General features: G+C 39.2%; 4 protein-coding genes across 4 annotated transcripts; 2 read left to right on the forward strand and 2 right to left on the reverse strand.

Annotated features, from left to right (window-relative positions):
* Positions 1-10,638: 10,638 nt before the first annotated feature.
* On the forward strand, positions 10,639-15,255 carry ky (kyphoscoliosis peptidase). Its single transcript, XM_054614271.1, has 6 exons — positions 10,639-11,214; positions 12,207-12,321; positions 12,941-13,058; positions 13,219-13,410; positions 13,530-13,720; positions 13,928-15,255. The coding sequence occupies exons 1-6, from the start codon at positions 10,639-10,641 to the stop codon at positions 15,253-15,255; spliced, it is 2,520 nt and encodes an 839-aa protein (XP_054470246.1).
* Positions 15,256-17,780: 2,525 nt separating this feature from the next.
* On the reverse strand, positions 17,781-43,576 carry dnaaf9 (dynein axonemal assembly factor 9). The gene is made up of 37 exons (XM_054614272.1): positions 43,521-43,576; positions 39,401-39,480; positions 39,090-39,215; positions 38,877-39,001; positions 38,401-38,497; positions 38,169-38,275; positions 37,978-38,055; positions 37,546-37,647; positions 37,375-37,430; positions 37,128-37,263; positions 36,724-36,805; positions 36,426-36,462; positions 36,239-36,323; positions 36,069-36,145; positions 35,905-35,949; positions 35,672-35,717; positions 35,465-35,576; positions 35,131-35,201; positions 34,856-34,903; positions 34,665-34,755; positions 34,248-34,351; positions 34,009-34,152; positions 33,164-33,249; positions 32,581-32,682; positions 31,782-31,899; positions 31,548-31,636; positions 31,256-31,390; positions 30,818-30,943; positions 27,961-27,998; positions 26,969-27,104; positions 26,581-26,667; positions 25,782-25,888; positions 25,419-25,493; positions 24,418-24,605; positions 24,198-24,263; positions 23,059-23,152; positions 17,781-22,727 (listed from the first exon to the last, which is right to left on the reverse strand). The coding sequence occupies exons 1-37, from the start codon at positions 43,574-43,576 to the stop codon at positions 22,621-22,623; spliced, it is 3,459 nt and encodes a 1,152-aa protein (XP_054470247.1). The 3' UTR covers positions 17,781-22,620.
* A 2,872-nt stretch (positions 43,577-46,448) lies between these two features.
* Positions 46,449-48,687, forward strand: LOC129103690 (GTPase IMAP family member 8-like). Its single transcript, XM_054614274.1, has 2 exons — positions 46,449-47,274; positions 47,975-48,687. The coding sequence occupies exons 1-2, from the start codon at positions 46,449-46,451 to the stop codon at positions 48,685-48,687; spliced, it is 1,539 nt and encodes a 512-aa protein (XP_054470249.1).
* A 1,400-nt stretch (positions 48,688-50,087) lies between these two features.
* Positions 50,088-52,190, reverse strand: cfd (complement factor D (adipsin)). Its single transcript, XM_054613321.1, has 5 exons — positions 52,085-52,190; positions 51,536-51,692; positions 50,994-51,135; positions 50,600-50,890; positions 50,088-50,422 (listed from the first exon to the last, which is right to left on the reverse strand). The coding sequence occupies exons 1-5, from the start codon at positions 52,146-52,148 to the stop codon at positions 50,243-50,245; spliced, it is 834 nt and encodes a 277-aa protein (XP_054469296.1). The 5' UTR covers positions 52,149-52,190; the 3' UTR covers positions 50,088-50,242.
* Positions 52,191-72,089: the final 19,899 nt, after the last annotated feature.

Here is a 72,089-nt window from a genome sequence, read left to right on the forward strand (position 1 = left end):
TTTAGCCAAGCAGGTATGTGCTGCCCACTGGCTGCTAACAGCTAACAGCTAACGCTAACTAGCTCTCCTCCTGCAGATTCCAACACGATTTTCTGTTTCACAATGTAGCATTATCAGGGCAATAAAAAAAATAGGATGAACAAGAGTGTCTAATCACAGGTGTGTAGTACTAGTTTGGACATGTGAAATATCGACCAGGCAGGATGTACGGAACGGGTAGCAAGTGACGTGTTGTTGTTGTTTCTGTGTAGCGTATAGACTGTACAGCAGAGTCATACCGCTCTCATTAATCCTCAATTATCAAACCATAAGTATTGTTTTACAGCAAACAAGGTCAGACAAAACAAGCCTAGGTTATTTTCTCACCATTAAAATGGATAATCTAAGCAAACTAAAGACTCAAAGGAGATGGTGGAGACCAAAATAGAGGTAAAAAGCTGGACAATCACACGAAATTGATAAGCCAGAAACACTAGTAAAAATCACTAGATTTAAGTTGTGTTTCTGCACAAAGCTTAGTTATAAACAGCATAAACCAATACAAATTTTACAATAAAACCCATTTCTATGTTTTAGACATAGATTTATATGTCTAGTTTACATTTAAACTATTTTGTTTTGGTGTTTTTTTGACAGTTTGTAGTAATTTAGTGTAGCCATCATCAGTTATTTCTATCAAAGTGATTTGTTAGTGAAGTAATTTATCGAGTGAAAATACCAAGTATTGGCTGGCAACACCTTCCGTTTTATCGTATCTTAGTTCACTGATAACGTTTGTTTTTCTTGACTATTTCTGAAAAAAAGACATGTTAAGCTGAACATGGCTTTAGGTTCTGATTTTTGACATTTTAAAGATTTTGAAAATCAATTACTTAAGAAACATTTGATTTATAAAACATGCATCGCCCATCTGTTTGTTGCTCCTTGTAATTCTCAGACTTGTTGATTTTACTTGAGATCTTCGTACTATGTGCACATTCACAAGTGTTAACTTAGGGTCAGGGTTACCAGTTTAACCCTGACACGATGATGCATCTATTTAACGTGACAAATAAAGTGCTTCTAAAAGAACTGGAAGCTAAGTGAGTCGCTGTGTGTGAGCTGATTGATTAATGTCCTCACCAGTAGCTACTTGATTCTACTGCAGACTCGCCAGACAGCCAATAATGAATGACACTTAACAAACAATTAACACTGTGACCCAAATCCCCACGTGTCCATGAACACACCACAGACACGGTTATTCAAGATGGACAAGAGGAGGCAGAAGAGGTTGGATGAGCTCCTGGCACAGAGAAACACAAATAAAGAACCATGACCACACTTACATATTTGTTGCTTTGTATCGACAAATTGTTAAATACTGAATATATTCAAGACCTTGGGTTAGCTAACAACTAATACCCAATTGTAAGTTTTGAAAAGATCCAAAAAAAATTCAAGGTGCATTTTGTGAAACTTGATTATCTAAGATTGGAAAACATTTTGAAAAATGAAAAGGTTCTTTGTAACTCAGTGAATTGTATGTGCCTCCAACTGTGTTGCTGGGTTACTACAACAATCCAGACCAATGTTGTCCTTCTATTAAAAAAACTATAAAAAAAACTGTCATTGAATAATCATTGTTTGCAACTCTGCAGATTATTCTAATAATCAATGAATTGCTGCACATGCAAAGACATAGTCCTATAATAATGAGAGTGCATTCAGATAATCCAACAGTTTGGTTTCTACAGTAGGTCGTAGTGAAGAAGAGAAAATCACAAACCATTACATCATTACTGTCGCTCAGGGGTTTGTCTTAGTCTAAATGCTATTACATTATGTTTTTACACTGAATAATTGTCCATTTTATGATTACATATCTAGAAGTCATAATATCTGCAGAAATATTAAAGTTAAATAAAATAAAATACTGATTAAGGGACTCCTACAAGACTTTTTAATAAAGTACGGAATCCCTTTCTTGACCATATAAGGAGAAAATCCAATTACCGCTGGTCCGTTAAAAATCATAATTAGCAATGCTTGATTAATACAGCTGCCTCTGCCCTGCAAGTTTTCTATTATTCATTTATTTATTTTAAAAATACCACAGCCTACTTTTTATTTATTTATTTTAATCTAGAATTGAATTTGTTTATTTTGGATTTTTTTTAAATTGTATGTTGTTCTTTTTATTAAATTTCATAATCACTATGTACCGTTCTGTTTTTCTGGTCTTTATTTCTCTATTTTTTGTAAATAAAAAAATATACAAAATGTAAAAGGGTATTGTTCTGGACGGGACTTGTCGACATAAAAATCCCAATAAACAAAGTTAAAAAAAAGAAATGAAAGGTTTATGAGATACTGTTGCGTAAAGACATTTTCTAAATGTGTACTGTACAGAACTAACGGGGTCACGGTCTATTCTCCCGAGTAGGTCAACGGCATCAGAGATAGAAGCTCAAACTCCCACCGGAACAAAACAACATGTATGCACTCTCAAGTCCACGAGGAGCTCAGGATGAAAGTGTCAGCCAAATGGCATGAAAAAATATATTAAAAAATAAAAGAGGTAATCCTGGTTAAGACCTGTTGTTACACAATACTCACCGGATGATAGGTGGGAAAAAAAGTGCTTGTTTGGGGAAATTCAAGGTCAAAGTATTACAGTTTTTTGTTTTTTCATGGATTTAAGGCTGTAAAGCCTCTGCTCTGCAACGACCAATTAAAAATACAAGATAAGGCAAAGTAAGGTTCAAAAGGCTAATAGAGTCTCTGTGAAATGTTCCAAATTACAAGCTCCCTGATTTGGTTTTGATTCAGTTTTGAAAAAAAAAATGAACCTACTGGAAGCCTACAGTATGAAGACTTCTTCATAGAAAAAGCTCCAGCTTAAAGTTATTTTCATTGACCATTAATTATTGATTATTTAAAAAAAAAAGCTATGATGCAATATTTTGGCAAAGTGGCTACGAATGTGCAACTATATTTTTTTCACACCTATACTTCCATTGTGTACAAAGTGAGGAAAAGCAGCTAATCTTCAAATGTGCACTTATCCTATTCGTAGTAGTTTGTAGCACTTACTATATTCGTATTAGTCTGTTGCAATTAAAAAAAAGTGAGGAAAAGCAGCTAATCTTCAAATGTGAGAAGATGATACCAACTGCATATTTGCTAAATGAACTTAATTGATTAATTGTAAAATTGTTGCCTATCACTTCTCTGTTGAGCCAGTGATCAAAAACTTTGATTCATCAATTGGCCATAAATCGCATGCTTGTTAGATAAATACACATTAAATCTATTTTATGACGTCACTGGATCAGTACTGGATCATTTGAAACAGTAGCTTTATCGGGCCAAAAGAACTTGGAAACATTAACGTTAATGTGTTGCATTTATTAGATTTAAAGTTAAACATTAAGATAAATGTGTTACTTATGTGTTCCTATATCTTTGGTCTGTTTTTTGTGATGTGTATGCACTTTTCCCCAGAATTCAGATAAGTCATTAGCTCTGTTCTAAAGTGTTGTGTGGTAATACTTTGTTTTTCAGTGGCCATTGTGCTCAAAATATTGTTGATAAAGCTTATTTTACCGCTTCATATATTCCAAGAGGCCCTAAAAATGTAAATGCGAGGCTGCGAAAAAACATGTTAAAGCATGACAGTTTTTTCAAGATGCCACATTTCCCTGTTTGTTCGGTTTAAAGCTGCTTGTTTACATGTGTTTTGGCACCAGTGACACTGTTTACTCGTGTGCTCAACATTTCTGCTCTATCCATACATAACAAGCCTCTGCTGTATTCCTCACACATCTCCTGACGCTTCAGAACATGTCTCGGGTGAAAACCTGCAAAGATGTCAATGCAATGAGGAACATGTGAATCCACTGTAGGTTGAAGATTATGGAAAATGCACTAAAACTGCAATATGTTCTTGTTTTATACATAAGAAAAGAGCATTTTATTTAGCTTTTTATTAGTCTCATGCATTGTCTGAGTAGATGCTTTTTATTAGTCTCATGCATTGTCTGAGGCGGCACAGTAGATGTTGTAGTTTGCAGGTTTTTCCCTGCAGCACTTCGTCTCGTACTAAATGACTGTAACAGTTGGGAAATATTAGCCTAAAAACACTGCAAAGCAATTCAAACTACATAATGGAGGCTGTTTCTTCAGTCTTGTTTCCACTCTGCCTAATTTCCCTCTTTAGTAAATTGGCCCTCCTCTGGTGCAGTTTGTGTGTCCCATTTAATTAAAGAGAATCTCTCCCTCTCTCTCTCTCCATCTGTCTTTATCTACCCATCTCCCCTCTCTGCACACACACACACACACACACACACACACACACACACACACACACACACACACACACACACACACAAAATGCACTTTAACTAACTCTGCAGACAGCTATGACTTGCATACCATCATGCATGACAAGTAGCTTCACTAGTTTACATCATTCAATCATTTTTGGACACAGAGTTGTGCAAAAAAAAATTAATAAAAAAAAATACAGTTCCTACAAAACCATAAATGCATGACAGATTACCTGTGTTAAAAAAAAATGAAATAAAATGCATGTTCTTACCTGCAGTAAATGGGTTTTCTGACCCGCCTGACTCTCCATCGTCCTTCACAGCTCTCATCCCGTCCCCGGTGTCCTGACACCGTGTCGGGTGTCTTTTCCCCCGGTACTAGTTGGACTTACACACGGAGGAGTCTGTTTGGTCCGGTGCCTACATTTAGAAAGTCACGCTGCGGTCATCATCAGGTGTTGCTGAAAGCACGCGTCCGACCAGTGCCTGAAACCAGTGACCCCGCCCACCGCCCACCGAGACCAGTAGATGTGTCCAAAACCAGTGTGGGACTGAAGTGTCCAACCATACAAGCCATCAAGAGAGAGACACCTGACCACTGTCCTCTCACTCACCTTTGATACATGACTAACAAAAAACTATTAAAAAAAATAAATAATAATAACTTGAATGTAAGCATCTATATATATATATATATATATATATATATATATATATATATATATATATATATATATGTTTAATATATGCTGGTCATGTTTTTTAAATTATGTTTGAAACACCTGAGTAAAACACAACTTTTAGTCAGTTTGCCTCCCTTTTTGCATCTATTTTAGGTTGTTTTGCGTCTCTTTGTGAGTATTTTGTGTCTACTTGTAATGTTTTTGCATCAATTTTTTTATGCAAAATTTTAATGCGGTCATTTTGTTTGTTTTTTGTGGTCGTTTTGCATGTGTTTTTTGGTAGTTTGTATTAGTTTTGTGTCTCTTTGTGGTTTCTATGTGGTCGATTTCTGTCCCTCTGTGGTCCTTTTGTGTGTGTTTGGTCCTTTTGGTTGCTTGTAGTAGTTTAGTGTCCCTTTGTAATCATTTTGTGTTTTGTTTCTAGTCATTTTGTGTCTTTTTGTAGTCATTTTGTGTTTTGTTTTGTCATTTTTTCTAATCATTTTGTGTTTTGTTTCTAGTCGTTTTGTGTCTTTTTGTAGTCATTTTGTGTTGTTTCTAGTTGTTTTGCACTGCCTTGTGGTCATTTTGTGGTTGTTTTGCATCTATAATATTCGCTTTGCATCTTTGTGTTGATTTTGCATCTATTTTTTTCTCATTTTCTGTGTCTTCTGTCATCTTTTTGTCTCCTTGTAGATCTTTTGCATCTATTTGTAAATGTTTTATGTTTCTATGTGGTTGTTTTGTGTCTGTTTGCGGTCATAATTGCTCATTTGTAGCCATCTTGTGTCTCTTTTTGGTCGTTTTATGTCTGTTTTTAGACAATCTGAATCTTTTTTTTGTGGTGGTTTAAATTGTGATTATGTTAAACTGTGTCATTATATTATGGCAGCAGTAGTACCAACAACTTTAGGCAGGTAATTATATAATATTTAATGTGAAATACACCACAACTATTTCCAAAGAATCCAGAATGACTATACAGTAACACAGGTATTTGTATGAGGCCTATACAGTACAGCAGCTTCTCACCACATTTTCCATTGTTTTGTTCTTTTTACACAATGCATTAAAATTACAATACATAACCCATCCATTATTACATAGGCCATCTGTCCAGATTATACTGCTTTAAAGCTGCATTCAGGAGGGGGTGCTGGGAGACTGTGGCAGGAAGGTTTGGGATACTCACAGGGGGTTCTTTAATTATTCCCAGGTACATGTACTTTATGCAGCACGCCCTTATTAAAACATTTTTTACAAAGGTTGTATCCCAGAGATCTGTTCAAACTTTTATTTGTGTCTGTAGGTGGAAGTCAGCGCTTTGATCATAGCAGTCATACTGCACTCTGCAACTTTCTCATTTTTTTGCTATTAAAACTAAAAACCCAAGTTAGAAATATTCTCATTTTAATGGACTCAGACTGTAGCTCCAGCTGCTGCATCAGCACAGCACTGCCACAGTAATGACTCAATCAGCCTTTTTTTTAATCCTCTAAAAATAGCAGGAATCAGAGGTCTGATGTCCACGTGAGATTTAGAGAATCTCGTTCCTGCCTTCATCTCCAGCAGGGTGCAACGCGCTCTCCTTCTTCATCTTCTCCAAAAGACAACGGCAACACATTTTGACTGCTGCAGCTACAATAACGAGAACCCAAGACGGACGAGGACGTTACACCAGCTCCCCCGTTAGTTATAGAATGGATTTTTTTTAAAGTGCCTCTGCTAGTTTATAAATCACATAACAGCCAAAGGCCAAAATATGTTTGTGATATGTTTGAAGAATATAAACCCAGTTGGTCCCTCAGATCTCAAGGAAACAGTTTTCGGTGCCTCCAGTCAGAAGTAAACATGGTGAAGATGGATACGCTGCAAACACACGGGTCCGCCTCATGATACACTCCAACTTTAGACACTTTCAAGTCCAAAATGTCATATTATCTTATTTCCCTATGCCTTGGATTCATATCTTCCACCTTTATTTTATTTACTTTTATTACATTTATTATCATTTCCTTGTGTACAGTCCAGATTGCAATTAAAATCGACTTGAAAATAAAGGTTTTTTTTGTTAGCAAACAATCGTAACTCAAGGTCCACTTACTTGCTTTTCTGGACTTTCAACAACATCTCACAGTCTTCCTCTGCAGGATGAGTTTGTGCAGTAAACTTAGAGATAGTTCAGTTGTCATCATGTGATCTAAAAGCAAGTCTTGGGGGGGGATGCGAGGAAGACCAACTCTGGAAAAAACAGGAAGAGGACTTTGAGTGACAGTTTTTCTTTTCTGTTAAATACCAAAGATAAGTACTTAAACTAAATTGTTTTAGGAGTGAACACTGTGATTGGTCTCCAAATAGAAAAAGTACATCAATATTTATATTTGCAGATTAATGTAGTCCTTTTGATTGATCCCGGGAGCTTAGGATGTGTATTTAGTGTCCACTGTACTGAAAACACACACACAGTCTACTCATGTCTGATAGTTACATAGTGTGAGAGGTTGCTGAATAAATTGAATAGATTGGATTGAATTTCTGCATAAACCAGACATCTAAAGCTCACAAACACCAAAACCAACCGAAAGACACATTTTCTCACTTAAACAAAAAATTCTCTAATGCCTGGAAGCAGATCTTCTTCAGCCTGCAGCGATTTCCTTTTCATTTCTCTGCCATATCAATGCTTCACATCTCCCCCTTCCGTGTGTTTCCCCCTCTCTCTGAGTTGGAGAGAACCCCCCCCTCTCTAATAAGCCAGAGCAAGACTCCTTGGCTGCCAGCTGTTCCAGATGGCGTTATTACTCCGCGGTTTCACGGTCAGCTGGCCAGGGAGGGACGGCCACATCCGCCGCCGACATCAACACCAACATATGGCGGTGTTATGTAACACTGTATATCCGTAGGGGAGGTGATACACCAACAAGTTCTCCTTCTTTCTCTTCATTTTTTTTGTGGTGGTTCATTTTGACAAAAGCCAGATTCAGTTTTTTCCTTTCTGCAGTATTTATGAATGCACATATATCTTGGAAGTTCAAAGCACCTGAATCTGTGTTAACAGTCTGTTTCCACTGCTCCCATTGGTGGCAAGTACATTTACACAAGAACAGCACTTAAGTAAAACTTCGAGGTATTCGTATTTCACTTGGGTATTTTCATTTTGTGCCACTTCATACCATTACTCTACCACATCTCAGAGGGAAATATTTAACTAACACTGTAAATTATTTCCAGGATTCCACAAGATATTACTGTAATATTTCACCATCATTTGCTGTGAAAGTGATACAATACCTTACTGTGAAAGTAATGCGACTAGTAGCCAGTTATTTACCATGAAATGTACAGTCAAAATCATTTACAGTCTACTTTTTACTCATTTGTCTGAGCTTTGGATGACAGATGACAGTTCTTCTTCCCCTTCTTGTCGAGTAAAAAAACAAATCAGATGTGTTTGAAATTGAAAGATGCTAAAAAAGAAAAAGCTAAATAAACTTTTTTTTTTTTAAAAAAACCTCTAGGACCGGCTGAAAAATGCATCGTCACAAAGCTGAAAACAGAACAACAAAAATACTGACAGGGAACATTAAACTGCAAAATAAATCATTTAACTTTAAGTGCTTTACATTACATTACATTACAGTCATTTAGCAGACGCTTTTATCCAAAGAGACTTACAATCAGTAGTATATTACATATCATTCACCCATTCACACACTGATGACAGGCTACCATGCAAGGTGCCACCATCAGACTCTAACTAACATTCATGCAACATCCAGTCCACACCGATGGCAAGCCTTCGGGAGCAACTTGGGGTTAAGCGTCTTGCCCAAGGACACATCGACTGCCGAAGCCGGGTATCGAACCACCGACCCTCTGATTGGAGAACTACCTTGCTCTCCACTACGCCACAGCCGCTTTAAATACATTTTGTTGATACATACTTACAAACTTTTACTGAATCAAAGTTTTGAATGCAGGACTTTTCACAAGGTGGTATTATTACTTTGACTGAAGTAAAGGATCTGAACACTTCTTCCAACACTTGTTGCTCTAGAGCAGCCCCATCATTTGTAGTCTTTTCACTTTTAACTGTTGTTGTTTTGTAGTTTTAAAGGGTACTTTGCTTCTTAATGAACATTGTCTGTTAGGAATTGTAGATGCTGTAAACCTGTGGAATGTTTTCAGACATTGCATGCGACACTGACCCGTTCAATTAAACCAGATGTGAACGATCAGCATTTATTCAGACTGGAGCTAAATGCAACTGAGATGAAGTAAACTGTGGCTTTCTGCATGCGTGACAGAACCAGGGGGTGACTGAGGGTGCGCTTGATTTCGACACGGGCGTTATCGTACGCCAGGACCCTCCATAAACCCCTCTGCTGGCTCGGACCCCTCCGTCATGTGCCAACCCCCCCCCACCCCCACCCCACACCCATCAACAACACACACACAACCACACACACACACACACACACACACACATCAGAGCACGCATCTGTAAGCCAGCCACACACACACACACACACACTTAGGAATACACACACACGGACGTCACACTCCTCAGTTGGGGCTTACTCTATTGGTTGGTCTTAACTGCTTTGTAGTATTTTTAGGCATGTTATTCTGGTGGCCTGTCCTGGCAGGCCACTGGGGGAGTATATAAGCCTCCCCCACTGCAACGGGGGACCACTGAGAACACACAGTGGAAACATCTCTGCCCGACACTCCAGCAGACACCCAGCAGGCATTTGAAATCCTCTCAGGGTGAGTTAAATACTCAGCAACTTTTAGGGATGTAGGGACATTCAAACCTACCCCGACTGGGTTTACACACATTTCTACATTTATGTGCGAATCAAACATGAATCTGCATTTTGAAGAGTCGTCATGAACATCCAGATGATTAATACTAAAATGCTGCATGCTTTTTTTGGGGGGGAAATGAGTGTTTGTCTGGAAAAAGGAGATTGTGATTTTATATTAGAATTCGGAATGGATTTACTCCAACATGGGTGGTGATACCTTGAGATATCCTCAAGAGACTTTTTGCTTTAGTCGCACTCCAGGAAGGTCGGAGGTCAGGGTCGGGCTGCAGCGTAGTGCCCATGGAGCTGGTAGGACTTGGTGGCCTGCTGGAGGACACTTGGGGCTTCGGCTTGGGTCGTCAGGTTGAAGGACGCTCCGTGCGTCTCCGCTGTGCCAACCTGCCAAAAGCATGACGCTTCAGTCAACATACATACGTCCACACGTGTTGCTCGTTTTTAGAAACGCGTTGAATGCGGCCATCAATCTGCAGGTTCATCACATACATGAAGTTATAAGGTCACGCTAATCTGGTGAGGGCTCTGACTTTCTTTGCGCTGGTCGGCCGTGACAGTGACTAATGACTCCAACCTTTTGCGTTCATTTCTGGTCATGAATAGACATGAAATAATTGCCAATTCATCACTGTCTTACACGGAATGTACTATATAGAATATACTTTCTGCTTTCACTCAGTGCAGAATGGATCTTTAACACAACAGGCATGTGTTTGATTGTAAGCTATTGAACAAGGCACTGAAGATCTACATGCTCAGATATGGAAAGAAAACTTTGGTTTCTGTCTTTTTGAAAAGTATCTACCTTCTCTTTGGTTAGGACGCCATGCTTCCAGCATAATGTCAGCTAAAGTTGCGATTCAGAAGTTCTCCTTCCCCTTCTCCTGTGCTGCACGACTCTCTCAGCAAGATGAGGTGACCCAGGAGGGACGCGTTCAGGTGAGGGCCCTGGAGCTGCATGACCTCCAGGAGAATCGGATATTAAGCGTAGCGAGCCCCGGTGCTGTTATTGGAGCTCTGGGACAAAATGAGAAGCAGGCCCAGGGGAGTCCAAAGCCTCCTCCTCCTCCTCCTCCTCCTCCTCCAGGGGTCGCAGATGCCTCCCAGAGCGCCGTGATCTCCAGGCCCAGCGCGTTTGAGAAACTGACGGTTGAGAGTGAAGATCAGCGTCCAGCGGCAAAGAGACAGCTGTCGTCCGAGAGCGCTGCCAGGACCATCACCGTGGTGAAGAAGAGCGCGGTGAGGAAGGAGGCGGAGGAACCAAAGGGGTACCTGAAGCAGAAGGCACACCTGGGACAGAGGGCGTCTCCGTGCACGGCGGCGGCGGCGGGGAAGAGGAGGCGTCGGAAGGACCTGTTCACCAACTCTGAGGTGTTCCACAGGGTCGACTCACATGTCATCAGGGCCGGAGCAGAGGTGAACACACTAATAATAATAATAATAATAATAATAATAATAATAATAATAATAATAATAATAATAATACATGTTTTATTTGTATAGCACTTTTCAAACTCGGAGTACAAAGTGCTTTCCATAGGCTGCAGGTCAATACAATTAGAAAATATAAAAATACAAGCACGCAATTAAAATACATTTACAGATCAATCATTTAAAACCATAAGGTAGGACAGGTGAAACTTAGCTTAAAGAACTTAAAATCAAGTGGCTACACAACAGAGAAATATCAAAAATTGAACAAATAAATAAATATAATTAGTTGTCAGGTGAAAAATGTGTCTTCAGACAGGATTTAAAAGTGTAAACAGTGTCTGAAGAACGAACGCACAGAACTAATACAGAACATCCTGGTATCACACAACAACACTTTTACTATTGCCAGCAAATCTACCTGTTCACTTCTTATTGGTAAAAGTAGTCTTTAACCTAAACACAAGTCTATGCTTCATATGTGAACCTGCACAGAACAACAACATCATGGTCCTCTCAGCCATGTTTGAACAAAAGTTCTGCAGAAGTAGAAAACAGAACCAAAGCTCACTAAGAACAGCACAAACAAGGCCACGACAGAGGTGGATCTGTGTGTCCCTGAGCTCTGAAGGAGCTATAACGTCTACTCATCCGCTGCAATGAAAAAAAAAAACATAACAAACACGGCAGCTCTCAGGCAGCGCTCACATCCTTGAGCATAGAAGAGTGACCTGGTTTGTTGAATACATCCAATGACACTGAGAGACGCTGACAAACAGGATGGAGGACAATGGGAAAAACAGTCTGTTGTGATGGGAAAACATAGAGAATTAATCTGTGGATAGCTATATTGATTAACACATACTAATTAACCTAAAAAAGCACATTTTTATCTAACAGTAAATATCTATTGTGTGTGTGTGTGTGTGTGTGTGTGTGTGTGTGTGTGTGTGTGTGTGTGTGTGTGTGTGTTGCAGCTGAAGGAAAAGTGTGTGTATGATGTGAAAACGATAGTGCAGAGCATCATACGAGGAGCCAGAAATGAGCTGGAGAGGCTTCGTGCCATCTGGGTCTGGCTGTGCCACAACATCGGTGGGTATTTTACTGAACTATATTTACTTGCATATAGATCATAGTGTTCTGTTATATCTCCCGTTTCACAGGCGTTTATTTTTTTTTTCCTTTTTTTAAAATGAATTCAAATGTATTTTTAATTGCACAAAATAGTCAATATTGGTGAAGTGAAAAAATATTCAAAAAAAAATAAAATGTAAATGTGTGCAAATGAAAATTTCTTTCTCCCCCATTATGAAGACCCTGAATAATTCCAGGGGTATACATTACCTTCAGAAGTCACATAATTAGTGACTGATAATTAAATAAAGTCCACTTGTGTGCAGTCTAAGTCCCACAGGATCTAAAGGAGCATAAACTAATTAAAACCTTTTTACAAAATGGAAAGAATAGTCCCACAACAAACCTTCCAAGAGAGGACTTTATTTTACGTTTGATGTGACTTTTGTGCTTTTTTGAAGTTGATTATTTTTCCATTTCACTTCAACAATTTGTTCCTATTTTGTGTGTGTCTATTACATAAAATACAAATAAAAGTACATTTGAATTCCAGTTTGTAATGGCAAAACAAAGGGAAAAAAAAATCATCTTTTTTTTTTTTTTAAATAAAAGGATGCTTTCCATGCTTTCTCCGTAGAGTATGATGTGAGCGGGTACCTCGGCCGCTCAGAGAAGCTGAGCTCCCCCGAGGAGGTGATCGCCGCCGGTCGGGGTGTGTGCTGCGGCTACTCCAGCCTCTGTACTGAGATGTGCAGGTAAACACAACAACATTAAAATCTCATGTCTTACACTATATGCTCTTATATCTTTTTGAGATTTCTTTTAAGATGCTAAAAGAATAAACATGAACTTAGGGACCCTGGATAAAAAATAAAAAAAAGCAGTGAGTGAGCTGTGTTTGGTTTGTGTTTCCAGAGAGGTGGGCATCGAGTGCCAAGAAGTGCCGGGCCACAGTAAGGGAATCGGGTACCTTCAGGGCCAGAGCCTCCAGAATGTGAAATCGGATCACTTGTGGAACTGTGTGCTTCTGGGGGGACAGTGGTTCCTGCTGGACGCCTGTTGGGGAGCCGGACGAGTAGACGTGGAACACGAAAGCTTCGTCAAAAGGTTTGCAAAAAAAAAAAAGCTAAGATCGAGTTCGCTCTTTCGCTTCTTATCACACACACGAAAACCAGCAGCGAGTCGAGTCTCAAACCAGTCTGCTGTCGCCATCTGTTGCCTTCAAGGTTCGACGAATTCTATTTCCTAACGGACCCGGAGGAGTTCATAGAGTCGCACTTCCCCGATGAGGAGAGGTGGCAGCTCCTGGAGGCGCCCATCCCCCCGGAGGAGTTTGAGAGGAGGGTCTTCAAGACCTCGGCCTTCTTCACCATGGGGCTCAGGCTGATTCAGCCTCACCACTTTCACATCGTTACAGGTCCGTCCTCAGATCTGCTGCTTTTATGCGCTGAAATAATAATTTTACGCACTGAAATAATGTATTTACATCAAATGATACGCATATTATTTTTGTCTTAGAAGTAAGCTTCTTTGAAAATCGATTAAAGTGTCTTATTTTCCTCAGTTAAAGAGAAACGGTCATAAAATTCCCTTAAAAAACACACATTTCTGGTTTCCTTCTCAGATGATGGCGAGGCGAACATGTCCCTCAGCTTCTCCAGGCCAGCGACCTTCACCTATGAGATCACCCAGCACCAGGACCTTCTACACAGTGGAGCTCGGGAGCAGAAGGAATCCATCAACTCCTCCTTTGGCCTCCTCACGGTTTCCCATCGGAGCATGAAGCTGCAGCTGCTGCCGCCTGCGAGCGGCGTGTACGACGTCAAGGTGTTTGCCCGGCCCGAAGCCGCCGACACGCCTCTGATTTGGGTCTGCTCCTTCACGGTCGCGTGTCCGATCCCCAGGGCCATGGAGGAGATCCCGGAGAACCCCTTCGTGTCTTGGGGCCTTCGGCCTGTTGCGGAATCTCTGGGCGTCGCGGGCAGCAGTCAGGGCAGCAAGGCCGCCGAGGTGGAAGAGGGCGTATTCCAGTTGGCGTTGAAGACGTCCAGGCCTCTGACGGCGCTGTGTGAACTGGTCCACCCGGGTCTGGAAGCCGCTGTGTCAAAACGCTGCCTTGCGATCCAGATCCAGCCGGATGTCCTGACCTGCCACGCCCTTTGCCCCCTGCGCGGCTTCTACCGGCTGTCGGTGTTCGTGCGAGACTACGAGAAAACAGAAGCCAAGTTCCAGAACGCCGGAAACTTCCTGTTGCACTGCAAAGGGAAGGTGGTCGGTCCGGATGAGCTCTACCCTCCCAACCTGGGCTCGGCGTGCGGGCCGGGGACGCGCACCTTAGAGGCGGGGCTGTCCAAATTCAGCCACACGACAGCGCTGGTGAGCACCCAGCAGGGCAAGTGCAACATCACCTTCCACAACCAGCGGGACCTGGAGCTCCACACGGTGCTCAGCAGAGACGAGAACGAACCGGCCGCCGTCCCGCTGTCACGGCAACTCTTCTGCACATACACAGACAGCAAGGTGACGGTGAGCGTCAGCCTGCCCGAGGCCGGGGTGTACCGGCTGGCTCTGTACGCTAAGATCACCCCCGGTGGAGATTTCAGCCCCATGTGTGACTTTGTTCTGAGGAACAGCTGCGATCAGCGGGGACCCCCGTTCCCCGGCGTCTACTCCGCCTGGAGGAAAGGCTTCGTGCTCTTTGAGCCTCGCGTGGGCCTGCTGGAGCCCCTCGCGTGGGTCCGCTTCAGGGTGAGGGTCCCCGGGGCCCAGAGGGTGAGCGTGATGGGAGAGACGCGGACTGATCTGAAAATGAACAAGAGCCGAGTCTGGGAGGGCGAGGTGTTCAGTGGAAACGGTCTCCAACAGCTGAAACTGGCCGCCGGTTCGGGGGAGTCCGGCGACATGGCCGTTTTATTGACCTTTGACATCAAGCAGATGGAAGGAGAAGTGTGAAAAACAAAAGCTGGAGGAGACCAGATGGATGGATCTCTGAACACAGCTGTGTAATAAAGTTATTGATATGGACTAATGCAATTGCTAATCATCCAAACTGTGAGCCACATTCTTTCAGGTTTAACTTCATTTACGTAAACACACAGAGTCATAATGAGGTGAATGGAAACTGAATTTGAAATATGTTTCTGTGAACGTGTAAACTTTTGTTGCAATGAAGTGATAAAAATGCAAACTTACCTGGCAATTGTTTGGGATTTTTTTTAAAGCTATGATTTGTTCCAGGTAGTATTCAGTAGAAAAATTGACAATGGTGCTCAGCTGTGGTGCTCAGTAGTGATATCATACTGATTAAGAGTGCATTTGTGCATTATTATTATTATGATTTAAGAAATAAACCTGCATTATGAAATGATTGGTGTCAAAAAAGCGTGCAATAAAAATACACTGTGAAAAGAATATCTAAATCTTGAGTCTTTTTTTCACATTGCAATTTTCCTTTTCCACAATAACATTATGAATCATGTAATGGAGGCCTATCAGTGATATTAAAACATTTGTTTTAATTAAAAGTACAACTTTAAATTGTTAAAATGTTGCAAATCTTGGTAGATTAAAGGTTAAGGTGCCTAAACAAAATATCCAGAAAAATACTTTTTATTTAAATGTTTATTAGTTTGCAGAGTGTGTTTGGTACATTTCCTTAAGTTTCAGTTCGTCAGAAAGGGTTACTTTTTATACATTAAGTTTATTTTTATTTTTGTTATAATGTCTGAGAAGTATGTAGCAAAATAAGAATACAGTATATAAAAGAAAAGATTAACATAAACATACAGAACACATGGCTAGGACTCTGTAGGAATGTCCATAATGTTTAGTCGTTGTACTACATAGTAGCAGCTGCAGCATAAAGCCATCCCATAAAATATGTCAGTTTGATTTTTGTGGTTCAATGTTTTGAGAGTTGAGAGTATTCTTGCTTATTCCCTTTTTTGGTAGTGAGTTATTCATTATAGCTAAAAAACTAAAATGTATTCACTTTATTTATTTCATTAGTTTTTAACCAGTTTAGTTATAAGGTTATATTTTTTTATGTGCTTATATGGGACAATGCTTAAAAAAAATCTAATTAATAATCAATGACTAGTTTAGAAAAAAAACTTTCCATTCAGTTACTAGATTATTAAACCCACCTAGCTTGAACCAATGCAGTCTAATACAGTGGTATAATAAATCCTACCTTTATGAGGGTTACAGTTTGTGGGATGCTCTCTGTTCTGTTGAACTGTATTCACTTATACAGACTTCTTTCTATTACTAAGCCTACCCTCACTGATGTTAATTGGATGGACAAAATAATAGAAACACTTGTCATTACAACGCCATAAAATTCAACCGCACCACAAACTGCAGCCTCCAACATGGCCTCTCAAAGCGGCTGAATTAGACCGCATCACTTTCTCCTTTACGAGATAAACTGGCAACTGAGTGTATGTCGGGTTTAACAAACTATGCAGCTGGAAACGAGTCAAACTCAGGGGACAGTTTGTGTTTGGGGGGGTCAAGGCCGGGAACGCCCTCCTTTCCATCGCACCAAAACATGCAACATATTAGTTTATTGGCTTCAGTTTAAAAGAAGAAAAAAAAAAGAAAAAATAGCTCACAATCCCTCTTAATAAAAGTGAACAAATCGAGCACACAGTACAGTGCACCATTGTTGCAGTGACCGGGGCCCACTCTGCAGGATTTGGCAGACGCCAGCGAGAGTGATGAGTGTTTACATGCGGCTGTCATAATAGCCCGCAAATAGCCTCAGTAAAAATACAACGGAGGGGCGGGGGGAGAAAAAAGGGCGGTTAATGGTGGGAGCGATAAAGTAAGGGTGTGTTTTTAAGTGTGTCAAGTGTGTCTGGGCGGATTTGGTGGTGGTGGTGGTGGTGGTGGTGGTGGGGGGAGTCTTGCCTTGAGTCGCTGGGGAGAAACTGGCGGCACATTGGTGGCAGGAGAGAGGCGAGGAAACGCTGATGTCAGAGGTGAGCCATTCGGAGGACTGTATCTGCCTGGCAACAATACAAGGACACACACACACACACACACACACACACAATCTTCCTTTCTTTTAAAACACACACACACACACACAGCATGAGGAAATGGAGGGCTAAAACTGTGTGTGCAAGATTCCTCACATTCTCTCAGCACTATTTCAGCTGCCGTTACTTCTTAACAAAGTGCATTAATAGCCACACACAAGCTTATATACACACACACATACACACACAGTAATTCCGTTTAGTCTACCTCTCCGGGTCCCGATAACTAAAGTCGGTGCTGATACAGGGTTCGGCCGCACAGAGTGAGTCCATGTCGTCTCACCGAGTGACAAATCCACTACTATGCTGAACTGGCTGCAGGAGTGGCTGCTGACATCTGAGAGCAAAATGGTTATCGCACATTCAAAGTACAGCAAGAAGACCTTCAGTGACTAAATGTTGCATTAAACGACAAAAGAACAAGCATTGATCAACCATATAAATATTTAATAGGATACGTGGTGCAATAAAAACAAACAGATTATAAAAGCTTCAGTCACAGGAAAAAAACAGAAGTTACAGTAGTTGTTTTGTGCAAATGCAATTCAGTTTTTGCTCACTTTACGTGAACACCCTTAAAAAGAAAATGTGGAAGTCAGTTTGGCACTTTTGAAGTGAGTTTTCTTCTTTTTACGTTGGACGGCCTGTAGACGGAGGAGAAGAAATGAGCCCTTTGCTTTTTATTTTTCTTTCCCAGATCTAATTCTGCCATCATGACATGAGTCGTTACCGTTACTTGACACAGATTAACAAACTCCCTTTTTTTTTTTTTGCACGGTCAGAGGATATTTTGTCCACAATTCCACCCCCTCTCTTTTTGGGGGCAAATATGTAATCTCAGGTGAGGAAATAATAAGAACACCTGAGCAAATTCCTCTCTGTGTCTGTGAGGACTGTGGGCATGTGATTCCCTTTGAACCTTGATAAGACGGAACGGCCCCAACGATTAGTCTGAACAGTTCCACCCCGAGGCCTGAGAAATGTTTGGACGGTTTCAAAATGACATTTCCAAGGCGACTTCTCCAATAAGCAAAAAAAACAACAAAATAAAACACCTTTAAAAATATCCACCTCTTCAAGAAGTGCATACATTCCACACAGTTGGCCCTTTTGACTTCGGAGCAAATATTCAAAACTTGAAAAGAACAAAAAAAAAAAAAACTGTGTTGCACTGTGTTGTCATATTGCAGTACAATAAACCCCCCCCCTCCCTTTATATAAAACGATTTAACACCAAACTTTGTTTTTGTCCTATAACTTCAGCTACAGAGTGGCTCGCCTCCACACACAGGATGAAGACACCCGGGTGCTCGGTTTGCCAGAGAGCTGCGTAGCGGTCACACTGAGAGGCTTGTGGAGGGCTCTTTGGCCGCCCCCATGTGCAATATCAGGAGGGGTCACCCAACAAACTCAATCCTCTTTTTGTTCGGTCCGCACCTTTCGAGGTTTTGCGTACCAACTAGGGCTGGGCGTAGAATAATGATCTCTATTTCCTATTATTTAAGATATTGTTATTGATGTTAAAGGAACATTGACAACAACGCAGCTCAACGTTAAATAGCAGTAAATACGACGTAAGTGTCCAAACTGTGCTCTCTGTAGTACCCAGCCCGTATTCCAACATCTGTTTTGGTTAGTTTGTAAGTATACCTGAATCGCCCCGAGCCCTCCAACGGCCCCCCCCCTGTGTGACATCGCCTACTTTACCCTCTGACTTGGTAAAAACACATTGCTTTAAAGAACGACTCTATGGATTCCTTTCACCAACACTGTTGAAGGACGGATCCTCGCCTGACAACACCTCCTCCTCCCTCCTCCCCGAGAGTCAGGGAGCGGTATGGAGCTCTGAATGCAGCTTTAATCTCTGCTTTTCTTAGCCGTGGCCAAGGCACTGCTGGATCGGAGAAACCTGACGTCTCACAATCAGATCAGATTCTCCTTTTGAGGTTGTTTTTATTTTATTTTTTTTCCTAAAAAAGAATTTGCATCCGCTTTTGCGAGAGGAAACGTTTTTCTTGCATCTAGAACGCTCAATTCACAGTCTTATAAAAATACTATTTCATGTCCGAGGTAATTCAAATTTCTTAGCAGATATGTAAAATAAACGAGATCATTTTCTCTTTGTTGGACCAGTTTTGGTGAAAGGCAATTTTGTCGGAATATACGCGGTATCATATTCACATGACAAATCTCGACACATGCAAAGTAGTGTGGACGTACTTGTAGTAGTAGTCGTGTATATGTGTTAGTGTTATTTCTTTTCAATATCACAAACAGCTCTTTAAGGACTCCTTTTTGATCTCGTGGCCAATTATAGTCTCCGTTTCCCTGCTCTTTGACGTGTGCAGCAGGTTTTGAAAGTGGTGGAACCCTTAGTGTCCCATCACATCAGCCTCACAACTATTTCGCTGTCAGTCAGAGGAACTCTCTGCAGTATTACGTAACTGCAGAATGACAGCAACTGGTGCTCGAAACAAGAGTGCATCCCTGAAACGTTAAACAGGGCATCCGGCTTAAACAACACTTTCTATTTTGTCAACAGAGGATTAATGTTGGGTATTATCTTGCCCCACTTAAAAAATTAAACACTGTAATCTGTTTGCTGGATTACGTTGTCATTTGTTGCCGAGGTAAATCATTTTTTTCCTAAGTGGCATCTCATTTTGCAACAAGACCCTTTATGGTGTTATGGGAGCTACAAACGATCATACCCAGAATCCAGCAGACCACCGAACACGAGCTGTGAGAGACTGAGAATTTAGCAGCTTCATCTGTTTGATCAGCTTTGTCCTTAAAGAGCTTTTAAAGAGGGTACTGTAAGTACAATATATCTATATATATATATATAAAAACACAAGGTACAATTGCACTTCTTTTATAGAGTAAAAGAGCAGGAGTGTAAGAGAGGAATGAGTAACTTTGGGTGAGCTCCTCCTCTCCATGTGAGCTCATCTTCTGCTGGCTGGAACATGCCATGGGGTAATACGTGTTAGAGGCATACTTCATCGCTCTGTGCTATTCTATGCTTTGTATTATTCTCCTAAAAGACAGTGGCACATCTAGCATAAGACGGTATGGCTTGTTCGGATCAAAGTGGACTCGACTGAGAGGACGGATGGGGCCAGCAGTGTCAGCTTGAGTTCAGATTCTGGATTATTTGACTCTGCACTGATTGACACAAGTCAAAGGGGGGAGAAATAACTTGCTAACAATGTTATCACTCTCTCTTTTGCCTGCCAGCTGAAAACTGCATTATGTATTCTTTTTACTGGCTGTTGACAGGCTGACATGTAAAACATGACATAGCCGCCGCTGTGAATGGCAACACTAAGGTCGCCACTGATCTAATAATATCCGAGATAAGAACCTAAAAGCAAACATTTCCCTCCACGGCTTAGGAATTAGATTATGCTCTTAACAGAAACAAACTTCTTCTCCTATCCGACACGGTAAATATCTCAGAGTACTCAGTGAATACTGGTTTTTTTGGTACATTGTAAAAGGCCAATGCAATATATCGAACCGTTGTAGTAGCAGCAGCATGTGCACATATTCTACGTGCACTAAAATGTTCCTTTGTGAGCATCAATCCACTCGAAAGTTAGCACCACTTGACCCAAAACGTGTTAATTAGTTTTCATGTAACACTGCTGACCCCATTATGAATGAAAGCCATCAAAGCTCCAGAGATTGTACCAGGGTTCCTACACTCTTCAACTTCTAAATTCCACTTATTTACCACGCTTTTACTTTGAAAAGCTTGTTTGCTTAGACATCACAAAGCGGTTCTCACAGGAACCCAAATGTGCAGCTGACACAATTGACGACGACGCATTTTTTCCACGGAAATTATCGGACATATTTCGCAAACAAATTTCGAATCCTGTGTAGGAACCCTGACAAGAGGAAGACATGCATAGGACATTAGTGTGACACACGAACGCAGAGAGGACTGTAGCATAACTACTCATTTAAACAGGACACAAAGTCTGATTCTCTGCAACATCACATCACCGATACGAAGCCTTATTCCGGTCACTAAAGGCTCTACTCATGTTTACCCAAACCTAACCCAACATCCCCAGATTATCTCGTTTTCCCCTTCTCCCTCCCAAAAGCAGTGACCCAAAAGAAAGAAACTAAACATTGGAATGTTTACAAGAAATTACCTTTTTGACCAAAATGGTGAAATGAGTGATCCACACCTGGCTGCAGTGAGGCTTTTGCTTAACTACCTGGTTTCTCACTTTTAACTAGCAGCTTTATAAAAAACAGAATCGAGTGCTTTAAGGTTGTGTTGGACTGTGTTACCTCAGTGGTTCAATGTGTTTCTTGACGGCCTCAGCTGTTTAATAACAAGGACGCTTTGCTGCAAGGACTGAAGTCTGCTTTATTGCACTTTCCTTAGATTCACTTTAAGAGTCTTAAAATAAAGCACCGGGCCGGCGTTTAGCTATGTGATTAACGGCATCATTCATCAGTTGTCTGCAGCCAGCAGGCTGTCCAATGTTTACAGCTCGGTGGCCAAGCGCTCCCTCTGCTGCAGCGTGGCACGCAGACAAGATAACAGGTGGGCCGTGGATTGGGTGACAACAGAGGAGGAGCGATTCTTGAGAAACCCCACCGGGGAGCCCACCAGAATCACACGGCTATCCATGCCTGTCCAGAAATAGAGGCATTAATTTGCCAACTGTGATACACAGAAACGCGCGGGCTTACGGGAGAGTGCTCTGGGAAATTCCCTTCGATTGTGAAAGTCTCATCGCTCGCAGGCTTAGCGGCGTAATCACATCGGTTTAAAGATGGAGTCTTGTGTTGCGTTATGTTTCAGATTTGTCCGCAGTTGTGAGCAACTCTCATTTCTTGACAACCCGTCTTAATTTGGATTAACGGAGACAACCACATCGATTTGTCGCATTAATTTGATAAATATGATGCCGAACTCGCCAAACTGCACAGTTAGTGATGTTGTCGTGAGGAAATAAGGCAAACCGCCATGCCACGTGCACTTTTTTTTTGATCGGTGATGTCATTGTTTAAACGCTCATCTGCACTCGACCTATTTAATGTCACCAAATTATGAACAAAGTGACATAGTACGTAGATAATGAATGGGCTCGTAGCAGCAGCTTCATGTGGTGTGACCACACATTGACCATTCTAGTGGAGTGTTCGGTACATAAGCCCTGTGCCCTCCCTGTCCCTCCCACAGTGGTTCCCTTTAAGAGTTAAATAAGAGTGATGGAGGCAGTGGACATACACAGAGATTCTATCAGGGATCAAACAGGTCAGGCTGTCCCTGCAGCTCCAGCTGACGGTTGAATAGCTCGACCTCTTTGTTGGCCTCGGCGAGGTACTCCTTAATAAAGTCTTCCATGTCTGCGATAAGAGCAATGTAAGGGAAACAGCAGCACAATCACCACAAACAAACAGCACATGTAGCTGCAGGCAGAGCTGCACAGTGATTTATGGTCACTGCTCTGTTTAGGTCTGCATTAAATATAGATAGAAACAAATGTTTAATGACTTATCAAACACTGAGCTTGATTTGTATTAACTAATCTGACTCACATAGACTGTAACCCCATCGGATTTTGTTTCTGATTTAAGTGTATTGGTTTTTTTTTTTAACCTTTGGAATATATAAGGAATTCCAAATTAGATGTAGTTGATATTTTAAAACAGACATTAGTTACCATGAAAAGGATACAGGGATGGAAGTTCATCTTTTCTCCAAAGATGTCAACATATTGATGACCGTTGTAGAAGTAGCCTTGTGGTAGAGGGTCCAGGTGCCTGGTCATCTGAATATAAAAACATATGATATCAAGTAAAGTCAAACAGTTCTGGGGACTCCCTAAGAGGAACTGCAAACATTGGCTCAAGTTTTGGGCAACTCAACTTACTGTTCATAGAACTATAAAAAAAAGTTCTTCTGGTCTGAAAACGCCTAAAGTTTTTGACTGAAAAAGCGCACATCTATAATAGTCCAACCAAGCCCAAGCTATCTTTGAAGATAATGAAAATCATCAAGACAAATTTGATAAAAATGCCTAGTGAGGCTTGTTCAGTGTCAACTATTTCATACTCTTCTACCTATTGCTGTGTTATTTATTGACAAAAAACTTTTATTGTAAGCAAACAGTTATGTTTACATCATTGTTTGTCACAAAGCATGTGTCCATGTATCCACGGGGCCTAAAACATATGTTGAATGCATATCATTCCACACATTTGCAAAGCAAGATTTTTGGAATAATTTGAAACCTACATAATCGATAATCCAGATTTGCTGCCTACTTTATTTCTCACGGCCACCAATCATGAAACCAGCAGCAGGGAAGTACATGTGTGCATTGCTAGCATACTAGTAATTCAATATACTATCAAACAAAGCAGGCGTGAGATCATAAAAACATTACTCCTAGTGGATAATATTCCTCAGAGTAGCTTTAATGTCGTTCTGTCCACACACAATTCTACCAGGTAAATATAAAATGGCAATATATTTGAAATAATTATAAATATAAACTGAAAACTCACCTCTTCATGAAGTACTACCCTGAGCCTTCCTCGTAGCACTTATCCTATTCGTATTAGTTTGTACCACTTATTGTATTCGTATTAGTCTGTTGCAATTATTGTTTTCGTAGTAATTTGCCTCTGCACTGTACTTTTGCTCTGGTTTATGCTTTAAGATGATTGTTTAAGAAAGGAGATGCACTTATGACTTCTGGTGACTAGTAGTTCTCTTGAATACCTATGTTGAACACACTTCCTGTAAGTCGCTTTGGATAAAAGCGTCTGCTAAATGACTGTAATGTAATGTAATGTAATAAACACACTCACATGTATGCTCTTGATTTCTTGATGTGAAAGGGTGTTTTTAGTCCTCTTCAGTTTCTTTTTCTGCTTCTGTTAACATCAAAGAGAAACAACAGCCTTGTGATCACGCAAATTGATTTTCTCATACAGTACTCGACTTTATGTAAATTAGAAAAAATGATCTATACATGAGTCTCATTGTGTTTATTGCCTTAAAAAACAGCAACGCTATTTAAATGCCTACCTCCTTGGCACACAGCCTGAGCCAGTCCTTCAGTCCCTCCTCGGTGAGGCCGACACCATCAGAGACCAGGAAGCAGGAGGTGTGGGTCTCTTCGGGGCCCGGGTTCAGAGGGTCAACGCTGTGGTCTGGGACGATGCTGAGGCTCCCGCTCACTGTGTTGTAGCTCACCTCCATCAGCTGGTCTGAGTCTGGAGGGTCCAGAGATGAAGGAGCACATACTCTTCACACCTTGTGTAACACTTCATATAGTCGAAGCATGCTGTCGGCGGGGCGTTAATGTTTTAACGTCTATACAGCCTCTCCGCTGCCACACTGACTCAGAACTCACGTGTACAGTTAAAAAGAAAACAGGATGTCAAATACGTTCTAACTCAATGTAAAATATGTACTGAATGTGCAACAGCTACATACCAAATGAAATAAAGTAAAAGAACTAAATATAAAGTGATGTAAATCATTCACTACCCTAAAGACAGTGACTGTAATACACACTTGACACCAGGGAAATGTGAGTACTAGGATAAGGATGGCACAGTACAGTCTCCACATTCGTTCCGAACTGCTGCATCTTCCCAGCTCTTCACAAATATCTGCACATTCTCTGCATGTCATCTCCTCGCAGGCACCTGCACTCTCTCCTCATGCAACAACGCCACACAGGTCTTCAGATGAAAGAAAGAGTGGGGAAACCATACGGAGGAAACCAAACCAGTGGACTATGAGCTGAATTCTAAACACCAGACAACAACCGAGCAGTATTCCTACCGTCAGGAGCTTCTTGTCTGCCTTGAGGGCAACCTTTTCTCTAATAATTCCCAAAACTGGGAAATGCAAATGCGGGTCAAACATTTACCAAGGAAGGAAGTCACATATGTTTAGTAATGCTTTAACAATAGCCAGTTCTGTGGAATTTAAAATACGATCTGAAAATGTCAAATGTTAGCAAGAGTGGCAATATATTTTTGAAAACAAAAAATAAGATGTAAATAAGTTATTCCTACCAGAAAATCGGACTTTTCCCCAAACATTGTACACATTTCCTCGGAAGGGGCTTTGCTTTAGTGATGACTTGAATGCTACGGAAAAGGGATAAGAGTTTCAGCAGTTAGAAGTGTGTTTTGAAATATTAATTTAAATGATCAGTTTCCTGGAAAGCACAATTGGCAGTAAGTGCATCCTTTGGGAATAGAGATTGTTTCGCAGCAACAGCGGGCAATTACTTCGAGACCTCAGTTGTCTCCATATTTGGAGAGAAAGGCAGCTTATGTAATCATCATCAAACCCTGCCAGCTCATATCTGGAACTTCTGTCACGTGTGAGAGTCAAAAAAAAAGAAAGGGGGGGAGAATTCCTCTCCGTCTCACCTTTGCAGCGGGTGACAAATAGAGGCCTCTCCAGGGGCCGGCTGAAAGCCACGCGCTGCTGACTGAGGACCAGAGACCCACAGCCGGAGAAGAAGCGCCCTTTGCACCTGAAACACATTGCACATTACACAAATGGTGAGAAAGTTAAGTCTGGAGCAAGCCAAATGTTTGTGCTACATTTTGTCTTTGGCTGGAAAGTTGTTTACTCTACCAGCTGCCCACATGAAAGAGGCCAGCGTTTCTGATTGGCTGGTATAAACGTGGAAGTGGATGAGCATTCTGTAAATGTAAATACTCTCCATTGGCAGGTGAAAAAGATTATTGTTTCGGTCAAAGGGTTTGGACGTGTAGGAAGCATCTCAAACACACTCGCAAACTAAAGCTCAAAGACGAGTGAATCCAACGGGCCAGACTCTGGCCAGCTGTATGATCTGAGGGGAGGATTTAGCAGAGGTTCATATAAGGCTGACATCTGAGGCATGAGAGCTGAGTGGACCTGGTCCAAAGGGAAGGAGAACCCCTCTGTGTACATGGCAACTGCATGGCCAACAGCTTGTTACTGTGGTGCCAGGAGGCAGCTGGTGATGGAACACAAGATGCCCCGAGGGGCTTTGCAGCAATCAGCGGCCGATACCCCCACCACTGAGGCCGAGTGGCAATTAAACTGCAGGGAGGGAGGCGAGGTGGGACCGAGGAACGCCGAGGAAGGAATCAACGCCAATCTGCTGCTCGGTGTGGACACGGGAGGACACACAGAGGGTCAGAGTCAGTGAAGAGGTACAGAGGGGGAGGGTCTTACCATCCAGGGTAGAGGACATAACGTGCTCTCAGCATCTGGGGCTCGCTGAAGCTGCTATCAGAAAATATCAGATTCACGTCTTCATTCCTAATTAAAAACACACATAAAAAAAACTCTTAACTTTGCAAACATATGCAATTATTCACAAAACTTCTAAAATACATAACAGGCTTTTAATTACAAAAATGAAATAATATGAGTAAGTACAGATTGCAAGGGGAAATGTTCATGACACATTAATGTTCTAACCGTACAGTGCTCTGACCCACCAGATACAGACAAAGACTCAGTAAGTGGAATAAAATGTAATAGAGTGAATATTTAAAGCAAAGATAAAAGCAGTTAAATGACTGTTTGCGGCGTTGGTCATGATTCTGCGGGCGCCTACCTGGTGACAGCTCCTCTCTCTGCCAGAATGAAGGCTGCGGTGGGGTTGGCGGAGCGTACCAACTGCTGAACATGCTGCATGAGAGGGTGCTTCTGCTCTGCTGTCAGCCCGGTGAACACCACTGTACTCACAATACCTGACACACAACGAGGAGCAAATAAAGGGAATATGAATTCCAGGAGAAACTGGAATACAAAATCACGTCTGTGGTAGGCCCTGCAGAAATACCATTTCACACTAGTTTTTTTTCTTTTTTTCTCGGCATCACTGCTGCCATGTTGTACCTGCAAGCTGAATTTATAGAGAAACTGACTTTTGGATTCCTTAACAACAATAGATAAGGTATAAAAAAGACATAATAAATAATTCTGCGGCAGCCAGACTGCTCTTCAATATTTAATTTCAGAATACAAGATGGAAGGTAAACTTTGGGCATTAAACCTGAAGTGATGGTTGGGCAATGGGTGCTGAACCTGTTATTGGTTGACCCTTAGGGCTTTTGTATTACAACTTTTGACAGCAATAATGGTGGAGAATAACTGCATGGTGGGTAATATTTTCACTGTGAGTTCAGTTAGGCAAACTCAATCCCCAAATGTTAACTTACATAGAACTTATCGTAAATATTGTGAAGCAGACAAATATGGAGGTCTTGCTGCTGGGTGAATGGAACTACAACACATGTCACAAGTAAATAAAAAGCTACCAACAAAGCATTGTTTCACCTATATAATATATTTCTTATTCACTTGGTGTTAGTGATGGATTTGCTACTTTACTGTGATGTGAGAGTATTTTTTTGTCATTAATGTACAACTTCTCCTCTGATTTAGTTTGACAAAAATCATAGAGAACATTTCTTTATTCTTACATATCCCAACCTAGCAGTATATGTTTGGTATGGATATGCTGTACAGCTTCCAAAACAGCATTACACTATGAAATTATCCTTAATGTATTTTTTGGGAAACTGTGCAACAGACAGGACTTACCTTGGCTGCACTGCTCCAACAGTTTAGGAAATGCAAACCTGCAGAGGCAGACAAGACACAGAATATTCAAGTTAAATATACAGTATGCTTAAGCACAGGGTGAAAACTGACTGGCAGCCACCATTCAAATGGAAATGTAGTTTGACTAAGATGATCACTGTGGATAATGTTGGAAATAGGGATTTGTTCCAGAGTGACCTGTTAACTTTAGAAGCTTTTAAGCCCTGTAATGTGGACGGAGCATTAGAGCTGTATTTTCATGTATTTAATTAACAGTCCTTTTTAATTTAACCCATTTCTAGTTTCACAATATCATCACTAAAAATAACATAATTTATGACTAATGGGTCTTTGCCAAAGTTGAGCAGCAATAAACAGGCTAACTCTGTGTTTTGGCTGTTGGCTAGCAGTCCGGTTATCAATCGTGGTTCATTTTTCATAGGATGACATCATGACTGTGACTGGCCACCGACCAATGTAAAAGCTTTCTGTAATCTGATTTAATCTAAACATAATCTATCCTGAGTTTTCAAATCGATCAGTGTTATACACCACTTTCTGAATAACCGTGACTCCGAGCCGAGCCAAGCCCCCCCCCCCCCCCCTTCTCCGGCCACCACTGACCCTCCCCAGCAGCTCTTAGGCAGCAATTTGAAAGGCATTCATCTTTCCTGTCCTAATGTAATGAACTGTCTACATTCATCACAAAGAATGGATCATGACTGACTGATGAGCTTCATGAGGATGGGGGTGCTGGTCACACATGTGGACCTGGGGGGATTAGAGGGGCTATGCTGCGGGGGGGGGGTTTGACAGGCAGGTCAGGCCTAAGCTGGGCTAACCACTCCCAATTAGCACCATAGTGGGTCTGCAGATCGCCACACAATCTATGGGAACAGACAGCGACGGGGGGGCTTGTTGAAGATGCTTCACATGGAAAAGTCAGTGCTAACCACATTGCTAACTAAACCTCTTATAACACATTTTTCCACTGCAGAGCCAAGTGGGGCTTTTCAGGGTTTGGCTGGAGGGTCAGCACTTCGTATTTACAGCACAGGATGCAAAACTTGTTTAAGATGTACTATTAAAGTTTAGCTAGCTTCACAATCACCTCATCTAAAGGATTGTGGGAGTTTTTTGTACCTGCATATATGTTCTGGTATTTAGGAGTTACTGTGCAGAGTATTATTATTACACCTGCTGGCTTTTCAATAACATTTCTACTGAAGAAGAGAGTGGAATTAGTTTTCCAAGCATGTTGGAAAAAGTAGACCCTCTAGACCGACTTCATCTGTATGTAAGTATCACGGGCCAACGCAGCCTGGCTGTGCAGTGGAAAACAGCCTATTACCCCGAGTGGTATGTCATACTGTGTGGAGCAGCTCAGTCAATCTTCGACAGTGAGAAGCTCTGTAAGCTACATCTAAAGCCTGTAACAAAAGGAGAGTGAGATTAAATGTAGGACTGATCCTCTCTGTAAAAGGGACCCAGCCTTGAGTTCTAATAGCTAAAAGTCTCATGTAACCTCGTCCTGGAAACCTCTAACATCCGGCCCTGTCTGTCATCATCTGGTCCGGCTGTCCGTATGTTGCTTAAAAACATAATTAAATGAAATCCTCGATTTGTATATAAGGCTCTACCACTGGTGTGTTTCAGCATAATTACTTTACTTTAACTTTGCAAATTAGGCAAAAAAAGCAACAACTAAATGCCCATTTCTTGCTAGCTGCATGCAAAAGGAAAAAATAGAAGCAAATAACTGTGCTTTGGTGAAAAAATTATGTTTTTGAAAAAAAAAGCATACGGACAGATAGAAGAGTAGTGGATTTTGCTGCAGGAGATATTTGTTGTGAAACTGGGTCACCAAATCAATTCAAGTGAATCATGTTTGGGTGCAACTGCCGTCCTCAGCGAAAGAGAAAGTCACAAACGTTTCTGAGCCATGTTCCAAGTTTACACGTTTTGAGTGTTTGCTGCTCATTGGATGGACTAGGTGACGTTTTATTAAGGAAGCTATTCATACAGATGTGCTGTAATACACACGGCTGCTTCATTCTGGCATTTACTGTGAAGCCGCTGCAGGACTGTGACATGTACTGAAGTGCCGGGTTAGAGTTGAGTTCAACCGAGTCAATAAATTGGTTGTTTTTTGGAACAGAGCAGAATATAATTAAATAACTCATATTTTATCAATAAGGTCATTATATCATATGATGACGTTCAAAATATATGAAAGTGATATGATTTTAACACACACACAGCAAACTAATTCAGAACCTTTTCTTCTGTATGCACAATGTGAGACACGTCCACTACGCTCTTCACATTTCACTTAGCTCCAGGCCAAAAGAAGCTGTTAGCCCGGGGCTAAGAAAGCTTTCACTCTGGCACGTTCCAAAGTTGGCTACGCCTGACTTTATCCCAGGGCTTGCTGGCCCGGCAACGGAGCTGGGTTTGCAAAGAGTTTGCGGGGGTATCCTCTGAAAATCAACTAAACCAGCAGCTTTAAGTTTCCAGTGTGAAATGGGGCTAGAGTAAATATTGGAAATGTTGAAATTCTAATATGTTAACAGCAGTCACATTTTACAAACATTAGAAAAATGATGTCTTTGCGTTGTCTTATCGTCATCCATCACATTTCACTTAGTTTCTAGTTCCAGTCCGTTTGGCAGACAGTCAGGAATTTTGTCTACTTCAGTTCGTAATTGTGTGATTATGTTAAACGAAAGCTAGATGGATGTCAGTGGACACAAATTCATATGATATACATTACTTTATGGCAATCAGTTTGCTATGTTTTCTTTCCTCTTAACAGCCACAGTGCTGAGACCTAATCTACTGGAGAAAGAAAAGTCACCTGTGCTCCACACAGGAGGCCAGGGGGTCCACACAAGCAGTGACGGAGCCGATGGTGAAGCACGCTTGGACAACTGGGTCAGGGTGGAAAAGCACAGCCTGGACCACATCCAGAACATCTGTGTATCTGTCCAAGTAGAAACATTAACAAATGAACAATGAAGTCCGTACACACTGACAATGAGCAGTAAATCAATTCAGTCTTTTGTTTTTGTAATTTCTTCAATATTGTTGAGTTTGAATACCCCCAACATACTCAAAGTACTCATAGGGTACAGATGCCAAGATCTGTTTTATGTACTGGGATGACATGTTAGTATTATTTTCAAATTGTAGTTCTATTGGAATATAAATGCTTCCTTTTAGCTCAGCTCTGCTCTACTGTAGTCTCGACTTCTCAGATCCAAGATGCATCAAGCTGATCGGCGGGCTTTCTTACCCAGGTGAGAGAACCAACAGACGGGGTTTGCCTCCGGGGCCTCTCTGGCTCTCCAGGAAGCTGGACAAATACTGCTGCAGGTGAGAGGCTGAGAAGCCGTCACAGCTGTCAGGACCAGGGTTGTACACCACCCACCTAGAGTACGGATGAAATGAAAAACAAGTTGTAACTGTAAGTTTTGTTCGTGTTGCTAATAGCTACAACGTGTATATGTAAGATCAGAAATAATAACAGAGCAACACTGTAACAAAATGCAAACGGAGGGAGCCTTGTTGGATGAAATCTCTCTAACCTTCCATGTTCCTTGTTCAACTGGACCAGGAAGTTGCAGAGTCTGTTCTTATGGCTTCCTGGTAATCCAGTGATGATGGTGATGACAACCTGGACACATACAAAATGACCATATGAGATTAGAACTGGTTCCACCAAATAAAGGACAAAGCGCTCTTTGTAGGAACCAGGAAGTGTTGTTTGTATACATTTTTCAAATGAGGAAGACCAGCTGCACCTCAGTCACTGTGCTCACCTTGTCTCCCTGACATTTTACTGGATTCCTCAGCTCTGCAGAGGGAAAGAGCACCCCCAGGTGGTCGTACAGAATGGGCTCCTGACCGATACTACTCAACGCAAAGTGCTGAAGAAACCTGGTGTAGACCAGAATAGAAGGATCAGTAAGCAGAAATGAGGTCAGAACTGACTGGCACAATGAAAAAAGTATTTCAGAACCAAACATGTAAGGCAAAGCACAAAAGGGAGTACTACAGTTTCCCCTTTAAGACTTTCCTTCCATCTTTAATTCTCTTAACTCATATTTGCTCCAGTTTACATTTATACAAAAGCTAAAAATCTGTTGAATTATCTCTGCTGGAACAGAGTGCTTAGAAATGAGAGTAAATGCAAAATTTTGCAAAAGAGAGCAACACATTTTTAGAAGCACCATGTGATATGTTAATTCTGGGTGCAAATGCTTTAAACAGTTGGATGTCTAATTATGCAAGGGGACAGATTTGGGGAGACAGGGAAGCCGAGTTATCCTTGCATGTGGTCGTCTTTGTTACAGCTACAATGGCAAGAAATAAAATAAATGCGTGTGTACTCTTTATTTTGGGCCAGATAAGGAAGAGTAATGTTAGATACTTTCTCTCAGCGGGAAAGACCTTTCAAATATCGATGGTCAGCCAAGACCAACTGTATCAAGAAACACAGGCTTAATGTGCTATTTTGGGAAGACATCCCAATGATCAAGTAATACCTAGCATCAGGTTTTATTACTTGTTTGGACCAACTGTGAAGCCCTGGACTGAATGACTCGAGTGTGTACTAACATTTCCTGCTCTGGCAGCTGGGAGTATGAAGTCTTCAGGCTGCCTCTGCGTTTGGCCACCGGTGGCTCCTGACTGTCATGCAGCTTCTGCAGTCTGGTGTGCCTGAGAGGACAAAAAAGTAATTATAATTTCTCTGTTGTGGTTCCATGGACCGAGTTACCCCTAAATACCTACCTTATATAGGGTCTAAAGACTGATTCAACTTTAAACTGAATCACAAACTTTTTTTTTTTTTTTTAACAATGGTAAAAGGACTATCAAAATCTTGTGACATGAAGAAAAGGACACTCGGGGAAAACATACTCAAATATGTCAAAAATGTGAAAAATTAACAATGTTTTGTCCGAATCTATAAAAAATGTCTGCATATTTGGTTTGATTTATTTTTCAATTGATCTTATTGGATCAAATAGGATCACAACATCTTTCTAAAATTGTGATATGTTGAGGACAAACTGCTTACTTTCCAGACTCCAAGGAAGGTACAATAGAATGTAGCAAACAGACAACTAATCTTATATTGGTGTCTGTTTGTAATGTAATGTAATAATGTAATATTGAAAAGGGGATAAAATGATCTTACATGTTTTTCTGGTTCCAGGTCAGGTGCTTTTGGTCCACCATTTGCAGATTCAGTCCAGATGTTGATTTTTGCCACACAGACAAAACCTGAAACCAAGAGAGATAGGGTTCACACAACTGTAGCTGTATATTTAATAAGCCTACAATTATGAAGGAGATGGCTTGTTTTAAAGTAATAGATCAGCCATGACTCAACACCAAAAACACAATCCCTCAGAAAAAAAAACAGTCCTAGTGGGAGTTAAACACTTGACAAGATATTAATTTAGCAAATTACTGTATAGCATTGTATAAAACCTGAAAGAACGTTTGATAAAATCGGATATGTTTCTTTTTTTGCCATGTTTTGAACACTTTAAGTCTAGTGTGTATGATTTGGTGGCATCTTGTGGTGAGTTTACGACTTCTCCTTTGTGGCAAGCATGTAGGGAAACTATGTGGCCCATGTGAAAATGCAAAAGCCCTTTATAGAGCTAGTGTTTGGTTTGTCCGTTCTGGGCTACTGTAGAAACATGAGGGCTGGCTCTGTGAAGACAACCTGCTCCATATATGTAAATATCAACAGCTTATTTTAAGGTAACAAAAACATAATTCTTATTTTCAGGTGTTTATACACTCGAGAAAACATACTACATATATCATATTCCATCTCTGCCAATACATCCCCCTTAATGCTACACACTGGACCTTTAAGTAATATACCAATAGTGATAATGCAGTTATAACTATGTTTACCACTGCTTTAAAGAAATCTTTCGAAAAATATCATACAGGCATGATGAGAGACTGAATCATGTGTATGTTGAGTCTCAAACCCTGTCAGAGGTCACTGGCTGAAGGTCTTACCTTGGAATAGAAGGCCCTGTGGCTCTTAGACCTCGGCTGAAGAGCAAAGACCAGACAATGGTCAGCGCTGTGGAGTGGGAATGGAAGGTGGGGGAGCAGGCCGCTGTCGTACTCCACCAGGAGAGAGGCCACAGCGCTGGAGTCCTGGTAGTGAGACGATAATCATTAATGTACTATGAAACAACACGATATGACTTGTGCACAAAAGTATAAATGTGATCATACACTGTGAATATTACCGGGTCATAGAACTTGATGGTGCTGATGTGATCCTTGGACAGTGTGATGCTTCCATATTGAGAATGGATAAACAGGAGTCCATCAGAGAGGAAAATGATTTTTCCTATAATTAACATTTGAAGAAATATTAGGAATAAGACAGAACCACAAATCTTTGTCACATGATGAGGTAAGACATTGGCCAGAATAAATAAAAACAATATATCTTGTAATTTACTGTCACATTTAAACAGAAAATAAATACTGTGAATAACGGATTCATTAAAAGTGGTTGATTCACAGAATTTCATTTGTGTTTAAATGTGACAGGCTAAGTCAGTAATCGAAGAATCAAAGGTTATACAGCAGCATTGTGAGTTACTGTATATAAATACAAACAACATGTCAGAAATGTCAATACTATTGAAGAGTGTCACCTTCTTCAGGTGTGGAGAGCTGACTGCTGGAGAAAACATATGCAGCATCAGCTACAGTCAGAGCAGTTCCCAGACAGGTGCCTTCCTCTTTCTGTTGAAGACACATACTGTAAGTGATGAGGTCACATGTTCACACACACATGAACAAGTATTCATACACTGCAGTGGACACATGAAGCTTCTGAACTTACCTTAGCAATATGTTGGGCTTGCTCAGATTGCTTGACATCAGATTCCATCTGAAAAAAACATGACCGTAAGACTTTGGACACCAAACAAACAATGCTGGGAAAAATAAATGGTGTATTCCTTAAAGTAAGGATGAGACAACATGATTTCTGGATAGAAGAAGACTGGGATGTGTGTTTTTGTAAAACTTGAACTGTAAAGAAATCTAGACTAAGTGACTCAGTCTGTATCCATTCTGTCTATCACATTAATCTTTGATCTTCAGCCCCACACATACCAGCCAGGAGGCGTATCGAGGCACAGTTGTAGTCAGGATGGTGTAGCAGCTGTCTGATGACACAGTGCCATCTGCAGGAGAGGAAACCAATTTGTTTAAACTGAAGCACAAACAACAAAGTCAAAGAACGACAAGAAGGGAACATGAATCAAAAATATGATCCTCAGAGCAGGAAGAAGGCTATTTTTATACTCCTGCAAAGTTGTTACAAAATGACTTTTGCCTTTTTCTTTTACAGTTTTACAACCTAATTTGTCACTGTATTTATTTCAGTAGGTAACTCAAATTTCCTTTGTGGAATCAGTTGGTAATTCCATTTTAATCAGTACTGTACCTTTCTGTTGAATGTTGATGCTGGACTCCAAGAAAGATTCAGAGAAGACCACAGAGCCCAGGTCGCCCCCCTCCCACTGCAGGTCTGGGATGTCAGAGACAATCATGGAGGCCTTAGAACAAAAGTAGAATTAATTAGATGAATAAAGGAAAATTGTAATTACAAGTCACGTTTCAATCATAAAATGTATTTGCCTCTAGAACTTACTGTTTTTACAGCGTAACGGCTGTCTTCATCAGTCAGCGGAATGATCCTGAAAAAATAAATAAAACTGGGTTCTTAAAATCTGATATCACACAATTTTACAAATTGTTTTTTTAAGAAAGCATTGATAGTTCTTTTTTTTTTCTTATTTTTTTTAAAACACACATTTTCCAGTTGCGTAGAAACAGAAAAAGCAAATGCTTGCAAATGACAATTAAGGACTAGTTAACACCCACCTTCCCTGCATATTCACTGCTTGAATGCTGAATTCACATTTGGACCTGAGGAAAGAAAACACAAAGTCAAATCAACTCAAACAATAGATAACAGATTACACTTCACACTCGGCTGAAAGTCTCACACAGACGATGAGAGTGAAAAAATCAAAACCAATCTGTACCTGAGAGAACTGCGGTACTGATTTAAACTCATCGAGTCCAAAGCCAGTAGAAAGGTGTTCTCTGCTACATCCTTCGCCTGCAATAATAAACACGCCTTAATGATAAACTTCACATGTTACGGTACATTCTGAAAGATAAATGTAAAAATATGTGCTCTTGTTTTTCTAACCTTGGTAGCGCTGGAGGTAAAGGAGAAGCATTTGATTCCTGACAGGACTGCTTGAACAGCAGCTGAATATATTTGTGACAAAACCCTGAAAAGAAAAATATATATTTCATTTAGACTTTCTGTAACATTTAACAAAAGCTTACAGGGAAAAAATATAAATTAGGAGATTCAAAACTAAAGCACTTACAAGACTTCTGTTGTCTTTTGCTCTGTGTTTTCATTTCCTGTGGACGAAACAAACAAATTGTATACTAACGATACAAATAAGGGCTTCTCATGTTACAATTAACCCACGGCAGGCCAAGCCCGTCCTGGACCCTACATTTAACTTTCACACTAGCAATTGTGAGGGTAAGTAGGTACCGCTTTAACCCCTGTGTAAATAAACTATGCTCTGCAGCAAGTATGTGATGCAAAGGACAATAATGTAGAAAACCTACAGTTAATCAATATTAAATAGGCACAGTCATACAGTAAAACCTCACCAAGGTATGGAGAGTGGCTGGTCCCAAAGAAATAGGTCCGAGAGCAGGCTATAGGTCCTTTGGGAGCCACACACTGTAGAATCTGATGAACAAAAACGTGTTTATTTGAAAGATACAATCATGGAATGTTCCAACTTCACAAATGACACGGACAATAGTGGTGCAAATATATCTAAATCTCATATTTACAGGAGACATGGGGTCAGTGATCACATGTTTCCCGACAAGAAATGTTCCAAGATGATTTGTCAACACTGATTGTACCAAATTACTTCACCAGGTGGTGCTGCAGGTCACTTATCCTTCTTAACTTGAGCCATTTGATGTAGAAAACATTGAAGGTTATTAGTGGTTGACAGTGTTAGCTAGCTTTATCATACTGTTTCCCATTTCAGGCTGCTCACCATGTGTCTGGCTGCAGAACCCACAGGTCCTGTGTTGCGGACCTGATGACTCTCTGAGGGAAAGTTGAAGGAATAACTCTCCAAATCCTCTGAGGAGGAATGCTTTCCAAACAACACAAAGGGCTGCTGACTTTTACTGAAATAAAGAAACATTTAATAAGACAATTGTATTTTTCGTCCTAGAAAATCACAAGACTACAGATGAATATAATATCAGTATTTAGACATTGTTGAATAAGAAGCATACCTTTTATCTGTGATGTTGCTAGAGATCAGTCCGTGAGAGTAGTAAGTACGGAAAGCCTGTGGAATTGATGAGAATACACTTTATGCAGACACAAGTACACTTAGCTGAATACTTTAATCTCATTTCAGGCACTAAACCTTTCCCCTGTCCAATAAATGTTGATGAACGTACCTCTCCTGCCTGCGCTTCAGAAAGCTCCAAGATGGACAGATGGCTCTCCAGGTCCATGCTGGAGAAAAAGCCACTCCACTGCTTCTCAAAGTTCACCAAGTCCTAAAAAAACAGCAAACAACACCAAGGTTAGAGTACATACAGCATCATACTACATGGTCATGTACACAACTTCACATTTTACATATGACTATAAAGAAAATATTAATGTCACTTATGACAACTTGATTATCCAAATCAATTAATTATTCTATAAATGACGGCCTGATTAATCAGCTAGCCTTAAAAATTGTTTAGATAATGTAACCTTTGATCAATTACTGCTGGTAAAAAACTAATAACTGATCATTTCAAATAGATTTTTGGACATGAACATGAAACTAAATCTTTTCAAGGTTATAACGGCAAATGGAAAAAGAAGTCCGGTGTTACCTCTGTGAGGAGATTATCCAGGGACACTGGGTCCAGTCTGTTGTAAACCTGCCACAGCTTCTCACTCATGTCCATCAGCTGGAAAAGCAGGAATATAAAAAAACAAGGTTAAACAGTACAAGTACAATGTTGTGCGACAAACATTTTGAACATGAAATATCTTTCAATTTTGTGTCATTATTTGAAGGTACCTTGTATTTCATGGTGAAAAAGCTCCCTCCACCGATGCCTTCCAGGGCAAATGCTTGAATCAGGGGCCACTTTTCCACCATGAACATGTCAAACCTCTGGATGTGACCTAAAAGTAAAAGAAGGAGCAAACATTTACTTGTGTTGTTGGTGTAATTATGTTTTAAAAAGTGTTTGTATACTTTTCACTATCACTTTCACACATGTGTAGTGAATGAATGTGGTGATATGTACCCCGAGAGCTGTAAGGTACTCCAATGCGATAGCAGTCCTGCACCATTGTGACAAAACTGGAGATTTTGAATTCCTCTGCTGCTTCTTCATCTTCACACTGTGTGTGGAGATGGGACAGTTACAAAAAGAACTCGATCTCAGGATTGACAATCAAAAACGCTACTACAAAGGGTCACATTTAAAAGCATTTTAGCAATGGCAATCATTAGCTAAAGGGACTGAGACACCTGCACACACATTACAGGTACATTGGTAAAAACTAGAACACACTGTGTCATTGATGAAAGTGAGTCTGCTGCTTTCACTGTGCAGCCTATGTGTAACATTTAAGCTAACCTGTCTATAAGGCAAGTGAGTGAAAAGAAGTCAGCCAGGTGGATTCATCAACATGCCAAAACACTCTTGATTAAGTTCCTACTCCTAACTGAAGCGTACAGGAACTGTGATAATGGGAATGACAAGACTGAAGCATTAACCTCCGCCTCAGTCATGCAGTAGAGATGCAGGTTCCTCCAGTGGGACACGTAGGGCAACAGGTAACTGTAGTTCATTGGGTTGCAGTACAGATGAACACACTCTGCCTTGATCAGCAGGATTACATCTGGAAAACAGACAAGCAATGTGTCAGAATGGATAAAAACTAAAACAACCACAGAAATATGATTACAAAGGTAGTGAACAACACTCACCATCCATCATTTCATCAGGAAACTCCTCAAGGACATGTTCCAGATGCAGCTGATTCCTTTCATATAGTCCATAGAACAGGTATTTCGCCAGCTCAGTGCATCCCTCATTATACCTGCTGTCAATTCCTGAAATACACAAAAAATTACATTAATATTCATTCATTGGCTGCTTCGCCATATTCATTTATTTATACGCCATCTGTTCTGAATAAAGGATTTCCTCCAGCCTTAGCAGTTGGCAGTGCAGTTAACCAGGCCAGATAAAAAAAAAATAAAGGTTAAAAATAAAAAAAGTTTGCAGCTTAACATACCAAGAGAGCACAGGATGCCATCAGGAGTGGTAATGCCCCCCTTAAGGAGCAGAGACTGAACCTGACGCAGGCGGGAGCAACTGGAAAATGACATAAAAAGAGAAGAATTTATATATATATATAGTCATGGTTTTGTTTGTTATTAACATTAAACAATTAAAGGTTGATTTGAACCTTGGAAACAGCAGTACCACATGTGTTCAAACACATCTCATAGTTTGATCACAACAAACCACCTCAGAAATAGAGAGAAGCTGGACCTTGTATATATATTTTTTTTTTGCAAAACCTTGTCAGAAAAACTTTAAACTAAAGCAAAAGGCCTTAATGACAAATGCATGATAGCCAAGATCATTATCTAGATAGATACATATTCCTTTATTGATCCCCATGGGGGGGATGTGGGTGTTGCAGCTCAAGTACAGAGAAACAGATTAAGATAATAAATAAAACATACAGTACCAGTCAAAAGTTTGGACACACCTTCTCATTCAACTACTTTGAAGAATCTAAAATATAAAACATATTCTGGTTTGTTGAGCATTTGTTTGTTTACCACATAATTCCATATGTGTTCCTTCATAGTTTGGATGTCTTCAATATTAATCTACAATGTAGATTTTCTTTTTAAAATTAAATAAAGAAAAAACCATTGAATGAGAAGATGTGTCCAAACGTTTGACTGGTACTGTATATATATATTTAAAATAAAAATAAAAATAAAAATAAAAATAAAAAAAAAATAAAAATAAATAAAAACCATTGAATGAGGAGATGTGTCCAAACTTTTGACTGGTACTGTATATATATATATATAAAATAAATAAAAATAAAATAAAATTTTAAAAATAAAAATAAAGAAAAACCATTGAATGAGGAGATGTGTCCAAACTTTTGACTGGTACTGTATATATATATATATATATATATATAATATATATATAGAAATAAAATTTAAAAAATTTAAAAACTAAAATTAGAGTTCATTTTTTTAAATAAAAAAAAGAAAAACCATTGAATAGGAATGTGTCCAAATTTGACTGGTACTATATATATATATAAAAAAAATTAAACTGATTGGATAAAAAAAAATATATAAATAAAATAAAAAAAAAATAAAATAAAAACCATAGAATGAGAAGGTGTGTCCAAACTTTTGACTGGTTCCTAAGAGCACAGTGGCCTCCATATCCTTAAATATATATATACTCTTCCTAGAAATAGCCAAAAGCAATCATGGAAGAAGAGCCTTGGTGAGAAGGTAAAGAAGAATAAGAATGTGGCTGATCCAGAGATAAATAAAATTTAAAAAATATAAAAATTAAGAAAAAGTGCAAGAATATGAAAAGGTGTGTCCAAAAAAACTTTGACTGGAAATATAAAAATAAAAAATAAAAATAAAAATAAAAAACCATTGACTGAGAAGGTGTGTCCAAATTTTTGACTGGTACTGTATATATATATAAAAATAAAAAAAAAATATCACCATTTAAAATAAATAAAAATTAAAAATAAAGAAAAACCATAGACTGAGAAGGTGTGTCCAAACTTTTGACTGAAAATACTGTATATAATATATATATATATATAAAATAAATAAAAATCAGCTGTGTTTAATTAAACTGATTGCTTCTACTCAATAAGTAACATTTTAAATAAAAATAAAGAAAAACCATTGAATGAGGAGATGTGTCCAAACTTTTGACTGGTACTGCCATATATATATATAAAATTTAAAAAAAATTTAAATTTCCTAGAAAAAAAAGAGCCTTGTATATATATAAAATAAATAAAAATAAAAATATAAAAATATAAATAAAAACCATTGAATGAGAAGTGTGTCCAAACTGTTGACTGGTACTGTATATATATATATATATAAAATTGCCAAAAAAAATTAAAATTAAAAAAAAGATATATATAAAATAAAGAAAAATAAAAATAAAAATAAAGAAAAACCATTGAATGAGAAGATGTGTCCAAACTTTTGACTGGTAGCATGTATATATAGGGACAAAAAATATATATATAAAATCGGCCAAGAAAAATAAAATTTCAGAAAAAAATTAAATTTAAAAAATAAATATATATAAAAAAATAAAAAAATAAAAATAAAAATAAATAAAAATAAAAAAACCATTGAATGAGAAGGTGTGTCCAAACTTTTGACTGGTACTGTATATATATATATAAAATATAAATATATATGCATCATTCCCATATATATATATATATATAAAATAAATAATAAGCTAAAAATATAAATAAAAATAAAAGGGTCTGAAAAACCATTGAATGAGAAAAATGTTTGAAAAAATATATATATAAAATTAAAGTGTAAATTAAAAAAAAAATATAAAATAAAAATAAAAAAAAATAAAGAAAAACCATTGACTGAGAAGGTGTGTCCAAATTTTTGACTGGTACTGTATATATATATAAAATTAAAAAAAAATATATAAAAAATAAAAATAAAAATAAAAATAAAGAAAAACCATTGAATGAGAAGGTGTGTCCAAACTTTTGACTGGTACTGTATATATATATATATATATATATTAAATAAAATAAATAAAAATAAAAGTAACATTTTAAATAAAAATAAAGAAAAACCATTGAATGAGGAGATGTGTCCAAACTTTTGACTGGTACTGTATATATATATATATAATTTAAAAAAATTAAATTTAAAAAAAATATATATATAAAATAAATAAAAATAAAAATAAAAATAAATAAAAACCATTGAATGAGAAGGTGTGTCCAAATTTTTGACTGGTACTGTATATATATATATATATACAATTAAAAAAAAAAAATATATATATAAAATAAATAAAAATAAAAATAAAAATAAAGAAAAACCATTGAATGAGAAGGTGTGTCCAAACTTTTGACTGCTACTGTATTATACAAAAAAAAATAAATGTAAAATAAATATTTACACCAATCTCAATGGTCACTCACGCTTTTGAGATAACCTGATGTTAAAATGTTACAATTATGACTTTATCTCAGCAAAGTAAGAGAATAAACAAGATTATTTATTGTTGTTTGTTTTGAATGATGCAAAAGTAAACAGATTCCACGTACATGTAGCATGTATATTGTAAAAAAATATATATAAAATAAATAAAAATAAAAATAAAAATAAAGAAAAACCATTGAATGAGGAGGTGTGTCCAAACGTATATATATATACAATTAAAAAAAAAAAATATATATAAAATAAATTTAAAAAAAATAAAAACTGTGTCCAAATTTTTGACTGGTATATATATATACAATTAAAAAAATATATATATAAAATAAATAAAAATAAAAATAAAGAAAAACCGTTGAATGAGGAGGTGTGTCCAAATTTTTGACTGGTACTGTATATATATATACAATTAAAAAAAAAATAATAAAAATATATATATAAAATAAATAAAAGTAAAAAAAATTAAAAATAAAGAAAAACCGTTGAATGAGGAGGTGTGTCCAAATTTTTGACTGGTACTGTATATATATACAATTAAAAAAAAAAAATATAAAATAAAAAAATAAAAATAAAAATAAAAATAAAAATAAAAATAAAAATAAATAAAAACCATTGAATGAGAAGGTGTGTCCAATTTTTGACTGGTACTATATATATATACAATTAAAAAAAAAAAATATATATATAAAATAAATAAAAGTAAAATGAAAAATAAAGAAAAACCGTTGAGGAGGTGTGTCCAAACGTTTGACTGCTACTGTATTATACAATAAAAATAAATAAAAATAAATGTACAGTATATTTAAACCAATCTCACAATTTTGAGATAACCTGATATTAAAATGCTACAATTATGACTTAATCTCAGCAAAGTAAGAGAATAAACAAGATTATTTATTGTTGTTTGTTTTGAATGATGCAAAAGTAAACAGATTCCACATAATGTAGCATGTAGCATGTAGCATTGCTAAACCAGCCAATGGACAATCCCTCACAAGCTACAATGCTAACGCTAGCCGTCCCTGCTAGCATCCCCGTCCACTGTAACGGTACCTGATGCTAAAAGCGTTAGCATGTTAGCTTGGCCGCTTCACTGACGCGTCCAACGTAAGAAACTCACTCCGACATGAACGTTACCTGACAACTGGGTTGATTCCCGATAATTTCCCGTTGACTCTCCTCATAGCGGCCATGGTGGATTATGACAAATATACGTTTTTATATCGAATAACGTTGTGTGTTTATTTTCCGGGCCGACTAAAAGCTACATCTTCTTCATCACCCTGGAGAACGTCTACACAGGCTAGCATAGCAACGGAGCAAACCACTCCGCGTTTGGGGGAGTCCAAAATACCATTATTAATAAACGGGGTGAAAAGTGACAATTTATACACCACAAATTATTGTTATTTCCCAAATTAGTGTTATTAAAAGCAGGATATTTTCTATTAGGGTAATTAAGCGATTAAAACAAAAAAGAAATGTAATTTAATTACAAGACGCCCCCTCCCATTTTACGCGGTAGGGCTGCCTTGTTTTGGGCCGTTTTGACAGCAGTCAGTGATAATTTCATGTTTTTTTTTTTAATTAATTAATAAAATTATTAATTATATTTTTTTCTTGCAGTTTTAAACAGATTTCCTATAGTGTTAACCTTTTATACAGTCTATGGTGTTAACCAGCATATTCACAAGGACGTTTAGTCTCATTTTTATCTTGCATGTCATGGCACTAATATAAGATAAGATAAGATAAGATAAGATAAGATATAAGATAAGATAAGAAAATAAGATAATCCTTTATTAGTCCCACAGCGGGGACATTTACAGGATTACAGCAGCAAAGAGGATAGTGCAAACAAGAGACATAGTAAATACACAAGTTTTATAAATAAGTAAAGTAAAGAATAATAAATACGTAAAAACTTTAAAAATCCACAATAACTAAAATATTATATAAACAGAATTGCACAGTGGATTGCACAGATTTATATTGTCGTCTGTGTAGTTGTATAATGTGTATTTATTGTCTGTGTAGTTGTATAATGTATTTATTGTCTGTGTAGTTGTATAGTATGTGTATTTATTGTCTGTGTAGTTGTATAGTATGTGTATTTATTGTCTGTGTAGTTGTATAGTATGTGTATTTATTGTCTGTGTAGTTGTATAGTATGTGTATTTATTGTCTGTGTAGTTGTATAGTATGTGTATTTATTGTCTGTGTAGTTGTAAGTATGTGTATTTATTGTCTGTGTAGTTGTATAGTATGTGTATTTATTGTCTGTGTAGTTGTATAGTATGTGTATTTATTGTCTGTGTAGTTGTATAGTATGTGTATTTATTGTCTGTGTCTGTGTAGTTGTATAGTATGTGTATTTATTGTCTGTGTAGTTGTATGTATAGTATGTGTATTTATTGTCTGTGTAGTTGTATAGTATGTGTATTTATTGTCTGTGTCTGTGTAGTTGTATAGTATGTGTATTTATTGTCTGTGTCTGTGTAGTTGAGCTGCTGCAACACTTGAATTTCCCCCATGGGGATCAATAAAGGAATATAATTTATATTTGATAAACCTCTCCCTGTCTCTCTCTCTCTCTCTCTCTCTCTCTCCCTGTCTCTCTCAAAATAAGTATTATAAATAAGCAAATGAGAATAAAAAACAGTAAAAAACAGTAAAGAACAGTAGAGAATCCACAGTAATATTAAGATAATAATAATAATAATAATAATAATAATAATAATAATAATAATAATAATAATAATAATAATAATAACTTTATTTATATAGCACCTTTTAAAAACAAGGTTTACAAAGTGCTTCGACAGACAAGGCAGCAAAACAGTGCAATAGAAGAAACATTAGAACAATCATTAGGATAAAACTAAACTAAGAAACAAAATGTAATAACAAGTGACAATCACATAAACGAACAAAATAGATCAAATCAAGTGAAATAGGTAAAATGATATATAAAAATGATATATAAAATAAAATAGTAAACGAATATAAGATAAAATACTAAAACCAAATTAAAACGAAACATTAAAACGACGACATCACATAAAAGCCATTCTGTAAAAATGTGTTTTAAGAGGTGATTTAGAAGAGATTTTACTTCTGTTTCAGCTGCAGTGAGGCTGATTCAGCAATAACTCAGATAAGAAACAATCACAGGATGCCGGTCAGACTGGCTTTATTGTGCAGAGAGGGCAGGGACATAATATAGTCAGGTAGAAAAAGGAAACTGAATCAGGCCAAGGCCGGCATTTATCTTGCCCAAGGACACTTCGTAAGTGGCCTGGAGGAGTCAAATTCCACATTGTGGGGACAGAAATCTGCGAAGTCACATTTACTGTATTTTAAGACGGAAGGCAGTGTGTGTGTGTGTGTGTGTGTGTGTGTGTGTGTGTGTGTGTGTGTGTGTGTGTGTGTGTGTGTGTGTGTGTGTGTGTGTGTGTGTGTGTGTGTGTGTGTGTGGTGTGTTATTGTTAGGCAAAGAGAAAAAGAGAGTGTTTTTACAGTTTGGCATGTATACTTACTAAAGATTATTGGTTTGAAGTGCACAAAGGTTTTAGTAAGACGTACTGCTTCTTATTTGTGAGTAAAGCAATGCTAGTAAGGGAGGAGCAGAGTTCTTTCCAAGAACAAAAGCATTACGTTATGAAGCATAAGGGAGATGCAGTGAACAAGTGGACTTTTAACTCCTGGTTGTGCTGTGGAATGCACTTCCTTCACACCAAAACTTTGGTTCACACGTGAAAAGTTGTCACCAGGAAGCATCTAATTATTTTGCCCTCATAATGCTTGTTTAAGAGTCAGAGAATCCAGTTTCAGGAGTTCTCTTGAGCTGACAAGGATCTTAAGGCAAACCTGTAAGAGCACCTGCAAAAGACATGTTGCACAGTAAGTCATTCTTTCCTACATATTCCTACACAGTCACTTTATTACAAAAACTGTTACTGTTAAAATACATGGTAATCCAATATTTCTTGGTGTTTGCACTTAAAATGATTACAAGTCATTGACAAGAAATGACTGTGTTGTTCTGCAGACGGTAAAACAAGCATGAGGCAGATGATGGTGGTCATGTCCACCATGGAGCAATGGTCCTCTCTGAAGTCTCTGCAGCAGCAAAGCTCAGGGGATAAGCATCTCAAATTTACCTTTAGTTCTCTGGGACCAAATCAAATCTGTGACTTGACAGTGGATGGTCGCTCGGTCAGCCTGCTTTACGCAGATTTAAATCAAGACATGACAGAGGAGGGCATCAGCCAGGCTTTAGATGGCTGCTTTAAGTCTTGCACAGATGGAGTCAGCACATTTCTGCTGCTGATCCAAGGCGGACATTACACAAAGAGGGAGAGGAGAATGTTGGAGACCCTGCAGGCCCACTTTGGAGCCGAGGCTTTAAAGTACCTGGTGGTTATCTCTCTGGAAGGCGGAAAGGTTGCTGACACACTGGACGACGCCCTCCTGGAGCTGCTGAACATGTGCAATGGAAGATACTGCAGAATCACATCATCTGCAGCTAGAGACGAGCTGGGAGCGCTACTCAAGGTGCTGGACCGCATGCTGGCTGAGAACGGCATGACCGGCTACACGGAGGCCATGCTGATCGAAGCTAGGAAGAGGAGCACGGAAGACTCGGCCATGCAGATCCTGAAACGGAAAGTGCAAGAGGTCAAGGAGCAGGAGAGGGCGTTCAAGCAACAGATGCAACAGCAAGAGGAGAGAAGAGCCAAAGAGATGGAGGAGCTGAAGGCCAGACATGCTGAGGAGAGGAAGAAGGAGGCGGCTGAAAAAAAGCAATGCGAGACAAAGAAGGAGAGCCTGGAGGAGGCTGTGATGAGCCACGGGGCCATGCTGCAGCTCCAGATGAGTGCCAGTGATGGTGAGACTTATTTCTTTGTTTGTTTTAAATCTGAATGAGTTAAGATAAATGAAATCTCTTTTTTCTGCACTCCAAACGTTCACTTCTGGTGACTGGAACAGGACCATGTGATTTTCTTGATCAGCTTTTATCTCATTTGGGACATTTTAGCAAAAGTTTTAGAAAATTTCTGAAAACTTTCTCTCAGCATGTATGAACTTTCTTTTTCTTCCAGAAAGATGATAGCACAGACAAATTATATTTTAATTACAGTGTTTAACCGTGTGTATCGATTCAAAAAAATGCAGGTCTTGCACAGCGAATGCAGTCAATAATTGTATAATCTGCTGTTTTTTTTATTGCAATAATCATAAAAGACAGGATTATCATAACTGTATTGTTCAAAGTGTAAAAGTACATTTTTGCTGAACTGAATTTTAAGACATTCCTGCGCAGAAGTTTCTCCCACTAGGGGGAGATACAGGCACAAATTGATTTAATTGGACACTCATCACTCATCATCTAATATAAAAGTTATTTTTTCCCATGTAATACACACAGCCAAAAACTATTCAACCCCACATGACGCGTTAAAGTTTATGACGACAATAAAAAAAGTCAGGTTCTCCTTTTTTCTACCTGTTGTTAAAATATTTAAAGTCATAATTGTTCTGAAAATGCTCTCTAACCGCCATTTCTCCTTTCCGTCTTTGACTTTAAGATGATGACACAGAGGCGGTATCAGTCATCCTGCTGGGTTTGTCTGGCAGCGGGAAGTCCTCTGCTCTGAATCTAATTCTAGAGAGGGCGGGTAATCAATACTCAATCAATGAGTCCAGTCAGGAACCCCCTCAGCCCACCTTGTTTTGTGAGAGAAAGGAGGCGTTCGCGGCGGGGAGGCGACTCATCCTGGTGGACACCCCCGAGCTGTGGGACGAGGACGGGCTGGAACACCTGGACCTGCTCAAGGACTGCTTGGCTCTGTCCTTACCTGGACCCCACGTCTTCCTGCTGGTGCTCCAGTTGGGGCGCTTCACCCAGGGCGAGTGCGAGATGCTGGGGCACCTGCAGAGGATCTTCGGACGGGACTTTGCAGAGCACGCCGTAGTCCTCTTCGTTCGCTTTGACTGCGACCAGCGGAGGCCTCAGGGGATCAACGACTACGTGGCCGGCGCCCACGCAACCCTCCAGGATCTCATCCGGAAGTGTGGGAGCCGGTTTTATGAGCTGAACGTTACAAAGTCCCAGAATGCTCTGAGCTACCCTCAGGTGAAAGACCTGTTCTTAGGGATCAACAAGCTGGTGGCGTCACACGGAGGACGCTCCTACGTAACGAGGAGGTTTTCTGTGCAGGAGCTGCAGGGGAGGAAGAAGGGGATTGGGGAGAGGAAGGAGGGGGCTTTGGAAGGGAACTACTTATTAAGAGATGCTTGATTTCTACAGCCGCATTCAGGGAGGGGGTGAGCACGATACATGCGACACCTGTACGATGTAAGATAAGATAAGATAAGATAATCCTTTATTAGTCCCGCAGCGGGGAGATTTGCAGGTTTACAGCAGCATAGGGTAAAGTGCACACAAGAGACATAGTAGAAGAAAGACAAGATAAAAATAAAAAATGAAAATAAAAAAAACAAGTATTATAAATAAGCAATAAAGAACAGTAGAAAATCAACAATAACTGAAATATTATATTTACAGACTATTATTGCACAGTGTAATGTATTGCACAGGTTTTTATTGTCATGTGTCATGTGGTCTGCTGGGAGCAGAGTTGGTTGTGCAACCTGTGACTTAATGTGTGATTATTTGTTTATTTTTGTTGAGATGGCATCAGATATGAGTTTATTCAACTCCGTGGAATCAGTCCCGCAGGGGTTTTGCACTGGATTGAATTATATTGCAGATTTATAGCTTTTATAGATGATGTCATCATGGTTTGCTTGCAGGGAAATTGCTACCAGAGGCGCTCTATATGAGAGAATTTCACAAGTTATCTTTCTATGTATTTTGGTTTACATTAATAGCATATTATCATCAAATGTAAAAATAACACACATTCACATTAGAACTTTGAAGATTGAGATTTATGTACCACTGACACCAGCAAATCAGAAATGATTAATATGTTTTGCTTTGTGTAATAAATTGGTGGTGGTTTGGGTAATTTCCCAAACCAAACAGAAGAGCAGAAACATCAGGGATCATTCATGTCCATGTTTATCTGCACGCAGCAGGGAGGGGAGGAGAGGAAGAAGTACAGCTGCAGACTTGATTTACTTATCGGGCAAGTTTACGAGATTAGCTTGTAGATATCTTGATTTCCTAACCGTTACATTCCTTAACACCATCCTTCACATGGAGAAGAAACTGGCTCAACTGCACGAAAACAAGATTAGCTGTCTGAATGTTGTTTTAATAAATCAGTTTTTGTGCAACTCTCATGTATACATGTATGCTATAATGTTTATCCCTGCACATCTATGGGGTAACCTTTACCGACCTCTTATGCAATCAAACAGGAAAAAGGTTTAAGAACAAAGCTATCAACATTGCAATCAAAAAATGTTTTGTTGCAAATAAAATACATTTGTGAATAAAAATATATCAATGAAGTTATGGTTGCTGTTGAGCTGAATCTTGTGGGCGGGATCAAGTGACAGCTTAGCAGCAGTTTGTAAATGAGAGAGGACGTTTTGAATGTGCATTAATATATTATTTATTACAAATTTATATTACTTGCAATAAAACGTTCATTTGATTGTACTGTTGATAGTTTCTTTGTTTTTGTATGGTATGTTATTTCACAAAAAAAAACTCAAGACAGACATCTGAATGTGATAAAGCTGTTTTTTATTGATTCCTTTATAAAGTGATGGCTGATCTGTTTGTACAGGTGGTTGTAGAACGTCTCCCCATACGGGGATCATTCTCTATAGAGCCATGCCGCTGGTGATGCTGTTTGCGGTGGAAACATGGCTGATGCTTTTTAGTCGCTGTGTTCCGGTGTTGGATCTGGCTGCAGGCCCAAGATGCCGTCGATCCACCGGGTGTAGTGGGAGATGATGGTGTAAATTCCAGGCTTTTTAAGTTGGCCACACTTCCTTCCTCCATTGGAAGTGATGCCCACTACTGTGCCGTTGAAGAGCAGAGGACCTCCAGAGTCACCCTAGAGGAAAACAAAAAAAGGGTCTTTAACGGGGAAAATACCCTTATTTTATATTTTGCAAAGAAAGAAGGAAACCCCGTTTGTATACTTTGAATACAAACAAATATACGTCACTTGTCTCCTGATTGACAATTGCATTTGATTGCATTTGGTAGAAGAGAATGAAGTTAGACTCACGTCACAGGTGTCCTGTTTCTTATACAGTTGATCACAGGGCTGTGGGCAGACTCTTTGTGCACATATCATGTTAGCGGTGAACTTTGAGCCGAAGTAGTCGCTGCGTCTGCACAGAGCCGATATGACCACATCGACGGTCACCTCTTGGAGCTTGTCTGGTCTGGACCCCAGGTTATCCAGGGACCCCCACCCGGCCGTCTCCACCTCTGCATCATTGCCGGGGTTTGTGCCGCCCTGTCGCATGAATTCAACTGGTCGAATGGCTACAGAGGTGGTGTATGGACGATCCAACTGCAAAAAAAGCACACAGAACACCAGTCCAAAGTGGTTTTGTTTTAGATCTTGATCACAAAACACATACATGTAACAATTGACTTAAACTTCACATTTATACCTTTATTAAAGCGATGTCATTATCGTAATTTGACTCGCGGAAGTCAGGGTGATTGTGAAGTTCCAAAATATCAAATGTCTGCTTTGTCTCTTCAGCTTCACTCAGAGAATGGACACCCAGCACTACTTTCCTTCCATTTGGCCTGTGGAAAAAGCACAATACATATTTTGCATTCATAATCTTCAAAGCATCATATCATAATAAAATAATGGTGGCATCATTTGAAAGATGATGCTAAGACTGCATGATTTGCTCCATAATATAAGCTATCCATATCAACAAACATATCACAAAACTATTAACTTGAGTTAATGAACAAAAATAATTTACAGAACAAATAAATATGATGATATTGCCAAAGAAAACTCAAAATCTGCTCTCGCTCAAAGAATATTTGCATGAATTGAAGTAAATGTTTCAACTAAAACTTAAAAAAATAAAACAAATGGTCTGTATCATTGCTCTCAATCAGCCTGTCCTGTCCTGTCCTGCTTCCCAGATAACAAACTACATTCATGGCGGTTGGAAGAAGGTTGCCTCACCCTGTTGGCATACAGTGTACTGCAGTCATCACCCACTGATCTGCAATCACAAACCCTCCACACTCGTGTTTCATATTCTCTCCTTCTGGCACCTGGATGGAGGCCATGTAGGGCCGAGAGTGAGCAGCTGCCTCTCTGCCACCGACTATGCCCTCACCTGAAGAGATCAAAACACACAACCAAAGGGAAAATGGTCAAAATAAACTATTTCAACTCATGCAAGCAGAAGGTGCAGAGTGTCATAATAACTCGAGTTAGATAATTAGAGTTATTGTCGTAGTGTTTTCATAATGATGAGGCATTATAGCATTTCATGTCAAGGAAAACTTAAGTGTAAGCTATCAGCTAATTGCTAAAAAATAGAATAATCAGCAAAAAATGAAGAAGAACATTTATAGAATAGTGGCTTACCAGAAAAATATATTTGAAACACAATGCTACAGTGAAAATTATAGAATGAAAATACAAACCATTGAACATGAACGATTAAGAAGACAAATCTAGATACAGTGGATGAATCATCAGCTATGAAAGAAATAACAAACTCACTGTGTGAAATGAGGGCGAAAAGGAAAACAGCAGCAGCCACAAGAACGTCTTTCTCTGACCCCATGATGTCGGCTCAACTGATCGTGAACCAGCAACGGTGGGGTTTTAAAGGCTTCAAGAGGAAAGACAGGGAACATAAATCAAGTGGAAATGGTGCAAGACTCAAGTGTGGGGGTCTGAAGATCCTCCTGTTCTCCGTTTCCCGGAATGAAAAACAGGAAAGCAAACAAGTTGTTCAAATCTTTAAAAAAAAGGCAAAAACATGTTTCTTGTCTTCTTCAGAATAGTGGAGAGAAAGCATCCAAATAACATTTAGGTGTCATTTTACTACTTTGTCTATTTGCAGTATTTCCTATATTCACCAAAATAATAAGATGGGCAGCAGCTGGGGAAGTTTCATTTCTTTTTACACTATTCACTTGTAGTAACTTCAAAATGTAGGATTTTTTACAGTACATATAATACTCAAAATGAGGTTTTTTTTCTCATATCGTCATTTAGTGGAACTTTAACTCCAAACTAAAATACATTTGATGCATTTATTGCGTTTATGTGGGAAGTCAATATCAAAAAAGGTGCATACATTTCTTTATTACAGACATACCTACTTGTTTACTTCTAAAGTGTGAACATTCTTTGAAACCAGCAGAAACGATGCACAAAGTTAAACTTTTTCATGCGATTTAACGATATTTCAAGTTACATAATGCTGAGATTTGGATGAATCCCCGCTGACCTTGTGCACTTGAACACAACACTCAGAGAGAGGACATCGTTTTCTTCTTTTCTTCCCATAAATCCAGCAAGAAAAACACGAAACGGTGCCAATCTGGTAGATTAAAGTAGATTACAAAATAGTACTGCATGTTGCACAAATATCACACAGCACAGTAAATGCAAAAACATAAAAACTATTCAGGATGTCTTTGATTTCACAAAAAAATCATTTTGGCAGTTTTAGCATATCAGACAAAACCTCAAAATATAGGCTGCTGTATATGGACACTGTTCCTATTGGTATTTGCAAGTATGCAATTTAAATAGTATGCAACTTAAATCTCCAACAAAGATTAATTGTGGAATTAAATGACATGTAAATGATCATTAAAACAGTTGAGTTGGTCAATTTGACATTGTAGCAAAACAAGAAGGTTTGGAATTGTGCAAAGGAAAGTTTTTTTTATATTTTTGGTTATGGAAACCTTTCGTCCTCAAATTTAAAACAAGCATGAGGAGGTGAAGACTAAAACTTAATTTTGCCTGCAACCTGATGTGTCCAAATTCCAGTCAAGTCAGTGTGCAGGAGATGTAAGGGAATCACTTACTGTCTTCAGCACCTTCTGGCAGAGAAAAAACAAAGTAAAGAATGTCATTTTTAATGCAGTGTCTGAGCACTCACATTGGGAAAGAGTACGATTATTGTGACCACTATGTCTTGAATTAAATATTACACCCTGTTTTCCACCTGTCTTCACATTTAACCTTCTAACTTGGCATCAGTTGGATGTTTCTTGTCCAGACAAACTGCTTCTTCAACCCATGAATTTGTTTCTGCCTCCAGTGTTTGGACAGAATAATCCTGTTGCGGACTTGAAGAGAAATATTACCGTTGGTCCGGGGAATGTTGTGTTTGACTGATTAGATTAGTGCTGGAGGTTCTGTACAGGGGAGGAGAGGGCTGGCATGAGATTTAGAATTAAAAAAATTTTTTCAGGGGAATATACCAATTCTTATTTTGTTGCCTTGATGAGGAGTTTTCCATTGGAAGACATTTTATTCCTTCTCTCTGCTGTATTTTGGTATCTCTTTTGCAAAAAGATCTTCATCTCAATTAGATCATTTTATTTAAAAAAAAAAAGGTTATATAAACCGGAATAAACATTCAAACATTCAAATATCATTAAGAATCATTAGAAACTTAATAATTAATATGAATAAATTATATTATTATTATATTCCTTTATTGATCCCCATGGGGGAAATTCGGGTGTTGCAGCAGCTCAACTACATAGAAACAGATAATAAATAAAACATATTATACAATAAAATAAAAATAGAATAAAAATAATAAGAAATAAAAATAAAAAGTGGGCACAAATGAGCGTCTGAAGCGCTCCGTCCTGCTCTTTGGTAGAAAGAGCTGCCCAGCTGCCACAGTTCCTCATGGAGAGGGTGAGAGGGTGAGAGGGTGAGAGGGATGGTCCAGGATGGCTCTGAGTTTGGCCTTCATCCTCCTCTCACCCACTGACTCCAGACTGTCCAGCTCCAGACCACCACAGAGCTGGCTTTCCTCACCAGCTTCAACCAAATGTTGAAATGTTTGTCTTTTTGTTGACAAATATGACATTTTAGCTTTGAATAATATCCTCTATATCAAACTGTAATAAATATTCAAGTGAAACAATTGAAAAAACTGTCCAAAATTTGTAATAAATGTTAAAAAAACACAGCTGTCACACAGAGACAGAATCCAGATCAGCTTTCTAAATATGGACCTACACTGCCCTCTGCAGGTACAAACAAGTACTGCTAGAAGACAAAAAAGGCTCATCAATGTTAATGAAAATGTTAACTTTTGACATAAATACTGAATGTGTTGCTGAAAGCTCACATTGACTTTAAATGAATGTAAAACATGAACATATATCTTGTCATGTGAGACGTTTTATCGATTGAACTGGATGCCTATTTTAAATCATCACGCCTCTCAGTAGACCTGTTTATGAAAAGTAAAGTTACACTTCCTCTCCTAATGTGTCAGGGGTTCGACCGTACGATGATCCTGTGGTCTCATCACTGTAAAGTGGGGAAATAATATCTCTTCATAACATTTTTCCTACTCCCCCGCCAATTAAGTCATGACTCATGTACTCACAATTACAAGTTAGGAGGAACACAACATTGGTAAATTATAGGTTAAAACATGTGTATCCACCTGGATGATGATGATGAGTTAATTCAGCCATAAAACGGATTAACCAGCTGTGAGAAATTCACAAAACACCATTTCAAGCTCATTTGTTTTCCAGATTTTCTTTCATGAATTCATGCACATTGTTATTATATTTTTTTCCAACCACGCAAAACAAATACATGTATATTTATATGATGTAAAAAAAAACACAATAGCACTGAAGTACAGCAGTATAAAGTGTCATAGCTGCTCTGCTGCACTGTATCAGACTTTTTGATTGTCACCTGACCGTTCTTGTTGTTGCCATAGAAATGAGTTAGAGCTAGGCTACTGTAGCCTTGAGCGGCCAAGCCCACCCAGACAGGTATGCGGTGTGTGTGTGTGTGTGTGTGTGTGTGTGTGTGTGTGTGTGTGTGTGTGTGTGTGTGTGTGTGTGTGTGTGTGTGTGTGTGGATATCCATATCTGTTCATCCATGTGTGTGGTCTAGCATTAAACCAGTTATCAGTCATTTTCCACTTTATGTTTTCTAAATGTTTCATTACTCTCTCTCTCTCTCTCTCTCTCTCTCTCTCTCTCTTTCTTCATGTCTCTCCTCCCTCGCCCGCTCATTCTGTTCTCTGACTGTCATTCTCAGACACTGAGTCAGCGAGCTGTCAGTCGGTCCGTCTGGCAGGTTCTTCTATCCACTAACCGATCACTCAGTTTGTCTGGTTACATTTGAAACTATTCATTGAGTGAATTTAAAGCCATACACGCTGCGAATCACTTCATAACACTGTTTTGACAATTTGTCAGCCGAGAAACATACAAATTCAATCAAAGGCTGTGATAATATTTGCAGAAATATCTATAATTTGATTCATAGATATGCAGATTGGACCACTTTAACTGTTTAGCTATTCAACCTGACATGACTTACTTGTGTGAGTCCAATTGTGATTGACAGAAGTGACTGAGTCACCAGTCACACATAATCACATAGCGGTACTTAAGTGATGTGTTGTGGAAATTAGTGGAAATGTGTCAAAAAACATTTTGACAGATACGAACGCACACACACACACACACACACACACACACACACACACACACACACACACACACACACACACACACACACACACACACACACACACACACACACACACACACACACACACAATAAAAACTGCATTTACGAAAAGTAGTGGTGGTGAATAAACACTAACAAGAAATGTTCATAAGAATCTTCATTAATTTCAATCAATGTAAAAGTACAGGGAGGTTTTAGTCTTCAATGACATTACAGTTAAATATATTTTTTTTATTGTGAGATTGTTTTTGTTTTTGTTGTTTTTGATTGGATAAACTCATATTGGTCCAAATTAAATTCAGAATTTGTATGATCATGTTAGGGGGCTTGTTCTAATGGGCCTCTGGTCATAGACATGTAGAAGTAGCAAAACCCCCAAACTGAGAGAGAACCAAATCGACTGGAGGACGAGTCATTCGAAGAAGCTTTGTGTCTCATTCTGCAGGAGAACCAGAACTCTACAATCCTTTATTCACTCGGCTGATGAAGAGACTCAATATATACAATAATTAAGAAAATAAATATGAACAGGACATCTCTAGTTTGAACTGAGCTCTGTGAGTTTCCAACAAGATATATTAAAGGACCAGTGTTTAGGATTTAGTGACATCTAGTGGTGATGTTGCAGATTGCAACAAACTGAATACCCTCCACTGAGCTTTCCCTTTCCAAGCGTGTCTGAGAACTACGGTGGCCTTCAGGTAACGTAAAAACCCTCAAAGTAGAAACACATGGCTTTGCAACGCGTGAAGAAGACCGACTTCTTACGTAGACATGAAGGGCTCATTCAAAGCTAACAAACACACAACTGTTTTGAGTTGCAGTTGATTATACACAAATGAAAACATAGGTATGAATACTATATTCCACTTCTGCTAATAGATTGCTCAAAACTGGCCCTTTAACTTTAACACTTTAAACAATGGCTCTGGACTAAAGGCCAGTTGACCCCCTGGACGTTTCCCTGGGAGGCCCTGTTTAGTAATCCACTCATTAATATATCAACATATATCATCCTGTATACTTTGACCACAAAACAAACCTTTATCAGTAGAATATGTTTTTTCTGGAAAATGAATAAAATCCAAAGCTTCCCAATCCATTAATGTTTTCATAAAACAGAAGAACAAACATTTTAGCATCAGTGATTCCTCCAGTTTAAGAAAGTCCCCTTGTGCTGTTATACGCTGAACGGTAGAAATGAAATGTTGTAAAAGTTTGACTCTTGTTAAAAAAGTGTACTTTAAAGATAAGATAAGATAAGATAAGATAAGATAAGATAAGATAAGATAAGATAGATAATCCTTTATTAGTAATCAGGATTACAGCAGCAGAGAGTTTAGTGCAAACAAGAGACATAAGTAAAAAACAAGTTTTATAAATAAGTAATCACACAGTAAAGAATAATAAATAAGTAAAAACTTTAAAAATCCACAATAACTAAAATATTATATAAACAGAATTGCACAGTGGATTGCACAGATTTATATTGTCATTTATATTTTATAAACCTCTCCCTGTCTCTCTCTCTCTGTCTCTCTCTCTCTCTGTCTCTCCCTGTCTCTCTCTCTCTGTCTCTCCTGTCTCTCTGTCTCTCCCTGTCTCTCTCTCTCTCTCTCCCTGTCTCTCTCTCTCTGTCTCTCCCTGTCTCTCTCTCCCTGTCTCTCTCTCTCTGTCTCTCCCTGTCTCTCTCTCTGTCTCTCCCTGTCTCTCTCTCTGTCTCTCCCTGTCTCTCTCTCTCTCTCTCTCTCTCCCTGTCTCTCTCTCTCTGTCTCTCCCTGTCTCTCTCTCTCTGTCTCTCCCTGTCTCTCTCTCCCTGTCTCTCTCTCTCTGTCTCTCCCTGTCTCTCTCTCTGTCCCTCCCTGTCTCCTCCTCTGTCTCTCTCTCTCTCTCCCTCTCTGTCTCTCTCTCTCTGTCTCTCCCTGTCTCTCTCTCTGTCTCTCCCTGTCTCTCTCTCTGTCTCTCCCTGTCTCTCCTCTGTCTCTCTCTCTCTCTCTCTGTCTCTCCCTGTCTCTCTCTCTGTCTCTCCCTGTCTCTCTCTCTCTGTCTCTCCAGTGGAGCGGTGGTCTTCTGCTCGGTGCTGGCGTGGCTCCAGCAGAGGGGGATTACTGTTAAACGGGTCTAATCTCTGCTGTTTCCTCCGTGGGTCCAGGCCCTTCTGATGGGAGCCGGTGTTTAGAAGGGGCTCCACAGGACGAGATGCTCTTTAACTGTAATCTCTCTAATCTCTCCTCTTACTTCAGGCCGGGGTCCCACAGACCTGCCGTCCTCACGCTCCTTGTTTCTCTCAGAGCCAGTTGGAAAAAACATGACAGGCTGTATTTTCAGTTTGAAAAATACAGCCATAAAGGTGTGTATGTTTGTTTTTCTCCCCCCCAATGGGAAAACATAGAAAATAATTATGGTGCTTCTAACCGTAATCTTTACTTCGAGGCTGAACGATGATACATCTTCAAGTAATCACTTTTGACAACACCTTAACATATATACTGTATATACTGTTTGGTTTCCTTTGTTTTATGGATATTGTCTTTTATGCGGATAGAAAATTGGCAAACAAAATGCAAAAAAAATCTAATTTTACTGATATATGTGAAAAATAAAATGACATTTAAAAAAAAAAAATTAACCAAAAAGTTAAGTTTCCATCTGTGGGTATGTGTGAAAAATAAAATGACATTTAAAAAAGAAAAATTAACCAAAAAGTTAAGTTTCCATCTGTGGATATGTGTGAAAAATAAAATGACATTTAAAAAATAAAAATTAACCAAAAAAAGTTAAAATGACATTTAAAAAATTTCCAGTTTCATCTGTGGATATGTGTGAAAAAAATTGCACATTTATGACAGCTGAAATATATTCACACACTAAGAAAAACCTGCTGCATGTAAGGCCAGAATATAGAATAAAATATGAAATGTTCATAAAAGCATTAGTCCAAATTCTTTTTTTATTTGTATATGGATTTTCAAATCAGCTTGTACAAGGATTTTGTAAACTTAAATTATTATGTGTGAGTGAGTGTGTTTGTTATGCTTTTCCCATCAAAGGATGAAACATGTGACGTTAGCTGTGAACATGTGTTTGTGGTCATTTGCATAATCATAAATCTGCAGAGCACATCAGCTACTCCATATGGTTTTTTTAGAGAAAAATATGAGACTGTACACGTTGGAATGTGTGAGAAGTCCATCAGCTCGTTTTCTCATGAATGGTAATAAGTGCATGAGTGTTTTTTAAGTTATTCTGTTCCAAGTAAATGTGTGTGAAAGCCTGTTTCACCGTATGTGAGTGCGTCAAAGCCTCCTTGTTTCCCAGGAGTAAACGCTGAATCCTGCAGATCTGACGTTTCTCTTCCTGGTGGTGGTCCCAGGAGGATCGCCGGGAGATTCCACCTTTCCCACATCGCTCCTTGATCCACTTGACTCCTCCTCGCCTCGCACATAAGCCTGCCTTTTGTCCCCCATCTGTGCACGGCGCTCAGTTTGTTTGTTCATCCAGAGAGCAGGCTGAGAACGAGCGACCGTCCCACAGAGCTGAGAAAAAAAACTGAGAGCTGCTCACATTCCCACAATGTTCAGAAGACATTCACAGGGAAAACAAGAAGAGATGCATCTGTACTCAGCTCCAAGGGAATAAATATTAATCCCTGAATAAACAACAGATGTGAAAAAAGAAGGGTCCGAAAAAAGAGCTTTATGGAACAGAAAATGTAGTGAGGAGACATAAATATTCATGTTCACACTTTCCTCTTCTAATGAATTTTGTCTTCATACGACGATAACTTTATTGTGTTCATTTTTTCTCCCATACATGACGTTGCTTTTGCCACATTTATATTCATTGTTACAACCTTAATTAATTATATTTTAAGATAAATCAAAATAAATGAGTATATATTTATTAGTGTCCTGCAATTACAATTAAGCCATTGATTTCCACTCTTTGATACCTGAAGCACTCCTTGTGCTACTTTGTGATTGATAGGTCGTTGCCATGGTGTTCTCTGCTCTGGGAATTGTCTGTGTTTTAGTCTTACAATTTTTTACAAATATCCAAGTTATTTGTAACATGTTAGTCGCCTAAAAATGTCTAATTCAGCATTCATTTTGGCTTCTCTTGCCTCTTCTGGTTCCAAAAAAAACAAGATGGCGACGGCCTAAATGCTGAACTTGAGGTTTCAAAGCTACAAACCAATAGTAGGTGATGTCCACTTGTTATATATAGTCCATGAGCAATACTATAGGAGCTGTTCTTTGGATTAGAAATCCATATTTTCATCCAATATACTGAACATATTTTATTTAACTCAATTTAAGGTGGCAATATTGCCAATGGTTTGGTTTAAATTGGACTATTTCTATTGAAAAGCTAGAAAAAGGAGAAGACAAAGAAAATAGAAATACATATCAAACCAAACCAAAGAACAATAATGTAGAGTTAAAGAGTGAGACAAAGCAAAAGTCAAAAGATGAAAAGAACAAGAGAAAAGAAGGAGGGAAACAGAGAGAGAGAGAGAGAGAGAGAGAGAGAGAGATGATCTGCTGCCGTGAGCCTCGTCTGAACATGTCGTGAAAGTGAGGTTTTCAGACGCTGTAATTTACGCAGATCCAGATTCGGATCACTTTGGCAGAACATCGGACCACCTGCACTCACAGCTCAGTGAGCGACCTGCGAACTCCCCAAAGAGAGGACGGGAAAACCGGTGTTTTTACTAAAGCGTGAGATCTGAGGCCAAAAGCAGCTCACAGTGCTGCTCTGACAGTCTGACACCTCCAGTGTGTGTGTGTGTGTGTGTGTGTGTGTGTGTGTGTGTGTGTGTGTGTGTGTGTGTGTCAGCCTGGAGGTATTCAATGGGCATAGAGCAGCTGTCAGTGTAAAGGAAGATGAATCTATTGGAGGCTGTATATCGAACCACCGTTTCCTCTCTCCGTCTCCCTCTTCTCTCCCCCCTAGTATCTTTGCCTCCTCTTCATTTTTTTGTCTTCTATGAATTGTCAGTGTTGGGGCGTTCAGGGACTAGATTATAGAAGAGATAGTGGGTTTAATATAAAAGTTGCAGGTAGATTTGAAAGTAGAATGATATATTGCATGAAATTTCTGCCAAGTTCGTAAGAAATATTAACACACAGTTGGAGTAGGGGAACTCGTTTTATATATGATGGCACAAAACACAACAGGAAAAACGACTTGAATGAATCATTAGTTATATTACATAGAAAAAAATCTGTAATAATCTGTCAAAATAACGAGTTTGTAGTGGTCAATGGACTGCAGTTGTAATTTAGAAATGACAGAGCCAGAAAATTAAAGTTTGGTCATGAAGGAGTCTATATACTGCTCTGCATTAACAGCCCCTTTTAGGGAATGTTTCAAATGTTATAGGAGCACGAGGAGTACTACTGAATGCTTGAAACTGGAATTTCTTGAGTTTCTCAGTCATGTCATTAGCTGTGGAAAAAATATACTGCTTAGCTGTAATTTGATCCAATCTTTAAAATACACAGTTTATTTATCTGCCTTTCTTTGGATTTCTAATTTTGATCCCACCATCACATAAACACTTCTTTTCATTCTTCTCTTATCACCTGAAGCCTTTTGTGAGCTGTAAATGTTGCAGTAAAGTTTCTGTTTACTGTAAATTGTGGTGATCAGTGTCCTCTTGCAGCTGTAAACATCTGGATGCATGATGTGCTCCACTACACTGTGGATTTACAAGCCCAAACTCTTCATGATTTTGACATTCTTATGTATCTGTATAGCTCTATCAAATACTTAACTCATTTTCTTTTCTTATTCCACTTGTAAGTTGATTCTGCACTTCACTGTAATAATGGCATTGTCTCTAAACACATTATCTTTAATGTCATCCAGACTGAAATAATCAGTTTTTTTGTTCAAATCTGGCAAGGGACATTCATTGCACGTTATTCCCTATCATTGCTCTACTCTCCACTCTCTAATAAACCATAAAATGCCCCAAAAACATACTTAAAAAAAAGAGAAAATTGCAACGGACAGGACGTATCTCTGAGGAATAATGCAACAACAGCAATGCTTCCATGCACATATCTTTCATGCCCATTTTTCAAGTATCACGTTACAAAAGATGTATGGAAACGGCAAAATTCTATAAAACTTTCTCAAATGCGCAATAAAGTTTTTGCACCAGCTTTAGGTGGTATTTGCTTTTGTCTAAAAAGAGTTGATGCTCCACATGGATTATGGAAACACCTTAGAAGAATAAGTTCAGACATAGAAAACATTTAACTCACATGACTGATCAGCTGTTTTTATGCTTCCTGCTTCTTCTCGGATATTTTCATAACCCTGCGAATGCTTGTCTTCTTCTCCAAACAACATGAAACATTTTTCTGTAGATGGTAAGTATGCCAAGGTGACTTGTTTTGTTTCTGGTTCACAACCTGTTCTTCTTCTTCTACAGTGTTTACTCTCATATGACAGCCATGCATATTTCCAACTTCTGACCAAACTACATTGTAGCTGAGTGTATTTGTTTCAAACCACTACATTAAAACGCGCCTAATTCACATTACTTTTTTTGCATTATTTCAAAAGTTTGCTTAAATTTCTCTTGACATGGAATGGAAACACAACTAATGTCACGTGCCCATTTGAGACAACAGGACGTGACATCTGCAGGTCCTTCTAAAAGGTGCGTATGGATTCGCTCGCTTGTACAGTCTCGGATGCTGACAGTGTGTCTTTGATGTGCGGTGTGACGGGCGGCCTCCTTTGAAGCTGGTGTTACTAAGTGTTGGATGCAGACGTGGGACGGTCAGAGCAGCGAGGAAATAGCTAAGGGTCACTCACAGGCGCTGACCCTTCCAACCATCTTCACACAAGACCGAGAGTCACTCAGCGGGCAAAGACACCGACTAATCTCTGGGTGCTGCTGATCTTTGATCCTGGATTCTGGAACACTAACGCACACACATAAAAAACACACACACAAGGAGCATTTGAGGATGAGCGACGGATGATTCAAATGTTCAAGGAAATACACGTTTCAAAAATAAACTTGTAAAGTGTCAGCCAAACTGTTCGGATCTGTTCTGCTGTAAATCTGGAACGCGATAAAGGCTGCCAAGCACCGCTCGCAAACACGATTTGACCCTCTGGCAATCACACACATTCATTCACAGACACACACACACACACATATCTGGAGAATCCGACTGGCATCTTGGAGTGGGTGTCATCCGCTGTGACCATTCATAAACCGCCGCAATGAAAACAAAACTCCAAATCTGAAGGATCCCTACTGACAGTCGGAGGGAAGGCAATCTCTTTCATTTCAAGGAGTGTAAACACCCAGGGATTCGGGGGACTAATTGTTGAACATAGTAACAGTTGTCAAGGTAAAAATCTGAAGCTCCTCTCCGCGCAGTGTTTACGTTGGAAGTGGTAGATCGACGGCCTCGGGCGTATTATGGCTAGACGGGGGCCAATTGTCAATAACTGTCACCCACAGAGAGGAGGAAGAAACGGGGCCCATCTGCCTTTGCCTGCCGTGTAATTAGCGCTAACACAAAATGCTTTGTGTTGAAATGCAGAGACCGGCACCCCTGCCAAGCACACGTAGCGTCACATGCCCAAAGAAAACATCGATGGGTGGCGTGATGGAACATAATCGCCCTTTTTTTCCTACTCGTGAGGTATGCAAATGATGAAGACACAAAGGCACTATTACTAGCTAATTAAAAACATTTGAACTATGCCATCCATTCTCCTGTGTGTGTGTGTGTGTGTGTGGGTTTGTGCAGACACAGCGAGGTGTAGCACCTAACATCCACCTGTTCCCCCCGGGGCCTCGGTGCTAAACAAGCCCTCCAGGAAAGGAGGGGAAGCCTGCAATCCAAACTGGTAACAGATATATGTGAATATTAAAAGCACTTAATATCAGCCTCCCATATCCGAGGTAAACAGTTGAGCCATTGTGCTCCGTACCAGCCTGTGTTTTTTTCTCCGTGGTTTTTCAGCTAATGGGAGCGATTAATACGGCTCTCTAAGTGGCTTCCCTCTGGATTTCTTTTAAACATAACACCTCTACGGGATCATCCTCACAGTTGGATTAGATTCATCCGTGAATAAACAGTCAGCGAAACACAACACCAAAACTAGCAATTGATACTAAAGGTAGTGTTTCCTTTGTTGTTGATAGCTTTAACAAAATGGCAAAACACTTTTGGGATGACCTCTCGACTCAAGCTCTTTGCAAATCTGCAAATGAAATGTACTTTGGTGCAGTTCCCTCGTTGAAAAAGGCCAATTTCAGCATTCCTGAATACTACTTATCCAATCAACGTCAAAATCCAAACTTCACTTAAGATGCATGGTCTAATGTGTCTTATATTTTGCAGTTTTGCAGAGGGGGAGTTCTAGAGAAAGTAACTTCGTCGAATACGTTTAGTCAAAGTTGGTTTCTTCGACCCGTGAACGTGATCTTTCCCTGACCTCAGCCGTGTGAGTTTTAGCTGCCTAGACTTAACCAAACCTTTACACAGAGGGCGGCAGATCAGAAAACGCGACATGTTCATATAATCACAGTCATATGGGTCACTTTCGAAGACAAACAATACATTTTGTTTTTGGTTTAAAGACTGGTTTGTCCTCCTTTGGCTACATTTCTGCGGCGGCTAAGAAAGCACATGGCGGCGGGCAGTTTCCAAAGACAAAAGATTATGATTTAGTTTAAGATGTAAGATGTGTGTTGATTCTGGCAGTCAGGCCTTAATTCCATCCTAAAACACTGAATCTTTTGTCACTATGTCAGAAAACTTTCCCTTGCAGGTTGAAAAAAACATTTGGCTTTTGTTCTCGGGCTCCATTACGCAGCCATGAAACTCAATAACAGCTGATCGACATAAAACCATAGAGATCACAGAGATCATTCCACCCCCCTTTTCAGTCTGCAGGATCATAATTAGACACACAATCAGCCATAACTCATGAGGAGAAACAGTGGCAGGATTGTTCAGCAACAACACCACAAGGCATTTAACCCCCTTCCAAGAGACAAATCACCCAAAATCCCAACCAAGTAAAACAAATCCAGGACTGGCTTTTGATTATTATGATGCCACAAGACTGTCTTTGACAAATTCATTCAAAGCAAAACCACTGGAGAGAACATGTGCACACTAATTATGAGCAACCAAACAATTTGCATCAACAGTCAATGTTAAAAGCTCTGAGGTTAGTGAGTTGGTCTGGTGCACTGCAGGTCACACTGATGACAACGGGATACCTTGTTTTTTTTTACACATTTAACTTTTTAGCCACCATAGTGATGTGACTCTAGGACTAACTGTCTGTTTCCACTTTGGTCCAGAATGATATATATCTAAAAAAAACCGATTTTATGCAAAACTTTATGACCAAATACCTGCAAAACCATTGGCATTCCCATCAGCCTCAACTTTGTATCTAGTGCTAATCAGCAAATACATGCTAACACGTTAAGTAAATGGTTTAATACGTTAAGTAAATAGTAAACATTACTTTTGAGGTCACCTTGTTAGCTTTGCGGCCATGTTAACATGTTAAAAGCACAGGACTTTCACCCAGGAGACCGCCGTTCGTGTCTCGTGTGAAACCAAAAGCCAATTGATTATTTATTTTAAGTTACGTGAGAAGGGAACAACACCGACCGTCACTGATAAAAACATGCTCCATGCTCAACTTGTAGTCACAAACGTTGTAACAAACAACCTCACTCCTCCCTCTCCACCCACCACCTGAACCACACTGATGAAGATAACCCCGCCCACCCAGTACGCCAGAAAAAAAGTAAAGCAAGAAAGAAAGAAAAAGTGACAAGAAAAGGGAAACTTTTTCTGGATCGTTACGTTTATGCCACTGATGCCAGGGTGTTTTGTTTAAATGTATTTTCACAAGCTGCAGGTGAACTGCTTTAAAGTTTCTCACCCGTCTACCTGCTCACCTACTTGTCTGAGCTCCTCACACCTTGAAGAGCCTGTTTGCTCAAGCCTCGTCTGAGCCTGTCAACAAGCACAGGAAACTCCTCCCTCTCTCTCTCTCTCTCTCTTTACCTTACTTTATTCTCTTACCTGCTCTCCCAGTGATGCCCCCCCCCCCCCTCCATCGCCTCCCCGAACACCGCTTTGATTTATAGGCCTGTCAAGCTACCTGGCCCACGACGACAGGTTATTTCCATTACTGCTGGGATCCTCTGTAATAAAGGGGATCCGATGTAAGGACACGGTGCGGAGGGCCAGCTGTCTTGTCCCAGCTGAGCCAAAACAACAGACCTCCAGAGAGAGAGAATATTCATATTCTGTTTTTGTTCTGACGCTTGAGGTTGTAGGGTCTGTGGCAACACGTGTTTTCAGCCAGGTTTTACTCATCAGACCTTAGAGTGATGGGATGTTTTGTAATCTCTGTCTATAATTTAAATTTGACTCATAAAAAAGGAAATCCACCACACGCAGCTAATTACGTACCCGAGCGGCTGGAGGCTTGTTCACATTCGCCCAGACGACCTTCGGCACACAAAGATGTCAACATTGAAGCCATTTTGAAACGCATAGCTAAATGTGTTTGTGAGTGACGCCAAACCGAGGACTCTTTGATTTAGGCCTCCGTGTTGTTTTTAAGATCTCCTGCCTTGACGTTTGCATCACTTCCCCTGTGAGGCCGACTCAGACGGAAAGTGTCACTCACTTGTCGTTATCTGTGCGGCTCTCAGTTCACACGTTGTTTGAAACCTCAGCGCCTCTAACGGATACTTGATCAAAGGTTATGTAACATGATTTTGCTAAAAAAAGGATACTTTTTATAGAAATGTCACTCACTTGTTAAACATTTTTTGTATAAATATGACATTATGTGAAACAAATTATTTACTGTTAATACAGAGATTTAAAGCTAACCTAATGGGTGCCGTTCTGGAAACAGAAGTAATGTATGAAAATAGCAATTTATCAGTGGGCTTAACAGGAGAAGAGGCATGTAAATCTACTTTTCTTTTACGTCATACACGTACACAGCTCAGGGTCAGATTTAACCTCTGGATTTAACCCATCCTAGTATAAGGAGCAGTGGGCAGCTACTATACAGTGCAGACAGAGAAGTTTTAGGATCTAGTGTCTTGCTAAAAGGCAGCTCGGCAGTGCCAAGGAGGCGAACTCGTACCTCTCTAGCTACCATAGCCGCCAGACTGTACTGTATACTATGGTATATTATCGAGATTAAATAGACTGTACAATATACAAAAGTACATTAATCTAGATTAAACTGTACCATATACAATAGTATATTATGTATATTATATAGACTGTACCATATACTACAGCATATCATCCTGAATATGGAGTTTTGTTTGCCAACATTCAGCCACATTACTGATGCTTGAGCTGCACAATCTAGAAACGTATGCTTGTAGCATAAGTATCTTCACTCAGAAGTGAAGCAGTTCACTAGCTGACTGATTTGGCGAGAAACCTTTCAAATCAAGGAAACATATACCCAAAACATATAACTATTCAAACTCTAATATTCCAAGCATCCATCAACCATGACAGATTTTTAAATCTCAAAGCTGCTAATGCTGACACTAATACACTAATACGCTAACACACTGTGCAATACAATATTTATAATAGTTTCTGTCTGTATATATAATATTTCATTTCAGTTACTGTGGATTCTCTACTGTTCTTTACTGTTTTTATTGCTCATTTGCTTATTTATAATACTTATTTTGATCTTTTTGTTTTTATATTTACTATGTCTCTTGTTTGCACTATCCTCTTTGCTGCTGTAACCCTGTAAATTTCCCCGCTGCAGGACTAATAAAGGATTATCTTATCTTATCTTATCTTAGTAATAATGTATTATATATAATTTATAATGTAATGTATGATTAGCTGAACTTGAATTATTCTTTAATACAGTTGAATTTTACATAAAGTTGCTATAAAGTGCTTCTGCATTGACTGTAGGCCTAAGGGAAGGTGGCTGTTAGAACATTTGACACATGTTTCTGTGTGTGGGTTGAATGCATCGATGAAGAAACATAACCCACACATCTGACAGTCTGGAACAGGGTGTTCATCTAAAACAGAGTCTGTTCTTAAAAGAAGGATCCGTACCCAGTATTGAGCCAGCGGTGTCCAAGGCGAGGCACAACCGTCTGATGATGAAAGAGGCAAGGCCTAAAAGTTCATTAGGAAGTGTCAAATGAATTGACAGATCTTTGGCTGAGCCTGCTGGAAAATATGCCACACACAACTTTTCAGCACACCTCATGCATAAAACACTTGGCTGCGATGAGCTGCAGACCGCAGACCGCAGCCAGCGATGAATCACTGCGCCCTTTTATTAATGGGAAGTTGTTTATGAACCTGAAAAGGATGATGACTTATTATTGTCAGGCTGTTGACAGACGAGCTGTCTGCTCAGTCTGCCTCTCCCTCTGCTAGTTTGTTTACATGCATATTTATACTCCAGCATTCATTAGTATATCATTTAACAATTGAAACATCTGTAAACATCATATCTGTTTATTATGATGGTAATTGTATGTAAACTAAGCTGATGGCTCGCAGGTTTTGAGAGACCCGACTCCATCGTTGCATCCCGATGACGGACAGGAAAGAGTGCAGATGGGAGAAGAGGAGGTAGACTCTGAGTTTACATCACGATGCTTGGTGCTCAAACACGTTGAAAGTTTGGTGATGTCAAGTTTTTTAATGTGAAGATGTCGGCCATTATCTGCCCCGGAATTGTTTCTGATGATGCCGTTTACATTCCTACTCATACAAATAAAAAAAAAATGCACTACAGTAATACACTTCTGTTTTTTTTTGTGTCTTGTTTCATTTTGTTGGTCATGTTTCTCTTGTGTTGAAAATGGGCTGCAGCTGCATTTCGTTGTGCATCCTTGTGTTGCATAATGACAATAAGTTATTCTTGTATCCCTGGAATCCTTGATAAAATGCTGTTTTTAATTGTGGTGTTAAGTGGGAAGATTTAAAATTCATAAATATAACAACATACCACAAAATATGCATCGATCAGACACCTGAACCTAACGGACCCGCAAACCGCCAACTTTATGCATCATAGAAGCACAATTGTTAAGGACAGAGAGCAGGACTGAACGTTGTGGTGCTCACTGTGTATGTTTGTTGTTATGTATATAAAGCAACATAGTTATGGATTCTGGAGTGAAAACGAAATGACATGCACACTTGTTGTCAATGTGGTCACAATGCTTCCCTGACCACCTCACAATCCATCTTCAATGCATTTCGGGTGCATTGACACCTTTACTTTCACGTGGTCATGCATTCTCCAAATGCAATCTGATCACCTAAAACCCATTTTAATGCAAAGTGTTTAAGTGGTGTAAAAGATATTCCTTATGTTTTAAAGGTGCAACCCGATTTAGTCAAATCTAAAACTAGCTTGTAGTTACTTAAACCGTGAGAAATGGAAAAGCAGGTGTAACCCAATCCTGCATTCTGACTCAAAGACACATTCTGTTCACTTAATTATTTGTCAGCATGAGGCGGCGTGTCATCATAATGCAATCTGTGTTTTCCATGGTAACTGTCAAAATGTGTCTTCATTTATGATTTGAGGAAATGTGATAGAGATTTTGGATTAGGCCTGTTCACCGCGGCTCTGCATCAGAAACCCGTCCGTGTGCCAAGTGGTACACCAGGAATTTGATTTCATTAATTGGTGCTGGAACATTTCAAGACAGTTACACAATACATGAAAAAAATAAAATAATGAAAGGAGGACCTCACAGAGTGCAGACAGAAACAAAAACACAAGTTTAGCTGGAAGTAAGGAAGTTGTTTTATTGCATCAACTACTTTGTAAACAGTTTTCCTCGACCAACATTCAGAATATTCATTGATATCTATCTTATCATACATGCATTAGATTATCACGGACAAGACATGTATTTGTTGGTATGGTATCTGCACATATATGTACATGTAAAGGTTGACAAAACAATCACCAGGTCCATTTAGCATTTTCTCTGGAGCTTTCAGTCCAATCACAACTTTGGTTACGATTGTTGTCATCACAACAAGCGACTCCTTTCTGTGGCAAATAAATATCAACGACAGCTACAAAATGGATGAACTTTCATTCTCAAGTGTAAAATAAAATCAGGGTATGTGGTAAGTGTTCTGTGTTAAATATTTTGTTGTGTTGCGGCCTTATTCTATCAATCTACACCCAGTACCCATCATTACAAAACTGGATTGTGGTATGACAGGAAGAGCTTTTGCACACCTGGATTTGGGGATTTTCTGCCATTCTCTGTAGATCCTCTAAAGCCGTCTCAGGTTGGATGGGAACCATTGGTGGAAAGCCATTTTCAGGTCTTTTCAGAGGTGTTTGATTGGGTTCCTGGCTAGGCCACTCGACATTCACACTGTCCTGTTGGAAGGTGGACCTTCTGGCCCCCACAATGCCTCACTATTGGGATGGTACTGCAGAGGCGATGAAATGTAACTGGTTTCTATGAAACATGACACTGAAATAGCTCAATCTTGATTGCATTAGACAAGAGAATCTTGTATCTCACAGTCTTAAGAGTGCTTTAGGAGCTTTTTTTTTTTTTGCAAACTCCTAAGCTTTCATCTGTCTTCCCCTGAGGAGAGAAGTTTCTTACATATACAAACAGGATTCCTGAAGCTCAGCTAGTTTGCTCAGTTTGACTGGGCGGGTGTAGCTCTAGAAAGAGTCCTGCTTTTACCAAAATTCCTCAAATTATGAATTATGGAGGCCACTGGGCTCCAGAAATGTTTTTGTAGCCTTCCCCAGATTTCTGTCTTGACACAATCAGGTCCCTGAGCTCTGCTGAAAAGTTCCTTCGACCTCACTTCTTGTTTTTTGCTCCGATATGATTTGGCAGCTGTGAATCCTTTTATAGACAGGTGTGTGTGTGTGTGTGTGTGTGTGTGTTTTCCCAATCATGTCCAATTAATTGAATTTACCACAGGTGGACTCCAATCAAGGTGTAGAAACATCTCAAAGATGATTAAGAGAAATGAGAGGCACCTGAGCTGAATTTCAAAGGGGCGAAGCAAAGGGTCTGAATACAATATATCAATGTGATATTAAGATTTTTTTTAATATTTAAAACATTTGTTTTGTTTTTGGGTATTGATTAATCTGGGGAAAATCTATTCATCAAATTCAGCACGAGACTGCAAAACATTTGAATACTTCCTGAATGCACTGTATGTTTAACGGCATTCAATATAAGTACCGAATCTAAACTCATTTTTGTAATTATATACACATACTAGTATACAATTTGGACTTTACTTGGTGTTGAACATAACCTATTAGGGTGTACCAGATTTGAAATGGTCCTGTAATTTACATTTATGATGTGAACATGCACTGTGTGTAAACTATATTGTTCTGGTTGTTACTCATGTTTTGGTCAAGACCTGATTTTCCTTTCTTTTTTTGTCTAACAGTCTTGTTAGTACGAGATCCCCGCCTTACCTTCCTCCAGATAGTTCAGAGGCAGCCTTGGTGCAGCTGGCAGAGGACGGCAGGCCGGAGGCGGGGAAGCGTTGTGGGTGTTCTGCATCGTCTGGGCTGGACCGGGCGAGCTAGCGCTGTCTGTGGCTCAGCGGGCGGCTGAGTGTTGTGTAACACAAAGCTGTGGTTGGAGGTTTTGTTTTCCCACATGAGCTTTCAACTAGCTCCATGGCACACAGAGAAAGAGAGAGAGAGAGAGAGAGAGAGAGAGAGAGAGGAGAGAGAGAGAGAGAGAGAGAGAGAGAGAATAATAATCAATTAAATCAAATCCCACGGTGACAGATTGAGATTTAAAAAATTGATATATTGTTAAACTGGAATCGGAGAGATTGTTGTGTTTGTATTGTAGGTGCTGGTGTTGAATGAAGCCTTTTTTTTGTTTCACTAGTTAACAGAACCAGACTTCCTGAAATAATTACCCCACTACAGACTACATTTTTTAACAAAACAC

Source organism: Anoplopoma fimbria, chromosome 15 (genome assembly GCF_027596085.1).
Source record: "Anoplopoma fimbria isolate UVic2021 breed Golden Eagle Sablefish chromosome 15, Afim_UVic_2022, whole genome shotgun sequence".
Classification (NCBI taxonomy): Eukaryota; Metazoa; Chordata; class Actinopteri; order Perciformes; family Anoplopomatidae; genus Anoplopoma; species Anoplopoma fimbria.

Coding starts and splice junctions, on each gene's coding strand:
- ky (XM_054614271.1), top strand. CDS start 10,639: ATGTCAGCTAAAGTTGCGATTCAGAAGTTCTCCTTCCCCTTCTCCTGT. Junction 13,411..13,529: donor CACGAAAGCTTCGTCAAAAG/GTTTGCAAAAAA, acceptor GTTGCCTTCAAG/GTTCGACGAATTCTATTTCC. Junction 13,721..13,927: donor CCACTTTCACATCGTTACAG/GTCCGTCCTCAG, acceptor TTTCCTTCTCAG/ATGATGGCGAGGCGAACATG.
- dnaaf9 (XM_054614272.1), bottom strand. CDS start 43,576: ATGGCCGCTATGAGGAGAGTCAACGGGAAATTATCGGGAATCAACCCA. Junction 38,498..38,876: donor ACTGCATGACTGAGGCGGAG/GTTAATGCTTCA, acceptor CTCCACACACAG/TGTGAAGATGAAGAAGCAGC. Junction 25,889..26,580: donor TATGTCCTCTACCCTGGATG/GTAAGACCCTCC, acceptor AATGTGTTTCAG/GTGCAAAGGGCGCTTCTTCT.
- cfd (XM_054613321.1), bottom strand. CDS start 52,148: ATGGGGTCAGAGAAAGACGTTCTTGTGGCTGCTGCTGTTTTCCTTTTC. Junction 51,136..51,535: donor GTACACTGTATGCCAACAGG/GTGAGGCAACCT, acceptor CTTTTTCCACAG/GCCAAATGGAAGGAAAGTAG. Junction 50,891..50,993: donor ATGACATCGCTTTAATAAAG/GTATAAATGTGA, acceptor CTTTTTTTGCAG/TTGGATCGTCCATACACCAC.
- LOC129103690 (XM_054614274.1), top strand. CDS start 46,449: ATGAGGCAGATGATGGTGGTCATGTCCACCATGGAGCAATGGTCCTCT. Junction 47,275..47,974: donor CCAGATGAGTGCCAGTGATG/GTGAGACTTATT, acceptor TTTGACTTTAAG/ATGATGACACAGAGGCGGTA.